This window comes from Aquila chrysaetos, chromosome 19 (genome assembly GCF_900496995.4).
Source record: "Aquila chrysaetos chrysaetos chromosome 19, bAquChr1.4, whole genome shotgun sequence".
NCBI lineage: Eukaryota > Metazoa > Chordata > Aves > Accipitriformes > Accipitridae > Aquila > Aquila chrysaetos.
Window position 1 is genome coordinate 24,600,514 of NC_044022.1, and position 71,882 is coordinate 24,672,395.

Here is a 71,882-nt window from a genome sequence, read left to right on the forward strand (position 1 = left end):
GAACCATGGAAAGTCAGGACTAGCCCATCAGAGCCAAGGACAGTTTAGGAAGGAGCTTTCCTGACTCACCTCTAATAAATCTCCCTGCAGCTCTCTCTACAGATCCCTGCAGACATTCATCCAGCCTCGCCTGGCCGTAGGCAAGCCAGGCGGTTCCTAGGGCAGCAGATTCTCCGCTTCCCCAGAACTGGATGTTGCTCTTGCCTTTTTGCCCCACGGCTCTTGAGCATCCAAGATTGCCATTCTGGCTTGCAGAGCTCTCAGCAATGACTACCTGTGCCTCGTGTCGGCTACCCATCCACAGCAGGGCTGGAGGTAGCAGAGCAACACACAGTCAGCCTGAGAGGCTTATCATTATCAGCTTAGGAGATGTAGGTCTTCAGGGAATTTTAATCAGCAGAGACACTTTCACACTGAAAGAGACAAAGATATTATCAATTCGCTTAAATGGGCACCACAAGAGCTGAGCTGCAGCTCTTGGGACTCTTCCTCTGTTCATCCCGGCTGAAATAAATCGCTCCATGAACTGCAGCAATGACATACTGATGCCCAACTGCTAATGCTCCGGCTCTTCAGCAACAGATGTACTTTGAAAGTTAAATTTTTCTGAAGGATTTCCTTTTCCGTCAGGAACATGCTGTTTATTTCTCTCACGGCTCTGGAAGGGACCCTTCGTGATGGCCACCCTGAAAAGCTGTACTAGGACACAGCAGGCTACTGCTATTTAAAAATGCTTGGCTGTCTTCTGGGTCAGTGCTTATTTTCACTGGTAGTTTTGATCTGTTTTTTCTCTCCCTCTCTCTGAGGGCATGCCGCACTTGCCCTGCTGTAGCATTCCATGCTGTGCGGCAACAGATAATGGAGACTTAGCGAGGTGTTAGCCTGGATGCGCATGTTTCAGGTGAAGGAATTAATGCCTGGGGGCTTGTCTGGGACTCCTGCAGGCTCTGGGTTTGAAATATGGCAATGTTTACACTGGGACTTATCCTTTGTCTTGCTTCTGCCAACATCTTCATTAAATGATAATTCCTTCAAAAAAAAAAAAAATCACATGGTTGACATGAAGATGGACAAGAGCAATTGAATATTTTATTCCCCACCCCTCCCTTCTGTGGTTAGCTGAATTGCAGGTATTGCTGGTTATTTGATGGCTGGGTGGCAGTTAGGACTGATTGTTTCTATACCCCCAGGAGGCAAAGAAAAAGAGTCATTGGGGGTGTTTTGCTCTGTTATCTCTGGTCTTAGGTTTACTGAAGAGTTAAAGCATGTGTTCAACAGATGTGTCACTCTAGCTGGGTTAACTGAGTTTGAGCAGCACTACAAAATAGCCATCTGCAACAGTCTGTGTGGTTCAAATGTCCCTTGGAAGTAGTCATCTCAGGGGTTGTCTTTATGAATGACAGTTAAAGGGCACTAAAAAGTAGGTGTGCTCTGAAACCGGGTACATTGACCCTCATTAAGTTTTATGCAGGCTCTGGAAATGAAGTGAAATCAAAATATTTCCTTCAGAGACGGTCCTCAGAAAGGTTTTACATACAGTCTTAAAAAAACGCCAGTAGAAATTCCTACAGATTAACTTTTCTGCCAGTCTAAAATAGGGCCAGTTAATTCCCATTAAACTGAGCAGGCACTTACCCAACCCTGTGGGCACAGAGAGGAGTAGTGGGAAGTCTATGGCAGACCATGGGCTCTCCATGGGAGAGGGCTTTGCAGGGAGTCAGCAGAGCCAGGCTGCAGCCGGGTGGTGACCCTCCTGCCACGCTGCAATGCAAAGCAGCAGCCAGACATTGCCAGAACAGCCCGGAGGATATATATATATATATAACTGAATATATAAAAATATATGTATCTGAAGCAAGAGAGATGAAGCCATCAGATTGCTGGAGGCTGCTGCCTGCTGAGACCTTCCACCTCCCCAGGAAAGTTCATATCTAACTCATGTTCCATATTAATTTATTTATCTATGTATTTATTTTCTATAACTCCCCATTATGGATGAAGTGGTGTTAGAAAATGGGGATATAAGAAATTATTGCAGCATTATATGCTGCTTGTTGGTAAATTAGTAAAGTGTGTTGCAACAGGAGAGCTCTTACGTAGTAGAAGTTGGGTGTCGGGGAGCCCAGGTGCTGTCAGACATGTCATGGACTTGCAGCTCAGAGCCTGGGGTGGTTTCTTTCTCTGCTCCTGTATGATCTCCTGTGTAACATCTGGCAGGCCATGCAGAGACCTTGCCTTAAAAAATGCTGACCTAAGTCCTACATGGTAGAAATCCACAATTACAACAGTGAGAACATACCTCTTGGACCTTGTTTCATCCCACACTAAAAATAACATAAAGCTTTGGGTCTAGTACAGACATTTCCTGTGCGGCCTAGGCTAGATAGCTGAACTTCATAAGTCCTCAGTTTCTAAACCTTTAAATGATGCTAATGATGCTGTTCTACCACAACATATTAGCTAGATGTTTGGGTAGCCTGATAACAGGTACATATTGTTATAGGCAAGGTGAGAGCTGGAGGAAGATATAACACCAGTACTGTACGGCCTGTAGTTCAGTATCCAAGTTAATGTCTCTCCAGCAAATATTTGAAAGCTCAGATGTTTAGATAAGGTTGTGAAACTGGCTATTTTCTTCAAGCTGCCAAAGATGCCCGTGGCTAGGAGAGACCTATTGGGACAGAAGATGTTCTGGGATTATTTCCTCCATGGGGTTTGTAAAGCCTTAGTATAAAGGAAATGCAACTCAGTGTCATGTTCAAGCTTTAGTGTAGGGAGCAATGCCATTTATCAGATCTGGCAGGATCTGATGAATGCTCCAGTGAGGTTATGGTGTTGCGGGAAGGTTTGCAACATAGCATAGGGTAAGTCATCATGCAAAACGTCAGCCAGCCATTCGTAAGTCAACTGACGCAGTTAGAAGTCTTGTTACCATTCGCCGTGAACAGGGTTGGCCAAAACCCATCATTCTTTGTCTGCCAGAAGATTTAGTGTGTTTTTTTTTTTTTTCTTTTGGCCGCACTGCAATGAAGAGATTTATTTTTTAAATATCCAAGGAACTGCAAGCTTCCTGAACTCTGGAAGTGCAGGGTGGGTTTGCTGTTCCCCTCAGGTTTTCTGTTAAGGGGCCATCAGTGAAATTGTCATTGTCGCTGAGCTGCTGTGGCTGGTTTCCAGGCTTCTCTGTGCTGGCCAGGTTTGCATGCATATACCAAACCTTCATCTGTTTTCAGCTTCCCTGGCCATAAGACAGACCTGCTTGATATCTTTATTCCCAGGTAAGACACCTGGCAATTTCTAAGGTCTCCAGACATAGATCCAGACATGTGTGAAGTTTTTTTAAATCACATTTTGACACATTTAAAGAAAAACATTTTAGACAAGTTGGGCAAGTGCTTTTTCAGTTAACACCACGAGACACTCCATCTCCTCCAGTACCTGGCTTTAACTTGCTTATTAAAGGTCCAGCCTTGATAAGCCTCATGTAAAGGAAATGATAAACAGTAGCCACTTCTTAGGTCGAATCATAGCTGGATTCTAAAAGGTCTGGAACTGTCCCCTGGAAGAGGAGCATTTCTCTATGTATTGCTATATAACAAGCTCCTGGAGATGAGGCTGTCAAATTAAACACTCAGGTTTTGACGCCTAAATAAATACACTTATAAATACCTCATCCGGTGTTATGAGACTGTTTCCTGCCAGCTTTAATATTGACTATCCAAACTACCTGCACGTCATATATTCCACTAATGCCAGTGCCAGAGACTTCAGATCTCACAGGCTACAAAATCAGCTTCCAAGAAAATCAAATAAATCTAGCCATTTTGGGAAAGAAGTGGACTCACTTGAACTTGACTCTACAGGAATCTTCAAGGCTGACATATAGCTGCTCTGATGCAAACCACATAATCTGGAGAAAAAGGGATTCCACACGCCGGACTGCAACTTGAACACAGGATAATATGGCAGAGAAGGACACTTCCTCCAAAAAACCCCAGCTCCACCAAAACCATGGGACATCAAACCCTTCTGTGCTGCGTGGTCAAGAAACTGATGTCAGATCGGGTTGACATCAAGCAAACTCAAAGTCAGGGAAAGGACAACATGGAGAGGAACTTGTAAAGAATCAAAGGATGGAGGTTAACTAACGACAGGCAGTGAGGCTGGAGCGATAATAAATCTTGTCAGTCTGGCTTTACATAATTTTTGTGATCGAGTCACAAGTCTGGCATGTAAAGGCAAGCGGTGATGTTGTCTTCTTAAATGCCTACAAGTTGTCATCCTACTGAAAGGTGATATTGAGAGAGAAAGTTAGTGCTACATAGTCAGTGTGTCCACGTCATAAAGAAAATAAAAAATGATTAATTGATGTTTTGAAATAAAATAGTAGATGAGGAGCCTCCTTTAGTAGTGTTTTCCAGTGGAGCCTCTGGGATGTAATCTTTTCCAGTGCTGTTCAATAACTGTATCACATTTTCTGGAAGAAACAGAAAAATCATTATTCATAAAACTTGCAGATTGGTTTGGACCTCTCATTAAATGGACATATTTGAAAAGTATCCACTAAACTAAAACCAGACGGGTTTGTATACATCTGGGAACAAAGAATTCATACTACACTTCCAAGGCAGAGGTTTGCATTAAGGAAAGAAGAGATGGGCTTGAAAGCAGTGATGCTGCAACTGTGTTCATCTGAGCTATAGAATTAAAGTGGAGAAAAATCAAATAGGTGATAAAAGATGCTGTCACGCCTTTATTCAACATTAAGGAGTAAGGCTCACTAATGGGTACTGTTTTTAATTTAGCAAAGAGAAGGAAAATTAAAAATGAATGTCAAGAGCGTTGCAGGGATGAAATCCTGAAAGCACGCTCTATGGCAAAAGCCTTAAGGAGCTGTTTGTTTTACTCAGAGGATGACTAGGATGTGAGGGAATTATGGTGTGCAAATGTCTACAGGGAGGTGATATTTATTGTGCTTCCTGGTTTTTTGTTTCTCAGGCAAAGGTGGAGTGAGAGCCAGTTTCAGGAAGCTGAAGCCAGACACGCTAGATGTTAAGTGGGTATTTTTAATGTTGACGGTAATTAACAGTCGGAATAATAGACGTGGGAACCTGGTAGATCCTCCAAGGCTGGAGCTTTTAATTAAGGCTCGGAGGACGTGAAGAAAGGCTAACGTGAGCATTGCCATGCTGCTCTCCCTCGATTTTCTCTATAATCAGTGGAGATACGAGACTTTTCTGCAGGGAGAGTCAGAAGAGGAGCCAAACCTTTCCCCTGTCTTCTCTGCTGGCTGCAGAGGGTTTCCAGAGAAATCGGCTTTATTCAGCGGTACCCTCTGGTATAATACATTACAAAACGCATTTTATTTCTAGGACGCTGGAAGAGCTGAGAGCAGCAGCAGCTCCTGGGAGGCTGTTTGGCCAGGCTGATGTGGGAGGTCAGACTGAGAGATTAGAGCACCCTCTTCTGCTCTGAAAATTTAAAGCAAAGCGGTACAGCTGTGGCTTAACCTTCCCATGGGAAAGGTTATGGCTGCGCGAATGCGTGCATCTCTCGCTCACTTCAGTGAGTACAGAAGAGTGTTGGGAATTGATCTGACGGCGTGCAAATAACACGGCATTACAAAGGAATCTTCGCTCTGTGATGTGGTTGTTGCAGTAATGATGAGCTTAAGGTGTGAGAAAAAAGCAAGGTTTGGAGGCATACGCAAGGTTTTAAACTTTAATGTTAATTCCAGCCAGATGAATTACCTTAATAACACCTTTTTTTTTGCCTCGGCTGCTTAATTTACCTTGCTTGTTTATTAGCGAGGCAAATCAGGCAGTGCCAGGACCTGAGCTTGTTTTGCAAAAGTAGGAGTGTTATCCCCAGTCCTGGATACCCTAAGCATGGGACAGATGTGGCAGAGCTATTTGGGATAACCAGCTTTTCCTATGGAGGGTGGATTCCTGCCACTGTTATTACCCGATTGCAGGAGGGTCTTTTCTTTCACTGGCAAACAAGAAGCAGAATAAAAGGGAGAAAGTGATAAAAGTTTCAACGCACTTGGCTATGAAAAAATATGAATTGTTCAGGGTCAGAGTAATTATGCTAATAAATAGCCCTCCAAGTCGATTACTTTTTAATCTTCCATTGCTGGGTGCCTGACCCACATTTTTTTTCAACACAGGAGATTTTAAGGCTATAAACATCCCCTAGAAAGGAATCACTGAGGTTTTGCAGCTACTCCAAGAGACTTTGAAACTGTTGACCCTGACGGAAATTAAACTGGAGTACTGTTGTCCATACCAAAAGAAATGAGACAGCAGTAAGCATATGATATATGGATAGAGATGTAGGTGTATTTGTATATGGATAAATCAAACTTTTAAGTTCAGTTCAAAAAATCAGACTCCTAGCTGCAAAAACTTCATTTAATTTCATGCTTTGATCAAACCCCAGTGTCGAAACCTAATGCACTAGTAGCACACAAAGCAGCGTTCTCAGTTTAGGCTTGACATTTAGCGTGTGTTTTAGGCACTTTCCAAATGTGAAGTAATTTGGTAATTCCTGATAACCATCTTCAGTTGTACCAGTCTTCAATGAAGCATGTGTCCAGGAGCCTTTCTGGATCTGAGCCGTGTAAGAAATTCAATGAATGGAAGGAAATGCACGAAATGAAGGGAGAGAGCTGCTTTCCCCACTGCATCTGAAAGACTTTGTGGCTTCCCGTAATCATCAGTCATGAAGAAAGAACTGCTCCTGAACACACACCAATGAGACGTGTATAATTTATATGACGTATTTGAAGTTCATACTGCTAAAAGGTTGAATTACAAATGTTTCCCTCTAGACCACAGATGCTGGTCCTGTGACCTCAGCTAAATTATTGCAAGGGACTTCCTAGCTAGGACAGGCATGGAGACATTCAAGGTCTTTCCAAGAAGACGATTTTATTGCCAGGTCCACTGGGGAGGGAAGGTGTATGGGAGGGTTATTGGAGGGCTCAGCTGTAGGGTGATATCTAGAGGACCCAGGGAAATAACCAAGAAGATTTTGATACAAATATAAAAATCTCTGTGTGTGTCATGATGGGTACAAGGAATAAATGGGGAAAAGGAGAACAGAAGACACCAGGAGGATGCTAGAGACCGAAATCAAATATTCTGCTTACCCCAAACCTAAAATAGCTCTTGTCTCTGCTGCTTACATGGCAGAAGAGGAGCTATCCCTGCTGCAGTGCAGAGACTTAAGGAGCTGTTCCGCAGGGGCAGATCCCAGGAGCTAAATCCCACTAATCCAAGGGCAGAGCTTTAAGATGCCATCCCTACAATTGCTAAGTTAGATATGAGTACGTCTCTGCACTGAGGCAGTTCAGAATGAGGCAGCCTTGGAGCTCTGCAAGACCTTCACCGAGGAACTAAGGGCTCGGGAGGAGGTACCCCAAGTCGTGAAACCCTGGAGGAGAAGGATGGCCCTCACCAAAAGGGACACAGGAAACTTTTGACACAGCGTGGAGGGTCCCAGAGCACCCACCCAGTTGGAGTGGCCCCTACAAGCAAGGCGTTGAAGGAGGTGGACACCCACGGGGGCTTGCAGGGGAGGCTGACCATGCATCGCCTATCCTTGAGGTGGGACCCACGTCTGAGGACAACCGCTGCTAGCGGTGAGAAGCTGCTCCGCTGGTGGATGGCTCCGTCTGGAGGTCTCTCTCCATCAGGCTAGAGGACCTGCGGGTGCATTTACGGTACTCGCTGCATTGCGGTGCTCGGCGTTACCTGTCTCGGTGGCTGAGGATCCGGGATAAAAATACTTCACCAGTAATGAACAGGTAAGCTGGTGAGGGGCCTGGTATTTTTAGAGCACAAACCTGCTTGGATCAGCAAATTTTCTAAGCCACAGGGTGACACTGCAGATGGCGGGGAGACTGTTGTGGGTGTGAGATTTCTGTGGCTGGCTGGGAAGGGTGAGGTTGTTATTCCCAAAAAGCCTATGGCTCCTAGGCTTTAACCAAGAATATTTTAAGCCAAGGGTGAACACAAAGCTTTTGCCATGACAGTTATTTAACGGTTCTTTATCTAAATTCAAATCATAATCCTCCTTTTCCCTCATTTTGTGATTACCTGTTTATCCAGCTTTCATTTTGCCAGGTTTAAGAGACTCTGCTGTAAGTTGTCCTTGAAAAACCTTTTCAGAAAGTTTTAAAATTACATGCACATATATATGTATCTCTAAGTATATGTATATATGGGTCTATGTATGTGTGTGTGTGTATTTATGTTTGTATGGGGTCTGATTCATGTTCAAAACTCACTGAGGATTTTGGATAGCAAAAGTTGCTGGCTTAGTGCATTTCACCTTTTTATTTTCTTATATGCATGTTTGTCTCTGTGATTTGGGAATTACCCTTCCAAAGAACCCAAACCATAGTGTATCCATAGGTTGCATTTACTGCTGCAGACAAAGCAGACTCACTCTTCACTGCCTGGTTTCACAATATATCGCAAAGCATTTAAAAAAGTTTTTATAAGTGTGCATTAAAGGGTTATGGTATGTCTAACTGGCACTGGCTGGATGCATGTCTGCATGGTGCAGTGGCTTGTGTGGTGCATGTCCATGTGTCTGTGCAGGGTTTTGGCACCTCATAGACTTGCACTTTGAGAACCGTTGTGTAATTTGGGCTGACTCAGCTGGAGCTACATGCACTGAACAAATACGTATACAGGAAGGCAAATGTAATCTACTTTTCTTCCAGCAGCTGGTAATGCACTGCCTGGCTTCCTGAAGAACTTGGCGCAGACCTACCCACCTCTAAAACAATGTCATTTCTCCTGCTGTGTCCTAACAGATTGTTCTGGGTGCTGTCAAGGCACATTAGATTGCATCAGTTCAACACTGGAAATTCATTCAAGACATTTTTCCAGGCTGTCTGGTGGCTGCTGTTGGGAATAATCCTAGTTTGCTCTCCAGCATATTGTTCTGTTTTTAAAATTGGACTGCTCGGACCCTGGAACTGTGACCCCTTCTTTTCCAAAGCCTTTCCCCATGTGGCTGCCAGGTTAGCAGTGGGACGAATAAGTAAAGATCCTTCACTAGATCTTGGCCACAGACTGGATTATGTGGTCCTGCAAGAAGAATGTGAGACATCAAGAGCTCTGGTTAGATTCATTAACTTTGGAAAGCTTTCCTCAGCTTTCATAGGCCCTCTGAACCCTGGCTTCTGTGAGGTGGCTACACTTTTAGGGGAAAACTGGAATAAAGCCATCTTCTCATGGATGTGTATCAATTATAAACTGGATTCCACCATCCACCACCCTACGTTTGCAAGGACCCTGCCCTCTCCAACCCGAGTTTTGTTTACAATAATGAAATATTTTAACTGGGCTCATGTTGGCATCATTGCTTCCAATGAGGATATTTGGATGGACACAGCCAACAAGTTAGCAAGTGCACTCAGGAACCAGGGGCTTCCTGTAGGTATTGTTACATCCATGCGTAAAGGAGAAAAGGGCATTGAAGACACCTGGAATGAGATTAAAGAAGTTGATGGCATCAGAAGTAAGTGCTTTGAGTCTCATTCCTTTTTTTTTTTTTTTTATTTTCTCCAGGGTAGGACTGCATTGTTATCCAATAAGCATAACTTAGAGAATGAAATTTTGAAGTCATTTAAGTCAAGCAGACTATTATCTCTGACCCTAATGGAGCCAAGGCTTCATGTAAAAGAATGCTCTGCATTTTGTATGTGATGGAGATAGGGCAAAATAGTCTTCTACAACATGAAAGACTGGGTCCAGCTTGTCTGAAAAAAAAATATTTAGTAGACGGGTATCTGTTCTTGACCCTGTCAAGTGTAAAGAGATTCTTATAGGAAGGTTTTATATTGATGGTGGTTTGGATTATAGATTATCAAAAATCTCATGCTTTGATGCTGTGTCCTTGCTACCTGTGTTCCATGAAGGTATCAGAAGTGAAATCCAGTGTTATACACCACATACTAAAGCAGTGGAAGGGCTCTTATTGATGTACAGCACGTAGTAAAGAATGATCTTTTTTCTCTTGAGAAAATGTGGGAAAAAAATAATGTTTTTCTGGTTCAGAGCCTTGTTAGGAATTCTGTGATGGATCTCTCATCCTGGATGTACACCTCTGCAGTCAGCACTGTGAATCCAGATGAGGATGCATTGTAGCTAAGACTTTGACTTTTATGCCAAAGACTAACAAGGGTAGCAAGGTGCTCTCTAACTTCCAGCTTTATCAGTGCTCAAATCTATGCTTGTGACCAAATCCACCTTGGGTGGGTTCATTTCATCACCATCACAGCTCTCCATGTAAGTTAGAAATGATGGGCTCCTTTCATAATCAATGGAGAGAACCAGTCCCTCTTCAAACATGATTCATCTGACCAGCTTAAGCTCCATGTTATAGTATGGGATGAATCACTGCCTAGGAGTACCCATTTCTTTTGTGTAATTCAGCAACCTGAAAATGCTCTTGTTCGTTTCAGCTTCTACTTTGCCACAGATACTTCTTCTCCTAAAGAGAAAACACAGCTATGCTAGAGATCTTGCTCCCTCCTGATTTAGTAGTATGCAGGTTTCTTTTGCAACTTTCCTTCCCATCATTGCCCTACTTTGCTCCTCACACTGACTGAGTTTTGAAATGCTGTCTTGGATGAAAGATCAGGAGTGGTTCCTTTCATGAAGGGCCAGTGAGTGCTGTGGAAAGCCTGTTATATACCTGTATTTCAGATCTCCCCACCAGACAGGGGGACATTGGCCCTATGCCATTTTGCAGGCAAAGACACAGACTCTGTGACGGCCAAGCATGGACCAGATATTGAAACACAACACAGTGCCCAACATAAAATCTGTATATATGGTGATAGGGTGAATGGGCGGAGCTTGGGCACTGCTAACGACTGTGTGATGTCTGTCAGCACAGGGCACACGAAGGGAAAGCTCATCTCTCAGTCAATGACAACAATGACCCTGACTACCCATCATGTTAGCCCATGCCTCACTTTTGTCAAAATTTCTCTCCATTCCTCCTTCTGTATGGCTCCAGGCACGGGTAATGTTTACAGCTTCCTTTGCTAGATGTTGCAGTCCTCCAGAGGTAGAACAAAATTGGTGTAGCTCCCAACTTCCTCAGCACATAACATCGATGGGGGACCACTAGTGTCTGACCTGATACAGCAGTTCAGACAGGTCTTTTATTGGGGAGGAGGGAGCTTTTTTGAGTTGAAAACCCCAAATGGATTAACAACACTGTCTGCCATCCTTGTGTTTCAGTTGTCCTCCTGTGCATGCATTCTGTGCTCATTGGCGGGGAGGAACAGGCCACCTTACTCACAAAAGCTCTGGAAATGGGACTAGCAGATGGAAGATATGTCTTTGTTCCATACGACACTTTACTGTACAGTCTTCCTTACCAAAACAACTCATTCAACATCTTTGATAATGACAGCAAGCTCCAGGAGGCATACGATGCTGTGCTGACTGTCACGCTGGAGTCTGGAGAAAGGACTTTCTATGAATCATTCAGGGAAGCTAAAGAAAGAGGTGAAATAACCATGGATTTGGAAGACACCCAGGTAAATATTCTTTCTCTCAGGCTTTTCTGGCACCTGGTAATGGGAGACATGAGACAAGCAACAGTTATAAAGAAAGTACAGGTGAGAGACAACCCAGACTGTATGCTTTTATTTTGAGGAAATTATGGTGAAAGTTGGATGTGGTCTGCATTTGTTTGGAAAGAATATTTCTCCTGGACATCTGGCAATCTAATTCAGTTTGTTCAACTGTAGGACCATGCTGGGAATTCAAGAGAAAAGGGTTGTCTCTGAGGCTCTGAGATTTGGTTTGCACATGCTAACTGCAATAGGCCCAAGATGAAGAGGTGTCTCCTAAGGTGGATAAAGTCCATGGAGTTTGTAAGGCACCAAAATAAGATGTCCACACGCCTGAGAATCTGGGGGGGATGCGACAGACAAACTAAATACTGGATGCTTCTAGAAGGAAATGCTTAGAATCATTGCTGCCTCATTCTTCTTAGCACTATAGTCAAAGTTATTCTTTGTCAGCACAGTTATCTAAATGTCACCAGTAGCCTACAAAAAAATAAATCAGTTGCTACCTTGTAGACATTACAAGAAGAATTGGGGAATCTGTCATACTGGTGAAGAGATGCAGGACTCAGCTGAGCTAATCTTCGAATCTCACTATGATCTTTCAAAAAATTACAAGTACTTTTAAGGCATGATTTATCAGATCTGTATGGATATCTGCTTTAGAAGATGAATCATGCCTTGAAAGCATTCATTTCTTTCCCTTCACTGTAATGAGAGCCCAGGTTGACTATACTGAGTGTAGGGTTCTTCACTGTAGGTGTCTACATCTGATCAATGAATCCCACCACAGATGTCAAATCCTACGGCTCCCAACAGCACTCCTCATTTTATCATGAGTGTATAATCTGTCTTCATTTACCAACTGCGAATGACCATGTGATTGCAAAAGCCACCATCTCTGGTTTTAGGGGAGGGGAAAGTTATAGGTTCCTAAATCAGGTCGGGCACAGAAGGGAGAAATGCAAGGAGAAAAGGCTCTGGTGCCTCAAAGAATGAGTTTGCTGTGGCTCTGCTTTGTGACTTTTACATCTTAGGAATAAACAATATTCTGACAAAGAGGATGGATTCTTTGGGCATGACACTTTTCCTACCTGGTAAGGAGGCAAGCCTCTGACTTTGATATTCTATTTTTGGAAGATGTTTTAGCGCAGTGCTTTGAGGCAGGTTGTGATAAAATGCCAGCTGAACATCAGGCTCAGAGTCTTTGCTCCTCCCATGTTAAAGCAATTTTACATGGTTTTAAAAATATTTTGAAATTGTATTTTGGGAAGCAACCATAAGAAAAGACAGATATTCAAAATCGCACATATATTGGGTCGATCCAGAGATACCTTTGATCTGAGATTCTTCAAACCCATTATCCTGTGAGCCTTAATGCTCAGGTGTCTCAGTTCTTGAGTTTACAGCTTAGCCAGTGGGACATTAGACAGACAACCAGAGGTTGACAGCAGTATATCCTGACCTCAATTTCTTCTGTATTTCTAGGTTTCTCCACTTTTTGGAACAATCTATGATGCCATTTACTTCATGGCAATGGCTATAGACAGTGCTCGAAGGAAAGGAGTCAGAATCTCGGGAGCTAACATAGCTGAGCACACAAAAAACTTCAGTTTCCCTGGATTTAGTCACCGTGTAGAGACGGACAACTGTGGGAAGGGGCTGAGCAACTACGTGATACTGGACACAGACGGTCGTGGGAACCAGCTCTTCCCGACCCACTTGCTGGACATGTCTTCAGACTCTGTGAAAGCCCTAGGCCGGGCCATCCACTTTCCCAGTGGAGCTCCACCCAAGCCAGACTCCAGCTGTTGGTTTGATCCAGATGTTCTCTGCACCGGAGGTAAGAAAGACAAAAAAACAGGGTCAAATGGCATTGGGTCCATGCTTTTTATTTATTTCATCTTTTCTCTTACTCCAGGGGACAGGACCCCAAAGAGAAAACATTAAACTCAAGAAATTCCTATAAATATGACCGGTTGTTGTGCTCTTTGTAATGGGAGCCCTATACAGAGATCCCACTATTGATCCACAAGACTCTTTTTATTTCTTGTTAGGTCAATAAGGTTGTTGCCACTGTTGTGTGCTGGAAAGAGTTTTCCTGGACTAACACTCAACATCTGCCTATTTTGATAGCAATGAATATATGCCAGAGGCTCCAGCCAGCACTGTGTCCCTGTCCTTCTGAGGGACAGGGCACTAAGAGGATTTGCGTTGAAGACAGCCTAAGAGAGCTGCACCGCAGCAGATGCTCTCACCATCTCTCCTGGTTAAACCCAGCTTCTCCACCCAGTTAGCTGTGCAGCTTTAAGGATCATCAGAGCTCACCTCATCAAGAAAAGATGATAATCATTACTCAAAATAATCTGCGTTACTGTAGACAACAGAGGTGGTAATTGAAGACCTAGGGGCAGAGTATCTATACTGCTTCCTGGGTTTGTGAGACTAGGCACTGGTTTTACTTATTATTTTTAATTTGAGGCAACTGTGGTGCAGTTTTAAAGTCTGCAGGGAAACCAAAATCTCCGGGCAGGATACTTAGCCTCCACTTGACATATTTACTTATAATACCAAGCATTTACTCCTACTGCTCCAGGATATGACTTAAACAGACAAAATTAACCACATCTACAGAATATTTCATTCAGCAGCTGAGAAAAACATCCCCCTTGGCTCAGCCATACCTGGTTTAAATCAGTGTCGCTCTATGGAAATTGGAGATAAACTGATCTTACAGCAGCTGGCAAGCTATAGAAGAGACAAATATAATGCTACCATATATCTAATTTTGCACTGCTACTAGGAATGGTGTAGCAATTTAGTATCCATTGCAGTCTATGGAAAAATCCCACTGATTTTTAGAGCGACCACTTTTTATGTTCACACCTTACAAAAGCATAAAGCTCTAGGCACTTGTCAGTGAAGGGGTAATTTATTATTATTACTAATATTTCAGAGACCGAATTTTATGACTAGAATTAAATCCAGGCCTCAGTGTGGCCTTTGTATGAAGTTAGGGTTGGAGTGAGGTTGGATGTGAAGCTGCCAGGCTGCTGTGGTGCCCGACCCCAGCTCCACCAGGAGTGGGGCTGAGCACGTGTTCCCAGTACACGTACACACACACTGCAGACATAGCCAGTCACCGACAGGAGAGCAATGTATTTACAGGCACCGTTACCCACAACCAGCATTGCCGAGACATGGACAACACAAATGGCTTGATCCTCTTCTTATGCACCACTTAATCAGGCTCCAAGCTTGCTATAAGATCTCACAACCCCAGCTCCTGAGCACATATGAATGCATCCTCTGGTAGATGGTCCAAACGTGTAATTCCCCCACAGCCAGCTCTCAAACCCTTTGGTCTTTGCAGGAGCTGGTCTCCAGACTTGTGGTCTCTCATGGGTTGCAGGCTCCAGGACTTCTTATCTTACGTGTTGGTTAGGTTGACGTGAAGTCTACAAATGTCACACACAGGCAGAGAGCACACTAACCCAGGAAAAAAAAATTAGGAATAGGGGCTAAGCAGAAGGTAGGACAGATTGCAATGATCAGGTGCAGCATTTGGCTGGAAAAATGCACAACATGTTTATGTGTGACCAGCATCCCCATCGTCTCCAGTATCCCATACTGGAACATCCCCACCCCCATCCCTCCCTTTCCCCATTTTTGTCCCATAAGAAGTTTCACATACTCCCACAGTCCCCTTAAAGCATCCACTAATGAGTTTAACACAATCCCACAAGTCCCCTCAAGCATGCCATAACTTTGCTCTTTCCCATGAGCCGGTGATAACCTTGCTTTCACTTCTGATTAGTTATAAAGTTCTGGTTGAGCTTCCTCAAGGCTTTGCATCCTTCCTGCAATGGCCCATCCATCAGTGACATGAGCGCTCTGGTCTTTGGTATTGCTTTCGCTATCTCCTATTCCTTAGGGTTTGTTTATCTGGGTGTTAATTTTTTACTTCTCTTGTCTTTTTACTGTCTCTTGTTCACCCCAGTGAATTCTGTGCTCCAACCAGCTCTTGCTCTCAGCTTGTCAGATGCTGCTTCAGTGAATGAAATTGGATTTGGATGTTTTCCACCTGTGGAAGAATCCTCATGTGATGTGTAACTGTGCCCCTACTTCAAGCAAAGGACATGATCAGGGAGAGACCCTTTGCTGTTCCTTGGTTTTCTGCACCCCCTTTCAAATACCATGCTACCTCAGGGCCCTCTGAAGTATGGCCAAGCAGTTTTGGGTTATAAAACGCAATGGTAATAAGCAAAAGAATTTCTCTGAGGCACTTTCTCAAAGGAGATTTGTTCAGACAGCAGAGTCTCTGGGGGCTACCTGAGGAAGCTTAGGAGACAGCACCAGCAAAAAAAACCCCTGATTGAATACAGAAGAAAGCATTAACAAACTCCACATTATTCCTACCACATTGTGGTCTGGGTAACAGATTCTCTCTGAAAATGTTAGAAGGCCATGCAGAGATGTGAAATGGGACTTTCATACCCCTACACTTCATCACTGGTTTGTCCAGGAGGCATTTTCTCCTTTGTCCAGCAAGGAAACCAACCCATGCTGCTGTGACAGGGCTATTTAAAGCTTATTCTCTCTTTAATAACAAGTTTCATAGCAGGCAAACACAGCCCCAGGGCACTAGGTCTCCTGCAAGTCTGCTTCTAAGCTGATCCCATCCTTCCTTTTCCATGGATTTAGCATTGTGCAAGACCTTTATGGGATGTGTTCTGGCTCCACACTCACACCAGTCCTTCTGGAGGAGAACACATGTTTGGCAGCTCCCTTGCCCCCTAGGGATGAACATTGGGTTGCTGTCATTTGCTCTTATGAAGACCGCAACCCTCTGACTTTGTCCATGTGTGAAGAACAAACCGTGTCCTTCAGGCCAGCTTGGTGTGCTCTTGCTCATTCCTGTATTCAAGGTGAGCACCTCCTGGAGAAAGCTGGCTGTGTCTCCATTGCACTTTGGTGAAGTAAAACCTTGGTCTACATCCACACTGTCTGCGAGGTGGAGAAATGGGTGTAGAGCATCCACTGTACTGTGCCCGTATGTCTTCTCAGATGGAGCTGTACAGGGCTAGTTCCAGGCTGGAGCATGAAAGCCGAGTGACTTCTTATACAGAATTATAGTATGATAGAATCATAGAATAGTTTGGGTTGGAAGGGATCTTCAAAGATCATCAAGTCCAACCCCGCCATCTAGTCCAACCCCCCACTAGATCAGGTTGCTCAAAGCCCCGTCAAACCTGACCTTGAACACTTCCAGGGATGGAGCATCCACAACTTCTCTGGGCAACTTATGCCACGGTATCTGTAAGATCAATCAGGGACTGGGGCCCTGGGCTGAAGCAGAAATTAAGTCCAAACCCAGCAGGAAAATCTCAGCTAAAATGCTTTGTCTTTTCCTGAAAAGAACACCAGTTTTCAAAAATGCCTGCAGCTTTCACTGGGAAGCTCTAGGTTTCAGTGCTTGCAAAAAGGCCTGTGATTTAGGTGCAAGCATGACAGAATTATGAACCTTTTAACAACCTAAATTTCTCCCTGCTTGTTTGTGTTTAAAGATCTCTGAATACAGACAGAATAAATTAGAAGAAAAACAGAAGACACAAGAGACAGAGTCAGCAGACAGTTCCCACTGGAATTTAGCTTATCCACTCATGTCAGCTTTCCTTAGCTCTCCAGCAGACACTTATGAGCAAAGTATCTGTTTCCAGTACTTTCTGTTGATGGGCCCGTTGAGGAAAACATCAACCACCTTCTTCTTGTCTTCTGCTCTTCTCAGCATTAGAAAACTGTAGCAGGGAATGAAAATTCCCAGATGGGCTGGTGACTCACGCTGGCCGTCAGTTTGGTACCACATGCTAAAGATTTTACAGCGTTTCAGTTCCTGGAGAGAAGAGGGTCAAATGTTCAAAAGTTATGAACTTTGCAAAAGCTGCCTCTAAAACTTAATACTTCCCTGTGAGTCCAATCTTTATTTAGTTGAAGAAAAACTATTTTTCCACTGATCCAGGGCTCTAGGTCTGGTATAGAAAAAAAGTGCAAGGAAATAAATAATTAAAGTAGTTGCAGTTTCATGTAAATAAAGTCAGTAAGTATTTGTGTATTGACAAATTAACATTTCATAAAAATTGCCTTCTAGCATTCTCCTGGCTGAATATTTCACTTTTTAATCTAATGGTCTGATATCAATATTTTTAATATTATTGCCTAAATCAAAGGGATTTTCTAATTCACTGATTCTTTTCCCCTCTTTGCACAGGGATTGAGCCTACAGTCATGATTTTGGGAGCAATGTTAATATTTGCCCTGGTGCTTTGTGCTGTGGGCCTGGCTTCTCTCATCAGGTGAGAACTGGAGTATGTATTTGATTTGGTGCCACTTTTAGCTTCTGTGGGAGACTTGCACTTTAGCCAGCAGTTTAGACCATGTGAACACATAGCAGGTTTGACTGTGGTCTTTGCTCTCCAGCCACATATCTCTTCACTAAGTGGCTTGAGCACTGCGGGCATTGGGTCTGCAGTCTCAGGAGCAACTGTTTTACCCTTAATCCAGTCCAGGTTTGGAAGAACATTGCACTCTGTTGCTGGAAGGACTAGCTGGATGACGGCTCTGAAGCATTAGGAAGTTGACTATCACTCTGGAAGTGCAAAGTGTGCCGTACAAACCAACGACGGGAATCTTGTTTAAGAACATCACAGCGGAGACTGAGTGGGCTACCATGTTAAATGTCTTTTTTCTTATTCCAGATCATTCTTCCCTGGATATCTGTCCCTGATACAATCATGTTTCCTATGAAGCACCTAGGCTGACCCTCTTTACTTTCTCCATGTACTAAAGAGAGAGAGAGAATATCTCTGGAGAGGTTTCAGAGCAGTTACTTAGGATACCTCTTTATTACCAAGCTGATTCACTCCCTGTTTTGAACTAGAGTCCAGCTCCCTGATCATTAACGTTGTGTATATATTAGTCTGGGCATGGGATCATTGGGGCAAATGAAGTAGTCTGCTGGGGAAATGACAGTTTCCAACAACTGCATAGGTCACACTTGCGTCTCAACTCTATATCCAAGGTAGACCCAAGGCAGCATGGACTGGGTGGTCCAGGAGCTATGGGTTGCTCTTTGGCAAGGACACTATGGCCATAAGCTAAGGTAATCTGCTCCAAACTGGCCCCTGGAGTAATCTGTCTCTCATTATTAATGTCTACATGATGCATGGCTGAAATTAGAGTGAAATTTGACTGAAATTAGAAGACATATTTACTTAAAAGCAATGAGTTCAGCAGAGCAGGGTTCTTGGATTTTCCCATCCAGCTCTGCCTCTCAAATCATCCCAAAACATGTTTTCTCTCCACTACTGAATCATCCCTCCAAACCCAGATGATATAAGGCCACCCAGCAAGCAACACCCCAAACAGTTCCCCTACTTATAACACACAGCTGCTTCTGATACCTTATAATTGCGGCACTGAGGAGGTTGCCTCCATCCACCAGCACTTTAAAGCCCTTGGCCATCAACCTCTACAATTACGTAAATAAAAGACAATCTTTCTGCCTACTCTACTTGTAAGCTGTTCCACAAGTACCAGACTGTGCTTGGGAAGGCTCAGTCATGAGTAAAGATGTATGGCCATCTGCAAGGGAAAAAAAAAAATTCTAACATGACTCAGACAATAATTTATGTTAGGGAAGGGCATGTCTGGAACTAAATTTAAACCACAGCATGGTCTGAGTTCAGATGTGGGAGCTCTGGTCTTAGCTCTGCCAGGGATATGCCGCATGACTTTAATTAATGAGTCACTCTACTCTCTGTGCTTTGCTTTCAGCAGAGGGGTGCTTTCCTCCATGCCTGGGGGAGAGGACATGGTTGACTGAGCAAGGTGAAAAGTACTTAAGTAGTAAGTTTTTTGCATGAAGCTGAGTTGGGTGGCTTCGGACAAAGCAGTTAGAGAAAGATTATGAAAAATCACCCTAGGTGATGCCTGTGGCCATATGGCCAAGGCTCCCTCTGAACTCCAAAAAGCTGTCTGTGCTCTTCTCAAATGCCTGGAGTGGTACATGGTGATCTATGGATATTTTGCGAAGTGGATTCCTTCTACAGTACAGTTAGCAAAAGGCATCCTATTGCCCACCTCATCAGGAAAAGTCTTAGGAGTGTGCAGATCAGACATCTGCTGTAGTGTAAACAAAGTTCCTTAAACAAAAAAAGTGACATTGAGGGCAATGGGGGAGCTTTCATTTCCCTTGTCTGTTCCTGCTTGGTGAGGTTTTGGCTGCCTAATAGATATAGTGCGCTTTGTGCTCAGTGTCAGACCTTGACGTCTGTTGAAATAGTGGGTTCAAAATGATGGGGTGTGACTTCTGCCTCTTTCCTGAGTCCCTAAAATGGCCATGTGGTGGGTATTAGTGTCAGATGTATCCCAGCTAAAAACTAACAATGAAACTCTGGAATACTTCATATTGATTTGCACAAAGTGGACGTAAGCCTGTTTGAACTATCCCATGAACACGTAGTCCTTGACAGTACACCATTTCTTGTTGTGGTCTCTTCTGCCTTGCAAATTCAAGGGAAGCTGGGCGAATAGCAGGATGCAGTCAAGCAACAAATAACGTCTTTGCTGGTCTGATGACTATACTGAATTTTCTCTCTTGCCCGAAGCAATTCTGCAAATCTGGTAGACTATCAAGGAGTGCAGAGAGTCACCTCTTGGAAAACAGGCAGCAGCATCCTGTGGAGATGCCAGAAGCACTTTTGTCCTGTATTACACAGTGCGTGATAGACATCCCATCTGGCTCAGGTCCTGGAAGTAGATCTGAATCAGCACAGTCTTCTTGATCTAATTACTCCTGACCAAGAAGAACAGCACTGGTTCAGCAATATTGCTTCCAAGACCTCCATGCCGCATTGCACTACACCACACACACCAAACTGCTCATCCCCTGTAGCTTTTCCCTCTGTACGAGCTTGCGGTCATTGCAAGGAGGTATCTGGCTGTGTGCTTCATACTGCACCATGCTACAATATAGAGATTCAGCCAGCACATTTTGACGGTGACTTGCATCCAGGTAGCTTTTATAAATTACCTGTGGTTCAGTTTCAGGCCCTAAGAAAGGCTGGTGTGCCTGAGAGCTGTTTGCTTACCAGCCAGATTGGCTGGTCTAATAAAAACTGTTATTCTGTCCTAATGGAGAATGATTTGGAATATGAAAAATAAAACCAAGCAAAACAAAGTATGCATTGCATACACATCCAATTCATATTTCTAACCAGATTGACTCAAGATGTCTATTTGTGATGAGACCCTTTGAGATTATAGCTTTTGTTGTCTGTGAATTGGGTAACCCTTGCTGTTTGACTGAGGGGTTTTCAGTCCAAGTCAGGACATCATGGTTTGTCTACTGCTTTCACCCATGTCCATCCCTGCTGCCACACCACATGCTGCACTTTCCTTTGCTAAAGGGAAGCCAGATGTAGGGGACTCAATGGTGGTTAAACTGGTTACCTACCTAAAAAATGATAACTGTGGCTCTCCAAATCTCCCAGGCACAGTATCTTGAACAGCCAGCTATTCAGGGGACCTAACAAGATAATACTGACCTTGGATGACCTCGTCTTCATCAACCCAGAGCTACATAAAAAGGTAAGTCCTTCCACTCATGAAAGTAATCTGGTGGGACCCTCGAAGACAGGTTTGCTGTATGGTATTCGCATACCCATGAAGGTCTGGGAAGTCATTTCCTTCACCATGCCTCATTTGCCCCTGCGTATCAGAAAATTTCCAATATGCTGAGTGGTTTTGAGTCTTGGATGAGATGCACATGCACTGTCAGAGCTGTTATGCTGATGTAAAATTGTACCCTTGGTTGTGTTTATTCTAACAGCCAGGGCTTATTCTTTGTTCTTGAGGTTGGATGGCAAAGTATAGTTCACGTCCATCTTAGCGTCTGCATCCAAACTACCTAATGAGAACCATTCCTGGCCTGTGCTGGCTCCTGCCCGGAGCTGGGGCTCTCCTGAGGGACTGTTATTTGACAGAGGCCAGAGCCATGCCCAGGACCGTGCCAACGATATGGACTGCTGTGGAGCAATCCCTTTGCCTAGGTCACTGGCACAGATACAGGCTTCTTGTCCATGCCAGAGGACATGCTTCCCTGTGCCTTGCTCGGAGACACTCCTGCCTCCTTTGGTGCCTCCCCTAAGCCACGGCATTTCCATCGCCTAAAGTGCCGCTGTAATGTTTCCAGGCCTAAACAGCCTTTTAGAGGTATTCAGAGAGGTGAGATGGGAAGTTTGGGAGGACTGGGAGGTTGCTAGCATGGGTGAAATGTATGGCCCGAGGCGGAGCTGGAGTGGAGGTTTATACCCAAAGGCAGTAACTCTCTTTTCTTGCCTTCCAGAGGCTGACCTTGGACAGTCTGACTGATGCAAACAGCGTAGCAGCCGAAGGCAGAAGCTTGAAATCCATAACCCGCTCCTTTTCCTTGAAGAGCACCGCTGCCACCCATGAAACCTCCAACGTGGCTTTGTATGAGGTAGGTAGGAACCTTGTGCAGCCTTCTGTTCACTGAGCTGCTCAAGTGAGGGAAGTCTTGGGCTGCAGTACTATAGGTCCCAGGATGGGGACACTGCTGACGGACCCTAAGGGTGAAAATAAGTTACTCTCAAACATGGACTTACCTGTGTTTAAGGTGACTTTACCCCAGTCCTCACCCTGACATTTGGAGTCATGTGGGGTGGTGGTATTCGACATTCATATATAGCGTTGCCAGGTCTGGTCCCTGTTAGAGATGTCACCACCTAAAGGCACCATGAAGAACCTTTCTTACAAGACAGCCTTTAGGTAGTGACATCTCCAGTAAGGACCTTTTTTACAAGACAGGATCCAAATACATAGAATAAAGGCTATCAAATTCCCCTTTGTGCCAATAGGACTGTATGGAGTTTAAGCAGAAGCAACGGCCAAGAAAACTCAGCCCATCCATCGGTTCTTTCCTGAAAACACAGCTTTTTGAAAAAATGGCATGGCAATTTTTCCTGAAAAGGAGCAAAATAAACTGGATCATTAATGCCAGAGAAAAGCTCTGGACAGAGTTACTTTCCTTTTTAATCAATTTATCATTGTTTATCAGATACTAATACACCTTCCAGGTATGAAGTTCTGATCCAGGTGAAGGTCCTGCCTCACCCCATTTTTTGAGGGTTTGCTGTGGATATTTTTATTTGTGTGCAGTATAGAAAGAATCTACTGCCAAGAACATTGAAAATCCCCAGCCCCTTGCACAGTCAAGGATCTGGAATTCACACCTAGGTCCCAATGTTAGCTGTTGCTCAGATGCTTGCTCTGTCATTCACCCACCTGTATTGTGGACAGGGAGACTGGGTGTGGCTGAAAAAAATTGAGACGGGAGCAGTTCACAATCTGCGGCAAAGCTCCACCAGCGTCTTGAGGAAGGTAGGAACTGGGGATGATGGGGCACGTGGAGGGAAGGTTGCTCCGGGGACTTTTGCAGCTGCGGGGTATTTTTATTCTCCTTGTCTCCTGTTTATCCATTGAATCACGCATCATGGCTGTCAATGAGTCTTGCCCGGTGAAATCTGGTGGAATGGACCATGCACGATTGCATCTGACAAACTTACGCATGTGTCAGAGTCAGCAGCTTGCAAAACCCCACCCTGGACCTGCCGCTTCAAAGCTGGTGCAAGGCTGAATGTACAATGAGTCCTCTGAGCGACCTTGTGTGCAAAGGCAGAGTGGTTTGGAGGAAATCGTGCCTGCCTGTGTCAGGGCACGATGATGCACTGGTAGCTATTTTCACGTGTTATTTGTTGACAGTGCGGCACAGACACGGTTGTGCATTTCTCTGGGATTTGCTTTGTGTCTACAGCTAGGGTGCCTGTTAGAAGTTTACTTTTAGTCTTCAATTTTATTATTATTACTAAATGACAAGCAAATGCATTTATTTTCCAAATTCAAGGCCATTAGTTGTTGGCAGCTACTGCTAACGTAGGAGTGGCATTTTTATGCACATAAATATAACAAATTTACCAGGGCATGTCTCCAAAGGCACCATTGATGGATGACTTTGGATCCTCCAGGCATGGTACTGCTTTCCAGATGAGACCAGAGCTGGTGCAAGTTTCCACATGCTGAACTCAGTTTACCTCAGAGAAGCCATTTTGTCCTAGTGAAAGATCCAATCCAGCTTGTCTAAAGAAAAACAAATTTCTGTTCAGTTTGCTTTTGCTGTCTTGTTTTCTTCGTCTTAATGGATAGGCTAAGAAAAGCAGAGCTTAAAAAGAGTGTGGGATGGCTGAAAGTAAGCAGCAGAGAGGTTTGCTTCCCCATCCTTGTGTGAAAGACTGGGAGTAGAGAATGAGAAGGACATCTAATGATACAAAGCAGCTTCCGAGCAGATGTCTGGCTGACTTGGTCTTGCTGTGATTCACCATCTTGTTTCAGATGAAAGATCTGCGTCATGAAAATGTGAATCTGTTCCTGGGCTTTTTCTCTGACTGTGGCATCTTTGCTGTAGTGACGGAGTACTGCTCCCGAGGAAGCCTGGAGGACTTGCTGAGAAACGAAGATATGAAACTGGACTGGATGTTCAAGTCCTCTCTCATGATGGATCTAATTAAAGTAAATCCAGTGCTCCTGCTGAGGCATGACCTGCATGTAACTTCTATATTGACATAGCTATTTCATCCATGACTTTGGGATTTTTATAGTAACGCAGGGAAAACCAATGTGAATGTAACTACACCGGTATACAGGGTCTTTAATGGAGACCTCTTATTCTTGTTGTTACCATCTGAGAGAAGCACTGGGTAATAGGACTACATCCACGCAGCAGGATGAGAGGTTAAAACTACACATCAGGCTAGAACTGATCACCTAGAACAATGAAGTTTGCGACAAATTCATACTTTCCAAAGGCCCTTTCTTATCATAAATCAGACATGCCTCTAGCATCGAACCAAACCGTAGTCATCTCCTGTCACAGGATGGCTACACATGTGGTCACTTTAGAAGAGGGTTCACACACTTCCAATCATGTCCCATGTGTTTCCATCCCCTAATAGTGAACTACCAATCTGGGACAGGTGGCCCACAGAGGGTAGACTGCCAGAACCATTCTTGAAGCCCATGATCCACCTTCTGATCCTCCTTGAGGGTGCTGGGTAAGGGCAACCAGCTCTTGATGGTTTCCCTTGACCAAACCATTGGGTACCACTTCTGTCCACCTTCTTAACCCTTAACAACTTCTGAGTGCAATGAGTCCTAGGGCTACAGAGGGAGGCATCTGACTGTTCCTAAAGCTGCCAGTCCTTTCCAGTATTCCTTTAGGGTGCAGATAGCCCAATTCTTGTTCCTAATCCATTTCTGAACTTTTCCCACAGTTTCATGGGCTGATCAGCACTGCATTTGACATAGAGTCAATGCTGTATTTGATGCCATCCCAGGTGACAATTTGGCTTGATGTGTCTGAATGATGACAGATAATATAATTCTTAGGGAACAGCCTCAATCTTTTCTGTGTTTCACAGGGAATTAGGTATTTGCATCACCGAGATTTTGCCCATGGACGTCTCAAGTCTCGTAACTGTGTTGTGGACGGCCGGTTTGTGCTGAAGATCACTGACTATGGTTATAACGAGCTCTTAGAAGCACAGAAATGCCCGTGTATTCAGCCACCCCCAGAAGGTAGGTGCCATAAGGAAACATTTTTTTTTAAATATCTGTCCATTGATTTAACAGATGCTTGTCCTAATGCAATTGTAGGCCAGTGGCCCCATAAGGATTTATGTGCTCAATCTCATGACATCTGGTTATCTGTACACAATGCATTCTTACAGGAAAGGATAAGCAAAATTTTTTCAGAATTCCTGAAAGTGAAGTGAATAGCAGGGTGTCATGGTAAGGAAAAAAAGATTTTATTGTAAGCAGTGACAGAACTTAAGCTTGTTGTAGTTGGAGAAGGATTTAAATGCCCCTGAAATCTGATCAATCTTGGATTTCTGTGACTGGTGGAATTGGCTTCACATCCTTAGCCCCAACCCTATATTTGAAATTTTAGGTTAACCCAAGTGCAAAGAGCCTTGTTTTGTAAAACAAAGCCATCTGGAACACAAGATGATACAGGTCTCTTTGAAACAGGTCCTCTACATGCCAGTTACCAAAGGCTGCCGCATGACATACCTACCACTTAGGGACAGCATCTTATGGGACCAGGTTTGGAGACTTTGACAGGATTTCTTTCACCTGGCCATTGCCTTGGGGTTCCTTTGGTATCTCAGCTTATTCTTGAAACCTGGTTTCAAGCAGTATGTAGTATTTTGATCCCTCTGTCACAGTATTTGTTTCCTACACATTTCCAGTGTCTCAGATAGGGCAGTTGCCAGAAGACTTCTTCTCCTCTCTTACAAAAGTTATATATATTGCAGTAGCTGAAATGTTCCTTATTCCCATTACTCAGAATGCACAGTTACCAGGGTAACTTGGATTATAAAGACTGATCGTACTTCAAACTGCCACAAGCTGCTTTTACAGAAACTATTTTCATCTAAGAAGAACTACAGAATATATTTTATTATATTTTATTAACTGTTGCTTTGTAAAAGAGCAGAAACAGTAACAAGAAATCCAGGCTTCAGTGCCAGCATTTTGTCTGAGTGATATTTTCAAACAAAAAAAAGGTGTTAACGCTTTTGGCAATGGTGTGAAGACTTCTTATGTAGATGTTTAAGGCTGGTGTTTTAGCATGTAAATTGTTAGTATAGCAAATATTTTTTTAAAGGTAGAGTGAAAGTTGGAAAATTAAATTTTTTGTCAGCATGGAAGTTTAATATTTCTAACACATCACAAGAAATAAAAGACTTGATCCAGTAAATAATGAAGTATGTTCCAACCTTTCCTCAAATGACTGAAATGAAGTGTTCATTTAAGCGCTTAATTTGCAATAGTCTGAGCTCAAGTGTAAGAAACGTGATGCTCTTGATTTTTTTAGAATTGCTGTGGACAGCTCCTGAGTTACTGAGGGACCCAGACATGCTCAGAAAAGGCACGTTCAAAGGGGACATTTACAGCTTTGCAATCATCCTACAAGAAGTGGTTGTTCGGGGTCCACCATACTGCATGTCAGAACTCTCCGCTGAAGGTAGGCAACTATTTCAGTACATTTTTAAGGCTTTACACAGAGTGCTCAAAAGACATCTGGCCAAGCCCCTTGAGTAAAACATTAGTATGGAAATAATGTCCCAATCTCATGACCTTTCTCAGTGACAAAAGGCTGTTTTCAACAAAACATCCATAATAAACATCAAAATGTGTGGTTCTGATCTCAGCCGCGGTACATGACTCATCACTGCTATCAGTGGGGTTGGAGTTCTGGGTACCCCCAAGACGATTCAGAGCTGGCCAGCAGTCAGACCCCTGCAGCACCTCCAGTTCCCCGTCAAAACTTTGACTTTTCATCATGGTGTGGAGTGAAATCTGGTGGCAGAATTTCCCATAGCTTGCAAACTCCTTTGATTCCCACTCTTCAGCCCTTTTATGTATGTCATGGTGTTGAGGTTTTTGAGCTGGACCCCTTGCTAGCATCCTGTTTGTGCATCTGCCCATCTATTTTTCCTTAACTACTTCCCCATTTAAAGAGGTTCTCTCTTCAGCAGAGATCAAGGTGATACATCATGACCCAACTGACATACATAAGGTGGCTTGTATCAGAAACAGCAAATAGGTGAACTCCTTAGGAACTGCCCATGGTGCAACTCTTATTAGTTCAAACCGTGTTGTCCATGCACAGGTAGAGCAAACACATTGCAGTCAGGGTCAGGTCACAAGCACTTGAACAGGGAGGGGGTGAGAACAATCAAAAAAGAGCTGATTTCAGTGAAGGACCATTCTCAAGTTTTAAGCTGGACAGTCACCAAGTGGGGTATGGCCATTTAGTATCTGCCTGTTCAGCACCTGGAAGAATAGGGCCCTGACCTTGCTGCACCCCAAGCTGCTGCAGCAATGCAATGACAATGATGGCTGTAATGTAATCCGCTCTGTAATTCAGAGCTGGACCCATGATGTAGCCTATGATGTAATTAGCAGGTGTCCCCCCACCTAGTCCCCATGGGGAACCTCCAGCAAATGTTGCACGTAGCGCACTCCAGTTTCCTGACCTGATAAAATGATGAATTTCTACTCATTGTGTCCTAATCCTCAAGGAACTTTCACTTGTGGCGTGAACTTTCAAACCATCTGGGGAAGGCATTTCCCCTTGGCTGCCCCTGGAAATATTTGGGCCAGGTGCTTTGTTTAGTTCATTTGGTGGAGACTGGTGGGATGAGCCAAAGAGCTTTAAAGTAAACTGTCAACACTGAAAAGCTTTGGGTACTCACAGTAACAGCTGTGGAAATGCAGGGCTCCTGCCAGAAAGCGGGTGGTTTTCTCTCCATTTGACTGCTCTCCACTACACAAAATGAAACCTTCAAGTACAATCACTTTGGGTTTTTTTTTAAGCAAGAAGATACAGTTCTACCTTACAAAACCCACATTTCCTCCAGGATATTCTTACCAAGAAATACCTAAATTGAAGTCAGGGTTGGGTTCAGACATCACACTCCCCCATCCGTGCTTCAGCTTTCAACAAAACCTGCAGCTCCGCTCCTTCGCTGTAGTGCAGTTTTATCTAAAAACCGCAGATTCAAGGACTGATTTCTCAGGGTCTGAAAGCCCAAGCCCAGCTCCTTATTAGTCTTATTTAATCTCTAGATAGGGAGTACTTCCCAGACGTTGTTTTGAACCCGAACTCCCCCCCCTTAAAATACTTCCCACTGTCTCCGTTCCCATCAACCTCCTACACACTGGTTCCCAGTTAACAATGAAGCATCAGAGGCTGGTATCCTTCCTGTCTGGGCTCAACCATAACCCTCTGCTCCCTTAGAGGACTGCAGATCCTAATGGAGGGAGTCAGAGGCAATTTCATTAAATACAAGTCTGCAGGCTCACACATCCATCTGTCACACAACCTTCCCCCATCCAGCCACTTTATTTCTCGTAACATGGTTCTCCAGGGACAAGAAGGCAGATGAATCTCCTGTCTTTTAAATCCTCCAAGAGACTCCTGGCAGAGGAAAGCAGAAACCCCCAGCTTCATTTGACACAGCCATTGGGTGCTGAGGAATAACAGTGATGGCTGAAGGAGCGAGCAAGGGACAGATGAAAAGGTCTATGTCCTTTGTCCCCACCAAGACCCTCCATCTCACAACATGCTTCCCATTCTTCTCTTTGTCACAGAAATTATAAAGAAAGTGAAGAAGCCCCCTCCCCTGTGCCGCCCAAACATAGCCCCTGAGCTGGCCCCCCTGGAGTGCATCCAAGTAATGAAGCAGTGCTGGAGTGAAGCCCCCGAACGACGTCCAACCTTTGAGGAGGTATTTCATAAGGTCAGTGAGTAGAGCAGCAGGTGCAATCCTTTGTTTGTACTTGGCAGTAAAGTGCATTTTTTTTCTTCAAGTGAGCCCTTAAATAATGATTAAAGAAGTCCCAGAGCTCTAATCTTGCCTTTGCTATTGGGTTATTTTGTGGGTTGTGGTGTCTGGCTTACACCTTGTCCTGAACTTGGGCTGCCATGGTACCACCCCATGGGGTGTGAAGCAGGCGGGACATGGGCTTGGTGTCTTCCATTTGCAGTGTACCTGCACAGAAGGTCTCACGAAGATCAAAGATCTGTAAATTATGATAGCGTCTTCAGATCAGTATGTTTTTTGATCTTCTAAAGTATTTAAAAGGTGATTAACTTAAAAGAAAAATTCATCAAAGGCTGCTAAACAGCAAGATACAACGTTTGGCACAGGAGGTCTCTGAACTGCACATTGGTGGAGGCTGGGAGCATATCCCAGGGGAATATGACTGTACCTGAGCCCTGTTTGAACAACTTTCCCAGGCATCTGTTACTGGCCAGTGTCATGGACAGGTAGTGGCAAAATAAACCCCTTGTCTGATCCAGCAGCACTGTTGCTATGTTCTTATAAGGTCGAACTAGGTAAACAAATACCCATAATTTTTACCTTTCAGTTCTATGAAACTATGAATATTTTTACACCCATGTGACTCCACTGTTGAGTCTAAGGCAGCTTCTGAAGCCACAGATTTTCCAAATTGTCCAGAGGCTCAGCTTCAGGTCAAGAGGAGAAAGCACAACTCAATGAGGAGTTGGGGATGGGAGATGGCAGTACATATACATGCCAGTGTGCAAAGGTGAATTTAAGACCAGTAATACATAAGCAGGTTGCAAGTGTTGCTAATGCCCTGAAATTTGCACCGCTGAATGCAAATGGCTGCAAGGTACCCTAAAGATTAGTCATGGGATAAATGAGTGTGCAAATTTGCAGCATGATAAGACTCCATAACAACTCACATACGTGTTGTCATCTCATGGAAGGTAGTGTTTCACTTAACCGTCCCTGAAAGTTCAAAGAGGAGCAACGTGCTGCTGGCCAGCTTCCGTAGTTATCGTTGCAAATTCACCCTCTAGTTTGCCTTTTTCCTTTATTGTTGTACTCTTGCCACTGACAAAGTCAGTCTTTAGCATTGTCCCTTTAAGATAAGTGTTTGCTTTTTGTTCCTTTCCAAACTTAGAGTGCTACAATGGTGTAATGAGATGGAGAAATAACTCTACAGTTTGATTTTCCAGTTCAAAACCATCAACAAAGAGAAGAAGACCAATATCATTGACTCAATGCTCAGGATGCTTGAGCAGTATTCGAGCAACTTGGAGGATTTAATCAGGGAGCGGACTGAAGAGCTAGAGATTGAAAAACAGAAGACAGAAAAACTACTGTCACAAATGCTCCCCCCGTAAGTACTGGTACTTTAGATGGTAAAAAAAAAATACAACCCATAGCTAGACTGGACAAAACTGTTCCCCAGAAGTGAGCAAGACTGCAGAGCTGACCTCCAATTTTGGCAATCTCCTTGCAATCAAAGTAAGAAACTTTAACCAATGCTTGTTACAGCCATATAGAACCTTCTCTTTAGTGGAAGATCTTCCGAGCACAGTAAGACAAGAGTGTCTGAGCTCTTGGGCATGTACTACAAAAGGGTTTGTGCCCTGTCATCTTTGCTTGTGTTGTTATTTCAGATCAGTGGCAGAAGCCCTCAAGACTGGTGGCACTGTGGAGCCGGAGTATTTTGACCAGGTGACCATCTACTTCAGTGACATCGTGGGCTTCACAACCATTTCAGCCCTCAGTGAACCCATTGAAGTAGTTGACCTTCTGAATGACCTTTACACGCTGTTTGATGCTGTTCTTGGAAACCATGATGTTTACAAGGTGAGGAGTACCTGGGCATGAGGATCAAACTGTCTGTGGGTCAAACACTCTTGTAGTTTTAGTCTATGGCTCTTTTCCATCTTTTTCAATTTATTTATTTAATTTTTAATATAATGGTATTTGCTAGGTGGAGACAATTGGTGATGCCTACATGGTTGCCTCAGGGCTCCCAAAACGGAACGGAAACAAGCACGCAGCTGAGATAGCCAACATGTCCCTGGACATCCTCAGCTCGGTGGGAACATTCAAAATGAGACACATGCCAGACATCCCCCTCAGGATACGAATCGGGCTGCACACAGGTAGGCAGCGGCACTCGCCTGTGCCTGAACATCAAAGAACTCCTTTGCAATTGTATTTCCAGCTTTGAATGCTTTCTCCCTGCCTGCCCCAAAACAAGCACCCTTAGAAGATGCTTTAAAATCGTCCATAGCAGCAAGGGCATTAAAATGGAAACACAAACCCCAAGGAGGAAAGTGGCTCGGTATCATTTGGGGTATATTCTGTCTCAGTCAAGAACTAAATCAGACATGTTAGTCACAAGGGTTTTGTTGTAAGGGTGGCTCTTTGATGTGCCATAGGATCTTCACCGGTGTGATATGGAGTCATCCAGTGATGTTTTTGTAACTGTTCTGAAATGAAAAAGCACAGAAAAACAGGCATATAGAGTGAAAGAAGGAAAAGGTTGGGGAGATTTTTTACAGGTAGGACATAACTGGAAGAATATGTGATACAGCTATTATGAAAGCGTTATGTTATAAAGAAAGTAAATTATCTCTAATGTAGAAGTCATAATCTATTCAATTAACAGAAAAGTGGCTTGTTTAAAAAGAAAAGAGGAAGGTTTGGGTTTTTTTATAAAGTATAATTAAACTCCAAAATAAAACAAAAAACCCCCAGTACAACTGCAGTTGTATAAGTGAAGGTATGACTGGGATTTTAAATGGAGGAAAACACATCTGCTGTTATCATAGAATCAATATTTTTAGAAGAGATATGAACCTTCATAATTTTATACCATAGTCATGCATTAATAAATTTTTCCCAGCTGTTTGTCACCAGACTTCTTGCATCTTCCTCTCCGGTACCAGGTACTGCCCATTGCGGGAAGCGAAGCAATGAATAATATTGTCCAGGAGTCTGACCCAGTATTACAGGGGGTTTTATCCTTCCGCCTGTCTGATAATGCCCACATTTTTGCAGCTTTGGCATACAAGTGTTTTACAGAAGTCAATATCCAGGTCCCTGTTGTACACATTGGGAAACAAGAGCAGAGGAAAGGAAGTATTTCACCCAAAATATCCCAAGAACAAAGCTGTGACTTGAGCAGAGCTAAAAACAATATTTTGTCTTAGCTGGCCCTTCACAGAAGTCTAAAGTGTTAAGGAATGATTGCAGGAGCACTGTGAGTGTTATAGTCTGGCAGAAATTAGATGAGACAACGGCCCCAGCTCGTCTTGCTGAGAGCAGGAGTCTCTGGAGCACCAGCAGCACATTTTCAGCGTGGAACGAAGGGAATTCGGTGTGCAACATCTGCTGCTGCCTGCTGACAGCAGTTCTGCAACACATCTTCCGTGCACCCAGCCAAAAATCTATCCCTAGTTGACGTGTACGGGGGGTAGTTACATTTTTGCTTGTTTTTATGAACTCTGGGTATCTGGAAAGCAGTGTTGTGAGCTGTTGTGTAGAGTGTGAAAGGAAGAGGGGGAGGAATTTGTGTTTTCTTTCTAAAGAAGCAGAAGCCAGATCTTGTTTTGCACAGATCTGGCAATGTCATACTGTCATGAGAGCAGCGAGAAATGCATGCTCCAAAGCAAACCAGGTCTCTGAGCCACTGAGCTGACAGCAGAGTTTGATTAACCCTAGACCCTGTTTCTCCTGAGGAAAAAGGCATGAAGAGGGAATCACCAGCATCACGAAAGCATTGAGGAAGCGCTTGGGAGAGAGGAGGGCTTGGCTAACACTTTCACTGTCCTGGAAAGGATGGAGAACAGGTGTGACCACCAGTTTTGCGGGCCAACTGCTCTCTGGAAACTGGTGCCAAGAAGAGCTCATGATCCCTTCTCTGAAAAAGTAGGAAATGCCATTTGGGCACGGGCTGACCATGTCCCTCCAATCCCAACGGAGAGCTGCGCCTCTGGGAACTTCTGCTGGCCCATGCCCATGGTCTGCTTGTGGCAATGCAGGGGTAAGGAGAAGAGGACAAGAAGACCAGTGTTTGGTCTGCAGTTTCTCCCCTGCTTTAAATGCACCCTTGAGTCTTGGCTCTCCTCTCTTGACTTGACTGCATGTCCAGAAAAACTCAGCTGACTCAGCTGTTTCCACACCATCCATGTCTGGGCTGGAACTGGACAGTGGGGGAGAGCGGTGGTGAGAAGACAAGCTTTTCCACGGAGGCTGAAGAGGATCTGTTTATCGGTCAGGCTCTCTGGCAGGCAGTCCTGCACTTCGATCGAGCTTATTAACCTCTGCGGCACCGCTGATGATTGTTGCAGAGTCTTGCCAGCATGGCTCATTAACTGACCCTGCAAGCCCTGGCAAAGAGCCATTTCAAAACAAACCAGCGAACCTGTATAATTAAACAACTAGGCCATAACGTTCTCATCACAGGGTATCTGGTTTCCTCTGAAACTTGTTACTGTGGGAGATTTATTGCTGGAAGTTTTTGTTAGCCCTTTGCTGAAGCTGTCTAGACAAGGGGGAACACACACAGGCAGCAAAGGCAGCGAGTGGATTAAGTCCTGTATGTTTTCAACAAGGAGAAGTCCTTTGGGCATGCTTATACTGTAGGGTTGGTTTTGAACTAGTAACTTTCTGCAACAGGAGGACAGGCTTAAAGCAGTACTCTAGAAAGCTAGTACCTCTCCCTAAAAATCTTGCCTATCCTAGGGTGTGAGTGTTGCAGAAATGGTTTCGATGATAGCACTAACTGAGTAGAAAACCTGAATTTAGGCACCCACGTGGAGGTGTTTCCAGGAGTGTTAGGGAGCCTGCGCTCATTCTGTGGCCGGTGGAGATCTGGTGGACACGTAAGTGGACCCTGGAGAGCTGTTCAGGTGCAGGAGTGGAAAGGCTCTCACGGCTCAGTTGACTGCATCGACTCGGCCTCCACCGACTACAGTGGGAGCTCAGCTGCCTATATTTCTGCTTCTTAAAACGGAATCAAATCCTCCTCAGTGAGGGCTGTTTTTTGACAGGAACCATTTTTTTGTGTGTCCTTGCAACACCTATTACAGAAGGAGCTTTGATCCTTACTGAGATTTCTGAGTGCCGCTGTCATGTCATCACCACAAGATGAAGAGAGGTGATGCTATGTGAGTTAGTGTTTTCTCAGGGAAAGTTCTTACTGAAGCATGAATTAAAAAGTCTCCAACAAGACCCTTTTTTATGCGTATGTCACATTAGTGTGCACACATTAAGGACCAGTTAGGCAAGCGTTAGGTCCTTGACCCAGCAGTATCAACAGTGCCTTTACATTTGTGTTATAAAAGTGCCTATAGACTAGACCCTGAAAAAACTTCCTCTAGTGGGTATAGCTCCTCTCCTGAAGAGCTTGAACCAAATCAATGAGTACTAATAAGGACGAAAATTAAATTAGAAGAGATTCTGAGGAGCAGTGTATTATCCAAGGTTGCACGGCACATTGGAAATAAAAAAACTACCATTAAATCAGGTTCTACTGATCTCCAGCAGTCCCTGCAAGCTGTGTGTGATCCAGACATGCTGTTTAAGTCCTTGTAACATTTTTGGTATGAACCATTCCTCCTCTCTTTTTTTTGAAAATCTTTAAGTAAGTGATGCTTTATCAGGCAGGAGTTAAAATCTGTCTTACCTCTCAGTTTGCATCCTCTGTATATTATATTAAAATCCTGTTACTTTGACTCTGCAGCAACAACTTTTCAGAGGTCACAGCAAGAGGGGTTCTTGCAAAGTTCCCCATAGCTTTCAGCTATGGAGTTTCATTGTCCTTAAAATGTATCTGAAAACTATATGAAGACTCAATTTTTGTAACTAGGAAGGCTAAAATCACAGTAAAATTACATTGTCCTTCTAAATTAGGCTATTATTATTATTATTATTACTATAAAACAACATAACAACATTTTAACCTACAACTTCTTATATTATGAAAGACCTTATCTATAGCATCATTTCAGATACTGTTGATAATGTACTACATTCACATCTCTTGTAACCTTGCATGGGAAAAGACGTCCTAGATGTCAGTTTTGCTAAATCTTAGCCCAGAATGATCATGAAATTGAAAAGGCAGGCAGAACCTGAGAAGACATATGACATAAATGCATCCAATAGAAAATACAGAGGCCTGTCTTTTCTCTGCAGGAAGCCCCACACCTCCTTACATTGTTGAGACCATTCTCTTTTTTTTTTTTCATTTATTTTGCAAGAGCCTGATATATTAAATTGTGGGTGATGAAATTTAGCATCTCATCCTTCAGAGCACAGTCCAAACATTAGCTAAGCCAAGTGCCCCAGATGACAATTGTCTGTGCTGTTTGGCTGTTACACATTTTATCTCCGTGTGTGTGCATATTTGTGTGAATCCTGCGCACATACAGCTCCCTGAGAACTTGGCACCGGTTCTTCGGGAGCTACTTTGGAAGGGAGTGGATCTCGTCTAAAGAATGAGAAAAAGGAAAAATAAACAGTTTTTGGCTAGACAGGCGAGCTGATGATGTCTTTGTTTCCAAGGAGAGGACACAGGGTGGTCCAGCATGCTGCCAGCATCTCTGGACTTCCAAAGCTGATTTTCAATCCTGTTTCACTGAGACACAGGGCTTGTCACAGGATCTGAACTTTAGTTTTCTCGGATGGAGAAGGAGGTCTTTTCAGAATGAGATTGCGATAGTACTTGAGCTCCCATGAACTCTGAACAAATTTCTCCAACATGATGGTGAACTGAGGTCCTACCACACAAGACCTTTCTCAGGCATAGAATCATAGAATCATAGAATTGGGTCTGGCTGAGATGGAGTTAATTCTCCCCGTAGCAGCCCTCGTAGTGCTGTGCTCTGTACTGGTAGCTAGAAAGATGTCGGTAACACACCGGTGTTTTGGCTACTGCTGAGCAGTGCTTGCACAGCATCAAGGCTGTCTCTCCAACATTTCCCCCCCTTCACTGGCAGGCTGGGGCTGGGCAAGAGCTTGGGATGGGACATAGCCAGGACAGCTGACCCAAACTGACCAAACAGATATTCCATACCATATGACATCAGCTTAGCTATAAAAGCTAAGTAAAGGGAGATGGAAGGGGGGACATTTGTTATTTTCGTTTGTCTTCTGGAGCATCTGCTATGAGTACTGGAGCCCTGCTTCCCAGGAAGCGGCCAGACATCACCTGCTGATGGGAAGTAGAGAATAAATCTTTTGTTTTCCTTTGCTTTCGTGCGCAACCTTTGCTTTTGCTTTATTAAACTGTCCTTACCTTGACCCACAAGCCTTTTGTTATATTTTCTCTCCACTGTCCAGTTGAGGAGGGGAGTGATAGAGTAGCTTTGGTGGGCACCTGGCATCCAGCCAAGGTCAACCCACCACAGGTTTGGGTTGGAAGGGACCTTAAAGACCATCTAGTTCCAACCCCCTGCCATGGGCAGGGACACCTTCCACTAGACCAGGTTGCTCAAAGCCCCATCCAACCTGGCCTTGAACACTGCCAGGGATGGGGCAGCCACAGCTTCTCTGGGCAACCTGTGCCAGTGCCTCACCACCCTCACAGTGAAGAACTTCTTCCTTACATCTAGTCTGAATCTCCCCTCTTTTAGTTTAAAGCCATTACCACTCGTCCTATCGCTACAGGCCCTAATAAAAAGTCCCTCCTCATCTTTCCTGTAAGCCCCCTTTAAGTACTGGAAGGCTGCAACAAGGTCTCCCTGGAGCCTTCTCTTCTCCAGGCTGAACAACCCCAACTCTTTCAGCCTGTCCTCATTGCAGAGGTTATCCCTCTGATCATTTTCTGAGCAGTTCTATCCCTCTGATCATTTTCGTGTCCCCCCTCTGGACCCGCTCCAACAGGTCCCTGTCTCTCCCGTGCTGAGGACCCCAGAGCTGGACGCAGAACTGCAGGTGGGGTCTCACCAGAGCGGAGCAGAGGGGCAGAATCCTCTCCCTCGACCTGCTGCCCACGCTGATGGTGACACATCCCAGGGTACAATTGGCTTTCTGGGCTGCAAACTCACATTGATGGGTCATGCTGAGCTTCTCATCAACCAGCACCCCCAAGTCCTTCTCTGCAGGGCTGTGCTCAATCCACTCATCACCCAGCCTGTACTTGTGCTTGGAATTCCCCTGACCCACGTGCAGGACCTTGCACTTGGCCTTGTTGAACTTCATGAGGCTCGCATGGGCCCACCTCTCAAGCCTGTCAAGGTCCCTCTGGATGGCATAAAACACCAATGTGCAATCCAGAGCAATGCTTATTTTTTGATCACTTGTAGAAAGCACCAAGGCCAATGAGAGCTTTAAAATACCTTCTCCTGTATTCCCAAGTGGTTTTTGAATATCAGAGGAGAGGATGCGATTTGTTTGCCAGTGAACCCCATGGTTTGTGCAGTACCGTCTTGGTTATACAGATGACATGTCTTTCAGGGCCTTGCGTGGCAGGTGTGGTGGGGCTTACCATGCCACGGTACTGCCTCTTTGGAGACACGGTGAACACGGCATCACGAATGGAGTCCACGGGCCTGCGTGAGTATTTGGGACAGTCCCTGGGGTGGGTGGTTGAACAAACTTCTCAAGAGCGATGAAGAAATACGCATCTTTAGTTATAAGCATTGCAATTGAATCAGCTCTAAAGAAAGGGGCATGTCAAACAACAAAATTCAAAGCAGCCTGAAGAGGAGGGCATCACCTTTGCCATCGTAGGTCAGCATTTAAGACCCTGCCTTCCAACTCCAGTCCTCTGATTTGGATCCCATGAACCAAAATCAACATGAGTCTTGCCCTAGATTTCTCCTACATGGGTTGGACCTTGCTTTCAGTCAGTGACGAGAACCATTAATTCAGAGCTGTACAGTAAAATAATGCACTTACATGGCCAGTATGAGGCAAGGGTTGAAACACATGTGGACACTGCTTCCATCATGCTGGAGAGACAGAAAAGCAGACCACATGCAATGATGTCCTGCGACACAAAGGGCATCATTTGTGATGGCTTCATTTATCAGCATTAACAACTCGACGAACAAATGTTGGCAGGTCCTAACAAAATCCTTAAGCTTCCCTTCCTCCTTGGGTTTTCTTGATGTCTTTCTTGATGGATTGATGTTCATGCCATTTTTCCCTCAAGGTCTTGCCTTTGTTTTCCTGAGGCTTCCAGTTATGAATGCACAGTCCACAGGCTCAGAGCCAATAGCTGCAGCAAATAAGACAGTACCATCTCTCCCCTGGTTCTTATTGTCCCATGGCTGGAGACTTCTAGACATGTAAAAAGAGCTGGTGGGAAAGAAACATTTATCTGCTTCTCAGTCATATGTGTACACAGGTCTGCTGTTTGTCGCCGTCCTTGGCTAAGACATGGATATGCAAACCATAGTGGTTGAGCTGGGGATGACACAGTGGACAGCGAGGGACAGCAGTGTCAGAGCCCAGGATGTGTTTTGAATTTGCTTTTGATGTTCAAGCTGTCAGTACAAGTTGGTTTCTAAAGGCAATGTCTCATACATTTCAATCCTTGATCTCTGATCTCCTTTCTGATATTTTCAACAGGTCTAAGAAATTACTTATTATGACTAGTTTACAAGATACACAAAGTCTGTGATATTTAGTATTAAAATCTTGAGGTCTTGCCAGGCTAGAAATATGCTGCTGTATATATGCTACATTGGAACTTTTTCACTCTTTCATACAATCCTCACATTTCTAGCTCCAGTGATTTTGATTAGACTAATTAAGACTAACAATTAAGCTAATCATTAATTAAGGAAAATTGCCTTTCTTGTGATTATGGCTGGCTTATTTTAAGAGGCATGCATTGCATGTGGAAAGCAGTGGAAAGGAGGAAATACTTTGATAACAGATTTCTAATGGCAAGACAGATATTTGAAGAATCTCAAGGTTTAGACCCTTGGAAGTGGAAAGTCCCACTGAGACTGGAGGCAGCAGGAGCACAGCAGATACAAGAGCATCACTATACATTAATAGAAAAGTATATAGATACACAGTAATAGGAAGATTGTAGGTTAGCATAGCTCAAAGCTGTGTGGTCTTCCTCTTAATATTTGAACTGATGTTCTTTCTGATTATTCTGAAAAAAAATTAACAGGTTCATTCCCCATCCTGCAAGGGGAAAGGGAATATGATTGACACATTTGAAATAAAAACTCCACAAGAACAACAACAAAGAAGACTATTTCAGGAGAAAATGTTTTAGAAACATTCCCTGGTTTGTTCATACCAGCAAAACAACAACAAATTTCAGTGAGTTCCAGCAATGGCTGTAAAACAAACTGGGGTAGATGGGAATTTAATAAAGATAGAATCATAGAATCATAGAATCATTTAGGTTGGAAAAGACCTTTAAGATCACGGAGTCCAACTGTTAACCTAGCACTGCCAAGTCCACCATTAAACCATGTCCCTAAGTGCCACATCTACACGTCTTTTCAATACCTCCAGGGATGGCAACTCAACCACTTCCCTGGGCAGCCTGTTCCAATGCTTGACAACCCTTTCGGTGAAGAAATTTTTCCTAATATCCTAATATCCAATCTAAACCTCCCCAGGCGCAACTTGAGGCCATTTCCTCTTGTCCTATCGCTTGTTACTTGGGAGAAAAGACTGATCTCCACCTCTGTCCTTTTTGTGCATGGACTGTTAATGGCATTTCTGAATTACTGAAAAATCCAGATGGATCTAGATGCACAGCCACATTTTCATTATGTCCCCTTGCAAACTCCATCTCTCTGCTCTTCATCCCAACTTTCAAATGATGTTGGATGTCTGTAGCAGGACAGTTGGTTATCTTTCTTTTCTTTCTTGCTCCCTAGTTATGCTGTGGCAATAGATAAAAATGGCATTTTTGATTCCAGCTGACAATGTTGCTGAAAAACCACTTACCAACTTTATTTAGAGCCGGACTTCTACACTTCGTGTGTTTGGCATCCTTCTCCAGGAAGCCCCCAGTGTAGATCTCCTCTCATCCTGTGCTCGTTACAGCCCTACCTGGAAGGATCCATCCATCAGCATCAAACTCTACGTAGAAGAGCACTACATAGCTACATGCCTGCATGCTTTGGAGCATTTTTCCTTGCCAGTATGAAGCAGTGGGGAATTCGCCGCGTGTGTGCAGTATAGTGATCCAGCTGTTTTGCTTTCTGTTCCCAGCTTACAGAATTCATGTCAGCCAAAGTACAGTGGATACGCTTCGGAGTCTAAATGAAGGCTATGAAATCGTACCTAGGGGAAAAACAGAACTGAAGGTAAGAAGGCCAGGGCTGTGCGAAATACTTCGCAGGGGAATCTTCTTGCTTAAGGAATTTTCATATGGAGCTCTTGTTTGGCATTCATCCACCACTCTTCTGCTGGTTCCTTCCCAAATTGTCCCCATCAGTTGTTTCAGTACATGAGGTAATTATTGAAGGACCATAGGATCGAGCAATCATCTGTATGTGCTGGATCTAAGTATTTATTTAGGACTCTACTTAGTCCACCCTTGACAGAAGCTGCTACTTTTCACTGTGTCCAAATAAGACAACACCAAATAATTCAGAACTTCACTTCCCCCCTTACATAGTCAATAGACAGAAGTAAGAGTTTTGCTTGCCTTAAACACCTTCAGTAAGAGGTCTAAATATGGCCTCAGGTCCCTTAACAATCTTTCATGACAAGCGGAATCATCTCACCCAAGTGTATATGTCTGCAGGTGGAGATCTGAGGTAATTATTCCAGGTTTAGTCAATGGAAAGAAACCTTTACATACTGGAGATAAATTGGCACTTTAGGAAATTATTAACCTGACTTACTTTCAGGGTCCACTTTATGTGAAGATGAATGTTGCCCTAGAAGTGTCTGTTTTCCTCCACTTCTCCAGTCAAGGCTGACTGACTCTAATACAGATGCCTACAGTTCATCAGGTGCATCTCACCTTAAAAGCTAAATCATCAGTGGTGGGAGAGGAAGTTTTATTCTGATGCTCAGCCCAGCAACAGTTGTAAAATCTCCAATTAATGATGCTAGTGCTGCCAAGTAAGATGATTAGAGACCCTGTAGTCTCCCATTTCTGTTAAGCTGTGTAGTTTCAATGACCCAGCTCATGAGGGTCATTTGTAGGTGTCAGTTTGAATGAGGTCTCTTCTTTTAGGATAGTGAAATTCAAATCATCCCTGAACCATTGTGAAGGAGAGCCCATGATTTCCAGCAGTGCTCTATCTCTGGATATATATGAAGCCCTCAGAAAGCCAGTGGGAAATTTACGTATTGAACAGAGGGTGGTCGGAAAGCTGCTCTTCATCTGGACTTTTGTTTTTATTTTAGGGTAAAGGAGTAGAAGACACATATTGGCTAGTTGGGAAAAAAGGCTTTCTGAAGCCCTTACCTAAACCTCCTAAAATAAAGCCAGGGTAAGTGTGACTTCATCGCTGTTCAACACATTCATTAAAAGTCCTTGTTGGAGTTCACAGGCTGAATAGCTGTCTTTCCATGTTATCTGTTTGCAAAGTCTACATCATTTTCCTTAGGTGACTTACATTTTCAGGGAAAGTACTGGGACTCAGAAGTGATGCGGTTTCTTCAACTCCTCTCCTTAATGATAGTTCCCAAGAAGAGGCATGAAACTTGTTCAATCTCCCGTGGAGATTGAGCACCAGGGATTTCCTTCCTGAATCTCCTTCCTACTCTCTGTGTGTATGGGACACGCACAGGTAGGGATACTTTCAGGTTTCTGGTGTCATCAGTATATGGGTGATACTCAGATTTTTCTCTCCTTCCATCAAACTCCTGCAGGAAACACCAGCCTCATTCACCATATAAACGTGTTTCTTCCCTGTAGCACTGTCCATTCAAACAGAACAATAAGGAGACTTTGTGTTGTAAAAATATGGCACCGTTAGGTAATTAAAGACTTAATGATGTTGCCTCCATACAAGCGGTGGTGAGCAAATATTGAGTACTTGAAATTCATTAAGCCATTTTGTAGCTTTGCAATGCCTGACTTTGCAAAGGGAGTACTCCCTGTTCAGCTGTCACATGCTGTATGCCTGGAAAGGATGTTGTTGGCAGGACATAAAAACCAGGAGTGGGATTTTTTTGACAAGAACAGTGTAGTCACCCACATTAAAGCTAGTCAACCTTGACTCCCTTTATAGTCAACAAAGAGAAATACATGCTCAGGGGTCTGATTCGACTGGCCTGCTTGGAAGTCTGTATTAGAAGATGAATTGCTCTTGCAAGATGCCTGGTTTTTTGACTGTAGAGAAGTCCTACAGTGACTAGCTCAGAGATTGATGTCTGACAGCAAACAAGGTCTGTTTTTATTTTGACTCTGACTTCCCCTGAGCAATCTTGTTCTGAGTTTTGCCTCATTTGTTCTTAGAAAAATGAAGAAGGCTTTTATCTCTCTTTGCACATAATGGTTAACTACTTGGGCAGTTGCATATAGGGCAGTCCATGTGCTCAAGGCCCTCCTGGAGTTTTCTTGGAGTAGCAAGAAATTAACAGTATTTTGGGCCATAACTTTTAAGTTATGTGGGTGTCAGTCAGGGTGGAAGATAGAAGGTTACTGGAACATAATTTTGAGGGACAATATTTCTTAGGCTTGGAGGCATTTTATTGTTAATACTTGATGGAAATGAGCTATTGAGTAATGTGTGTTGATATCAATGTTGCATTATTCATGGGAGATATGAAACTTGGAGGAGCTTTGCCAGATTAGCAAGGTGGGCTGGCTTACCATGCAACCAAAGAAGTACCAAGACTTCTACCTTGAGAGAAGGTTCTTCTCATCCTGGTTTTACTGTCTAAAAGTCATGTGTTGGGCATCTGTTGACTGTTGAGTTTCCTTCCATAATCCTCAAAAAGCCTGTCCTCTGGTGATGTGTGCCAAAGTCAGACTTATGCAGGCCCGAGCTGTTTCTAAACGTGGATTGTAAATGACAGAAAATACATCAGGTCGAGGGGGACAGTAAAAGGGGGCAAAAAATTTTCCTACATACCCAGGATCAGGGGATCTTGAGCATCCTTGTGCAACCTCAGGAGACTCCACCAGTAGCACTGCAAAGAGGAAGGGGATCTTCTGCTCTTGCCCCTGATCTTCACTGTCCCTTTGCAGTTTTTCTGTCCCCATAGATCATCATACAGCAGTTGAATGAATGTGAAAGTAATCAGAGAAAAAAAGCAAAATTATATCAAACTGAATCTGTCCTAGTGAAGGGTCAAAATGAAAGCTATACCCCGTAGAAGTCAAATAGCAGAAAGAAGTAACTGGAGGTTCAAGCAAATCAAATATTTGGAGAACTTCTTCATGCACAGGCTGTGCTATTATCAGAGAGGTGTCAGACATGGCATCCTATTTTTCCGGTCTTATCTTCATGGTTCAATTTTATGTCAGTTTATGAAAGGTTGAAAATTGTTTCTCTGTTATGTCTATATGTTGGCCAATACAGCGGTTTGAAGACACTGCTTGATATACTTTCATAGGAATTTCCTCATCTGCAGGCTTTTGTGCTGAGGAAGGAGGTGCTGAACAAAGTCCTCTTTTACTCATCTTTTCACTCTGTCCTGAAGCAACTCACTGTCTGTTTAGGTCTTCCTTTTCCATGAGGTCTTGAACAACCCAGTCCCTCATATCTGGTGAGATCAGTGGGCAGCAGCAGATTTTCTCCTCCTATTCATAAGAGCAAGGGACACATTCGTCATCACTTGATTCCACACATTCCTCATCACTTAATTCCCCGTGGCTCATCGAAGCTAGCGACCTCCTCTGAGAGGTGTGCTGGAGAATTTCAGCCCATAGTTTGGCTTGCTGCCTGACCTCTTGACTTAGACGGTTACAGGGAATCACACTCATTAAGTATTAAAGAACCAGGAAAGGGGATTTGCTTCACTGACGTAAGCTTCAGCTTCCATGTTTCTTACTGCCGTGACAAGCCATAGCCCTTGAGATACGGAGTATTTCAGGCCTTCACTTGCAGTGCTTTGTGGAAAAGACAGCAGATAACATAAAAAAAGTGCTAACTTCCTATTATTTCCCATGACGTAAAACCCATCAGCCAATGAAAGCTGTAATCACAGTCCTTGGCAGGAGGATTTCTTGACATGTGAAGGCAATTTTCCAGCTCGGGTAGCCAGTCATGAGAAGATCTATGACCAAGTAGCTCATGGAGCTGTTCATAGATGTCTAGGGACAAATCAAGCTTGATCATCCTACTGTGCTTGCAGTAGTCTTGGCACCCCAGACCTGGAGAACGGTCCTTGACCTTTCAAAGGTGAGTTTATATGCAGGTTAGAAACCAAGCTTCAGCAAAATTAAAAATATGGAAGAACATTTAATTATGTGATTGCGTTAATACTAATGGTCCAGTAAAATCCTGTGATAACAACCCCTTCTGGTATTGCTGAAATTGCTGAGTCAATACATCTGATTGTCTAGTAAAAAATCTCAAGCCACCACCAAATGACTAACAAAGGAACAATTTGAATTTAATTGATATGCACCAACCTCTCTGTTTAATCCCAATTACAGACTTATTGGAGGCATTAGTTGAAACATTCTCATTGATTTTTATTGTCTGCACTAGGCTTTCATACATTTACAGTTGTGTAAGGACATTTAGATAAATGTACTTTACTTTTAAAACCCAGGTGCTGTGGGTGACATGGCTCACACAGGATACAAAGCATTTTAATTAACAAGAAAGGTAGTTCAATGAAAAGACCTAATATGCTTCTTACCACCCCTACTTTCTTCAAACCATGCATAAAGTCAAATTAACTAAAAGGCTATTCTTAAAAATAACCTTATGTGAAGCTGCTCAGGGTCTGTGTATCTGTTTTCAGAAGTAAAAAGATTAGTGGAAATCAAGCAAGAAACCCTTCAACATGCTCTTTTTATGGGATAGGGTGGAGGTTCAGTAGTAGACCCAGGACACAGGGAAGGTGCAAGTTTAATGTCCAGATTGCAGTGCTGACTCCTGCCCCAGAGAATTTTCCTTTTTGAAGGATAACCTCCTTTTTTCCGGGTTTGGTCAAACCTCAATTTTACCTGCTTCACATGGGAGCTTTGGGTTAATTTTGTATCACATAGAACAGGGCAGGCAGTTCAATAGGCTCCCTCATCCTTTCATTGCTCCAAGGCAAATTTCTACACATTCCCTGGCAGATGTTTGCCTTGTGATGAATATTATTTCTCCTTCTTCCTTGCAGCTTGTTAGGATTTGTATTGCTGCATCTCAGGATCTTGTGGGTTGGGGATCCATTGTGTAATAGCCACAAAAGGCAAATAAGAAAGCTCTCCACAAAAGCCTGATAGTGCCACTGGAAATAATAGCAGATTGGGGTGGACATAAGAGAAGGTGTCACAAAATGATGAGATAGCAAAAACAAGCATGTTGAGCAGTCGAGCAGCAGCCTACCTGTAGGATAGATATTTTTTTGAGATTTCACAGTCAGATAGGTTTAAAGGAAGGCTGTGAGGTTTCTTTGAGGGTACACCAGGAGACTAGTTTTGGGACTGAAGAGCAGCCATGGAAAAAGCAGAAAGTTGCTAATTTATAAATGTGGGATATTAGAAGTTGGCATTCTGCGATGCTCTGGGACAGGCAGCACTTTGTCAGCACTGGTGGAGCACTCCCTGTGTCCAAAACAGCAGAAAAGACGTAAGGTTATACAAATCTAGCAGATACAAGCCTGAGCTGGACTAAATCACAGATGCATTTGGCAAAGCACTGAAAAAATATCTAGCACTAGGAAAAATTCAATAGCTAATGAAATTCAGAAAAAAATCCCAAGAGCCAGGATCACATTCATTTGCAGTTCCAAGGAGATGAGTGACATACTCAGTCTTTTGACTTTTCAACTTTTACCGTCTTGTTTCAGAAATCCTTTGCTCTGGTACTGAATACAGTGCTTTCAAGCAGCAGGAGCCCTCTATCCCAGGAGGCAGTTTTATCTCGAAACTTTCCCTTCCTAACATTATTTTATATTAGCTATAGAAAGTTAACTGGAGGAAAAAAAAAAAAAGAATTCAGTTCAGCAAAGAAAGATACAGATCTTGGGTCCTCTCAAGGGTTTTTAACCATGAATCTGGTGCCCAGGTAAAGAATGTATGAGAGTTTTGGAATTTTATCATCAGACCCAGATCTCTTCTCTTGTATGAAATCATGCAATAGCTCTTAAGTCCAGAAAGGCTGATAAATCATCGAGCCCACCACCATCCACAATGATAAGTACAACCTGATATGAGAAATCACTAAAAACTGAAGATGCAGCCAGAGATAGGAGAGAGTTTGGGGTCTCCCCCATCCACACATACATGAGGATCAACCCTGGAGAAAGCACTGAGATACTTGTTTTAAAATGAAATGGGTGAGAAGCAGTGAAAGGTGGTCAGAGATTCAATCTCCCAACACCAGATGAGAAATATCTTTTTACAAGCAAGGAAAAAGACACCCATTAAGACAACATGGCTTTTTCTTCTACCCAGTACAAGGCTCTTATTGCTTTGTCTATGTTGAGGCATCCTGGCAGCATGGGAGATGATCTGTAGAGAGTCTCTGTTGTTGCTGTTGCTGCTGATGTGTCTTTTTTGGGGGATAAGCAAAAAGATTTCTATTCAGGCTCCTATTTGAAGTTTTTCACCCAATGCACTTGAAAATCAGAAATAAAAGACCTTGTGGAGCAAACAGCATTGAAAAACTTTTGTTGTCCTTACATAGCTGGAATTATACAACAGCATCACAACATTTCATAAATAAACTTTATATAACATATAACAGAGTTATTTGGGGAAATCAAAGCATGCTCTGGCTCATAGGTTTGATCACCCAGTGTCAGGACAGAGGCTTTTTGCTTCACAATCAATGCTTTCTTTTCAAATTATTTCTGAACCCCTAACACAACAGCAAAATGAAGAAAAAAGAATATTCTGGTCGTGGCTATGGCATAATGCAGGTGAGAAAGAAGAATTTTTTTCTGAAATCTGGCTGAGGGGAGAAAAGGAATGAAAGCCAGTGACTCATCTCCCTTTGAACAAGGCTGTCTGACTTAGAATGTGGTTGCTCCAGCTGATATATTTAAACAAGCTCTTTTTGAGCAAGCTGAGGTTTCTGGGAGAATTGGCTGGAATACTAGATTAGAGAATTACTGCTGATAGCAAGGAACCCTAAATGCAGTGTTCAGAAAGGAAGCAAAATCAGGCAGTGGTATTGTTTGGCTGGAAGACGTGATTAAATGCATTACCTTTTCTCCCATGGATACTTCTGCAGATTTAGGGAAAGGTAGTTGTGACGCTGTGCTCAGGACCTGGCTGGCTTTGTGGATCGTGTTCTGGGGCATGGCCTCAGGCATGGCTGAGGTGTGCCCAGGTGTGCCTGGATGTGCCCAGTAGTTTCTCCCGTCTCACCCAGACAGACTGGGAGGTGAAGCGGGAGGTGAAGGTCCCTTTGAAGGCTGTTTTTGCAGAGGGACAGAGAGAGCAACAACCAGCACCTCGACAGCAGGAGAGGCTGTCTAGGGTAGGTCCTGGCTGCAGGAGTTCACCTGAGGGTGTTTCTCCCTGGATCTGCCCACACTTCCCTCGAGAAGAGAAGCAGAGGGAAACCCAGCGGCGAGTGATCTGAGCTGTCTGAACAGGAGTCAGCTTGTGCCTAGGAACATTTTTAGGGTGTTGCACCCGCTGCGTGGGCTGGCCAAGTGAGATCTCTATCTGATCAGGGTACACGTCTCTCCCTCGTGCCATCTAAACAGGCTTTCTTGCTACATAGCAGCCCAAAAGCTCTTATATGAACAACAGTGCTGAGGGACAGGAGGGAAGAATACTGAGGACAAACCACCTCAGAGCTGCTTTTAGCCTCCTCTGCTCCCCTGCCAACTGCTTCTACAAAGCTACCAGCTAGTTAAAGTAAGAAAAACTGGAATATGATGAAACAGGCTAAAATAAAATAAACCAGCTCAGAAACGAGTAACCTCAAAGACAAACCTGACTGGTTTAAAGACAAAGGTGTGTGGGAAGCAGTCAGTGAAAGGGCTCCAGGGCTGGTTGGAGCAGGACCACAGAGCTGAGATGTAACGGGCTGCCCAGGATACCTGCGTCTTGCAACAGGGTACACATTGCTCCAGCATATGGGTTTATGCAAAACAGGGATAAGAGAAAGAGAAAGGAGGGAAAAGAAGACTATGTCTGCATCTGTATGACCCAGGTCTCAAGGCAATTTGAGTGGCAGTCGTTCTCACCAAAGGGTACGGAGTGGCCAAGCCATAAAGATGCTCTGTCTATGGGTGTGGGCCTTTCCCCCTGTAACTGGGAACTAGAAGTTGTGCTGGCTGCCTAAGGTTTGAGCCAGGGGCTTGTGTTTTCAGTGCTCAGAAAACAATCATTGTAACACACCATATTCAGAAAAGAGAAGGCAAATTCCTTAACCGTTCAGGGAGCTGGGGTGCAGGACCTTACGGTTTCTCCTGCTGGCTTCGGAAACAAGACGGAGGGAAGAGATTCCCTTGGTAAAAGAACAGCTGACTTCAGACAGAGGGGTTTTGTGAGAGGTTGGGATGGAGGGTGCAGAATCAGCCCTCTCCAGTTGCTCAGACATTACTGAGTTCAGGAGATGTGTCAGTGCTGTTTGCACTGGATCTTTTTTCTTGTTACTGTGCCCTGGGTGAAGCTCAAGTCGTTATCAAACAGTTACTTGATACTTGTGTGAGCAGTGTTTGGAGGTGGAGCTCAGGCAATCTGACACTGTGCTTGATCCCCGAAAACCCTGGTCAGGTCTTCACCTTCTGTGGGTCACAACCTGCTGCACTATTGTGCAGACAGAGGCAGCAAACTCCTCCACTGCCCTGTGGATGAAGTCCTGCTGGGTGGACTCAAAGAACAAGCCCCTCACGCTTATCCATGTGTGGCTGAATTTTGCTACTGCTTGCATAAAGGGGCTGGAGACAAAGTATTCCTCTTCCCCCTCCAACTGGTAGGATTTAATCTTATTAAAAGTTATTTAACTCTAGCATAGACACCTCCATCTGAGCTGGTCACCTTACACATCTTTTAGAGTCAATGCGGAGAAACAGGCACTTCCAGGTACATCTCTTCTGCCCCGCAGAGGACATCTACTTTGAGATAAAGCCCAAAGCTGTGCCTGCTTCTCTCCACTGCCTCAGAAGAGACCCCAAGATATTTGGCTCAGCTGGAGACATCTCTGTTGCAGATAGCTGAATTTCAGGGACATGAATCCCACTTGAGTTGTAGATTCCCAGAAGAAACCATTCCTCATTCAGCCCATCAGGATTATATCCTCCTGGCTTCCCTGTCCTTGGGACCCAGCCCTAAAGTCTCCAGCACTGATGGGAGGGTTTATAAACAGGGATCAATGCTTCTATAAAAAGGAAAGATGTTCCCAGATCTGAGGATTTAGGTAAGGCATGGAAGGACAGCTTGGTTAGACGTTTCCATTTGTAGGACAGAATTGGCAAAAGAGCTGAAACTTGACTCCGATCTCCCTCAGGAAAGGCTGTTAAATTTGTACTAAGCTTTCAGGGAAAACTGGCTGTCTCTAGGGACAGTTAAATAGGATTTCCATTTGGAAATATGCCCATAGCTTTGAGAGCTGGGAGTTTCTGGAAGCAAAGAAGACCAAAAGGCACTGAGGCAGGAGCTGAACTAACTGAAGGCAAGATCTTCACAGCAGTTTTGTTGTGCTCTTCCCTTTAATGAATGAGGGGGAGGATCAGAGGAATAATGGAATAAATCTCCTGGGATTCATCTTTTCTAATAGATTCTGGATACAGACATGATTGATAGATATACAGTTTGTGTTCCTCAATCAATAAAGTCATTCCTCTCATCCTGGGAGAAGTGTCTAAGATGTGCCAAGAGCCCTCTGGATGTGCCTGGTTACACAGATTGAAAAAGATGCCTGTCTCAGAGCAGGCACTTAATTTCCGGACACTTAAAATTAAAGTAGCTAACCTCATTCTTTGCAGTAAGTAAGTCGAGATGAAGTAATACAAGAGGGTAATAAATAAAATCAGAACCAGGCCCAATATTTGTTTTCCTTTACTGCATCAGAAGACACTTACCTTTCACTCGGTCTCCGTTATGGTCTATTCTTTATTGCAGATGAAACTGAACTGGTTCTTTCTCTAATGGCCTACATGTTCACTGCAGGTGTAGAGCTCATGGGTTACCCACGGAAGAAATTGCAGAGTTCAAAAGGAGGAAAGCTGAAAAACTCCTTGGCAAAAGGGCCTAGATCTGAGGTAGTAGCTGTAGGACAGTCCCAACGTAGCTCTGCTATTTAGTGTCTGCTTATGTGTTATTTGTCTGCACTTTGCTGGTTTTAGTGTCATGTCCTTTTTTTTTTTTTTTGTCAAAAATATGTATTATTCTTTTAAAGTGTCTCATTCAAAGGTGCTTAGAACAGCAGCAAAGCTGTCTAAAGATAGTAGTAACCTTGTTGGGTGATTTCCTAGCAAATTTATGACCTATTATCACATTTGTTCCTGAAAGACATACAGTATTACTGTGTTTACCTGCAGTGGATTATCGATCCACTGGATGTCGATGTGCACTGTGCCAGGAAGAGCCCAGCCCATGGTAAACACAGACGTAAAGCTGGAGTTCAAGCCTGGAAGAATCCAAACTGCCTGTTGTTGCTTTCCTGTAATGTGTATCTCCTGCCTAGTGTAATTCCATGTCTCATGACAGGAAACAGGAGGCAGCTCTGTTATTCATCACTATGGTACCTACTGGTACAAGAAAGAAATGTGGATTTAGGATGATTTGGTTGGAATTCAGAAGTTACATGGAGTATAACAGCATGACCTGAGCTGCCTGATCAAATAGGTGCTACAGGAGCAAGGCTGGCATATAAGCATGCACACCCACACATGCACATAGAGGGTCTGATGTCCCGTGAAAATGCTGTATGGTTGGTTTTATTAACATCTCTGAAAGCAGCAATAATGCTTCTGCTCAGTGCCTCTGAACTAACTTTTACTTAATTTCCATTTTCTTAGAAAAAGGCAGAGGTGGATGAAAGCCCAGATTGCCTAGATATAGGCTGGTTACAAACCCCTAAGATACATCATATCAAGCTGATAGATTACTCTAAAGACTAAAGCTCCATCCAATTTTCTTACAAGGATAAAACCCAGCAGGCAACTTTTGACTGTGTTCCTCTTTCCCAGCCACAACTCTTAAAGATTCAGGGGGTGTTACTAGGCTGTTTTGTCTCCCTTAAGAGATTTTTAAATTTTTGTCTGAGGCTCTCCCTATTCTACAAGCTGGGCAGAAATTCTTCATTTAAAAAAAAGATTTAAATATGGGACACACTGTGCAGAGACCTGCGTAAGCACTACCATATGTGAACACTCGCTGCTAAACATAAGCTCCTAGGCACAGAAGACTGCCCTGCTGATCTACACCTATGAGCACAAGCTATTGCTCTAAGGCCAGAGACAAAGAAGATCTCTCACTTTAGTTAGCACTGCCTGAAAAAAACCTGTACATATACTAATACAAAAACATTTAGTACTTATATCACCCACAGACAAAGACTTCTGCACTGAAGCAAGGCTGATTAGCTGTACATTATAGGGAACAGAAGGTCCTCATTAGTCCACTTGGCTCAATTCATGGGAAATAGCAGAAAAATCAATAAGGCATTTATACCTGGAGCATTTCAACAGTCCTAGTTCAATCCTTCGTGTGTGCACGAAGCTTTCAATGGAGGCAATTATGTCCTCAACATCCACTTGTTCCCACATGCCCACTTGGTGGTTTAGTGATGGTTCCAGCTAACCTATTTTAGACATATATGATGAAAGGGAATATGCCATAAATAACCTTGTTTTTCTTTGATAGCAATAAAGGAATGCTATACAAGGATCTCAGATGTAGTGATCTATAGTCCAGTCACCCAGTTTACAGCCCCATTAGTCTGGGACTGTAAACTCTTAACAGTCTCACAAGGTCCTTGTTAGGATAAGATAGGGATCCCCATCTTGGAGTATTTATATATTTTGGAGTATACATCTGGCCTGGAGGCTAAAGGAAGGCCAAGACTCTGCTTCTCATGCTCAGGAAGTGAATTCTTCAACCTTGAAAGAGTGACTGTGGACTCTGTTGTCCTTGGTGGACACCTGTTTTCGAAGAGAAGTGATGGTTCTGTCCGAATCTTGATAAAAATGTGCAGCAAAGCATGACCAACACCAAAGTGCACCTCCAGTTATCTGAAGAAAAACGTCTTGGCTATACCACTAGTGATCCTTATACTTCGTCCTGCAGTAGGATCTGTGATCTTAACATGGACCTACTAACCCACTCATGCAAGTGGGATTCAGCCCCGAGCACCATGGTTTTCAGAGACACTTGTGCAAGGCTGGCAGTTGAAACAGCAGCTGAAGACCACGCAGGATAAACCATGGCATCTCAAATACTGCTAGACAGTATCCTCAGGCAGCTGAATCCCACCTCTAGCATCTTACAGTGCTTCTGATGTGGAGAAAGGGAGTTCTCTCCTTCAAGGCCCACCAGAGAACGGTCCCACAGAGAGATCAATGATTCCCTGTGGTCCCTAGATTGAGCTCACTTTGGAGATGAGACTTGGACTCCATGCAAGTCTGTCAGGGTTCATTGTGGAGTTCAAAGGGGCAAGATTTCACCCCAATGTGATTGGTAGCTGCTGTATTTAGGGAGGGATCCATGGTATATAAATCTTCGTGTCACATGTACTGCTCTTTGCTGACCTTCAGATATATAAGCATACGGGTAGTGTGTCCTGCGTGGACAAAGGACCAGTCTGGGATCACCTAAAAGTACTGAGGTTCAGTTTTTTAAGTTATTTTCTCTCCCTTTTTCTTTCCCCTCAAGACTTTGACTCTCCCTCTAGTCTGACCTCTCTTCCCATGAACTCAGCTTAGTGACAGGAGATCCCTCAAGGTTCTTTCTTGTTCAGGAAATACAGTAAACACCCAAATCATTGCATCTTGCTGGCCAAGCCGTAGACTAGCAAGGTGTGACTGACCAGCAGTTAAGATCTGAAAGCTCATTCAGGATGGGGTTTTTGATAAAGATTCTCTCTGTCCTTAAAGGTGAAACCCACGCCTACACAGAAACCCACACAATTACAGCGTACTCCTTCAGCCCCACTGCAGGGATAATCTCAGATGATTTTGCCTGCATGATGTCTCCAAAGATTAAAACCAGAACTGCAGAAACCACTCATTTCCATTGATCTTTTTTCCCATCATATCTTTTTCTTCCCCCTTTATTCCACTCTATCAGCTACTTGTCTCTTGGTATGTAGGGCAACACACTGGAAGGCATATCTTCTTCATCCAACACCAGAAAGGCCTAAAGAAAAAAAAGAAATTTCATTTCCTTAGTAGTTGCAAAACATTTGGGATCATCTTTGACAAGGGCATCAGCAATTTCTCATAAAGTTCAATGAATGAATTTTCAGGGTGGATCCTAAATCCCATTGGGTTGATACATTTGGGTGATTTCTTAAGATTCAGAAATTTGCCTTTAGATCTCTTTCCTCTTTTTTGCCCTTGGTTGTCCTTGGCTGCCCTTGGTCTCCCACTGAGTGTGAGAGTGAAGGGAACATGATGTGTGCTGAGTTTGGAGGTCCTGGCTCTTCTCTTGTTTTATCCAGATTTAATAGCCAGTCCTCAGGCACAGGTAACTAGACCATCAAACACCACCTGCAGAACCTTAGGTCAAATAATAAAATACGATTCCCTTGAATGATAACAAAAAAGCATTAGATATGTAGTGCTACAATACAGGGTGTCAGAGTGGTCAAGCCTGCACACCTGGTTCTAGTGCCAGTGCTATTAGTTGACTTTGCTATAGTCTGATATATATATTTTAAATTATATTTATATACTTTATAGATATCTAATAGATACTTTAAAGACAGCTCACCCTGTGCTGTCATTAAGGGCAGTTTCATTAAGCTGCTTAACAATTCTATATTAATAATTGGTCATTAGTGTGAATAGTCCTTGGGCCTAATAATATTCATTCCCCTCCTTTCAAGACCTCATATCTCACACTCTTGATATAGAATGATAGAATCACAGAACGGTTTGTGTTGGAAGGGACCTTTCAAGGTCATCTAGTCCAACCCCCCTGCCATGGGCAGGGACATCTTCAACCAGAGCAGGTTGCTCAGAGCCCCGTCCAACCTGACCTTGAATGTGTCCAGGGATGGGGCATCGACCACCTCTCTGGGCAACCTGGGCCAGGGTTTCACCACCCTCAGTGTAAAAAAATTCTTCCTTATATCTAGTCTGAGTCTACCCTCTTTCAGTTTAAAACCATTACCCCTTGTCCTATTGCTACAGGATCCCTGCTTCATGTAGTCAGTTTTACATATATTTCTATTCTGAAGTAATTGCTTGTTCGTTGTACACAACAATGGTGTGTACAATTTAAAACCATATATATATCTATGTATAATCACAACAATTTCTCAGCTATTTCTTTTTAATATCTATATAATCACAATGGTGTTATTGGTATGGGTTGGCGTTAGGTTCTTTTTGGTTTACAACAGCTGGAATTATATTTTCTTCTATTATGCACAGTAAATTTGATTTTATATGATACTTTATGTAGGACAGGACAGCTGCAGAGTTGACACTTACCTAAAGCCCTGCCATTCACTCAGCTTCTGGCCTTCTACAAGTCCTTGATGTTTGTTTTGTCTCTGAAACGCCCATTATGTTATAATAAATCTGTGCCCATTGACAGATGGTAGAACCTGGGCATCATGAACACTTGGAGCATCATAACAAATGATCCTCTTCAGCTCCATCACATCAGTTTACTAGCCTGGATCTAGATGTAGTCTCTCAGCCCAGCTCTTAAGTCCTGGTACTCAGCAGAGCTCATTCTGTCGGGAACAGTGCCAGGCTAAGGCAGCAAAACCACTCCTGGGTCTGAGATGGACGTCAGGGCTTTCTGGTTCTCTGCTCATCCTGTCTTGGGCTTGGTGAGATCATGGGGCTGTCAGAGCAGCTGGACCTTCAGATTTCTCACTGGTGGCAGTGACCGACCTTAAACCTGGAGAAGCCCAGCTGATTTCTTACCGGCTAAGGGCTTTATGAGGCTTGTGATGCAGTTAGGAATGTTTTTCAGGAGCAGCTGAAGCCCTCTGGTTGTTTTTATGTAAATGTAATTTACAGTTGTGAAGTGGATATCCTTGGATGAAATCTCTGTGTATCCCATTAACCCATGGAACAGCTCCAGCGGTTGTATGGTTTACTAGGACCACCGTATCCCTGCAGTTCTCTACCAACACCCCTCCTTGCCCGATGCTGCTTGATGGCTTTGAGAACATCTATTGTTTCTGCTTTGTCTGACACAAAGTGATGCAAAAAGAAAGGCTATTCCTTAGTGAGCAGTGTTGCTAACTCCTGCTCTCTTCTCTGTTTTACAGCCACAACTGGCCAGATGTCCTGACCAGGAAACTCAAATCTGTCCTGAGGGGGACAAAGAGGACACTGACAAAAGCAACCTTTAAAGAGCTGGGGAGCATGAAGGAGGCCAGAATAAGTACTGAAGAGGATGAAATCTGAGAAGAGCACAGCAAAAAACTAGTAAGATCAGGATGGACACCTTGAAGCCAACCCAGCAGAGGAGCTCACACCCTCCATTTAATTCCCTTCCAGCCAAAAGCAGTATAATTGATGAAGCCTCTTAGCTCTTGCAGAGGGTGAACCTGAGCAGGCAGATGAATCCTGACCATCATCTATTGGGAAACTGGGCACCAACTCAGAGCTGTATGTGTGCTTTTTTGGCAGGGGTCCATTGGGAAGGAAAGTAATGGTGGTGGTGATGGTAGTGCCAGCTCTTCATCAGCAACTGTCGCGAGGATGAGCCCAAAGAATATTTTAGCTAGGTCTGCGTGGCAGCAAAAACATGTCTGGCTGCACTTGGGCCTGGATTTGAACAATAATGCCAAGTGCTAAAATGGTTTAACTGTTTTGCATTATATAGATTTTTCTTGTTGTTGTAGGAAACTCTGGTTTCATGAAAATCAGTGCAATTTAGAAGAAAGTGGGTTTGACAACAACAAAAAATATTTTTCACTCTCCCACAAGGGGAAATTTTGAATCAAAATGTTTTGTTCCTATAAGTCAATTTAAGCTGAAACATTTTCTTTTAAATTGACATTTCAGCTGCAAATGCCATTTTAATGCTATTTTCAAACTGAAATGACAGTTTTGAAATGAAACAGTTTGGTATGAATCAATATTTGTTTCCAAATGCCAAAATGTGATTCTGCTCAAAATGTTAAAATATGTCATCTCTGCAATTCAAGATCTGAACTGGAAGAACATTCTGTTTTACTTTATACGCACATACATATAGCATATCTAAAACATTTTACACTTTTCATCTCAAAGCAGGATGAAAACGGAAAGCCAAGATATTGGAAAACTGAGATGCAGAGAATGACATTCTGCAGTTCCTTCAGCTGAGTAATACTAATGAGATATGAATTTTCTTTGCTGCAAAACTGGAGCTGAGGGAACGAAAAGTACATCGCTTTTTTTCCTTCCCAGTCTCCAAGTGGTCTCAAAGGCACTTGTCTTCAAAGTAAGCCTCCCAGCGGGTAAAAATACCTTTCTGCAAAGGGCCAGCATTTGGCCTGTAGGCACTTCTCACAGAGCACACTTCATCAAGGTCAAATAATTTTGTTGTTGGCCACTTCTTCTTCCAGGTTTTTTACTCCTGTTCAACATCTGGCTTCTAACAATCTGCTGGGAATTGTTGTTCTCTCTTCTGCAAGGCTGAAGAGAACAGCAGATATAGTAATTTAATCGGTATTACCACCAGAAGGTGCTCATTGAAAACATGGAGACTTTTCTCAAGCTCAGTTTGAACTCTTCTCATCAGAGCAACCAGAGCAGATTTTTATCATTCAGATGATAAATAAGAGTCAACAACCACTTGCCAAAACTTCTTTGGTTATTGCAAACAATTGCCTTTATGAAACAAGGCAAGCGAGACTCCACAAAGCTAAGGAAGATATTATTTTCACAACTAATTCACTGTAGCAAGTATAAAACACATGAACTGTCAAAGTAAGAGCTGTTTGGAGTATAAACATCTGAAAAGTGAAAATGGAAGGGAAATTTGTTAATGTTCTTTAATAATGAGATTTTACTCTGTGGCACCTGGTTTTGTGAAAGAAGCTTTTGCCTATTTAGTGATGTGAGTTGATGTTCCGGGTGGGAGAAGTTGGCCCTTGAAAGACATATGTCGAAAGGATGATACGACACTTGAGCTGTCAAAGAGGGCTTAGGAAAGCTTTCACCTCCTGCACTGTGCTCACCCTCTGTTTGCAGATCCATTCAGGAGTAAAGTCCTATGCAAGAGACATGGGCCAGGCAATTCTGACACAATATACCTCAATATACAGTTCCAGGGAGGGACATTATGTGGATTGGTCTGTGCAAACGTGACCTTAAAAATCAAACAATTTCTGAGTAATTCATGTCTTTTCCATTATTTTCCCATGTTTAAAACATTGGTCAAGCACAAATACAGGTTAGGAGATGGGTGGATTGAGAGCAGCCCTGCAGAGAAGGACTTGGGAGCGTTGCTTGACCAGAAGCTCAGCATGACCCATCAATGTGTGTTTGCAGCCCAGAAAGCCAACCGTGTCCTGGGCTGCATCAGAAGAAGTGTGGCCAGCAGGTCGAGGGAGGGGATTGTGCCCCTCTGCTCCGCTCTGGTGAGACCCCACCTGCAGTTCTGCGTCCAGCTCTGGGGTCCTCAGCACAGGAGAGACAGGGACCTGTTGGAGCGGGTCCAGAGGAGGGACACAAAATGATGAGAGGGCTGGAACACCTCTGCTGTGAAGAAAGGCTGAGACAGTTGGGGTTGTTCAGTCTGGAGAAGAGAAGGCTCCAGGGAGACCTTGTTGCAGGCTTCCAGTACCTAAAGGAGGCCTACAAGAAAGCCAAAGAGGGGCTTTTTAGTAGGACCTGTAGTGATAGGACAAGGGGTAATGGCTTTAAACTAAAAGAGGGGAGATTCAGACTAGATGTAAGGAAGAAGTTCTTCACTGTGAGGGCGGTGAGGCACTGGCACAGGTTGCCCAGAGAGGCTGTGGATGCCCCATCCCTGGCAGTGTTCAAGGCCAGGTTGGATGGGGCTTTGAGCAACCTGGTCTAGTGGAAGATGTCCCTGCCCATGGCAGGGGGTTGGACTAGACCGTCTTTAAGGTCCTTTCCAACACAAGCCATTCTATGATTCTATGATCAGTGCTGTTGTGTTATGTAGTGGTGTGGGTTCCACCAACCTGACCTTACATGTTGGCTAAAAAGAATTGCAAGGTGTGGCAGGCAGAAAGCACATCCTCTCTATGGAGGACAGATGATCTCTCCCTCTGCTCTTGGTGTGGTATTTCCATGCAAGTGAGTGTTACATCAATGGGTTTTGCTTGGAAAGGCCTATGTGTAGTCAAGGCTGGCCTCCAAATGAAAAGAAGTACCCACAATGATGTGCAAAACGAAAATAATCTGGCTAAATATCGCTCTGTAAGGTCCAGTGAGACAGTCATTGAGACAGGTCCCCTAACAGTCAGAGAAGGGGAACAGGCACTTCCCAGGGGTGTTTCTTAGGCTCCTACACGTGGATACCCCTGTGTGTGCTGGGTGTCTCAGCTCCCATTACACGGAATGGAGATCAAGTCAAAAAGTCCGAGGAGCCTAATGCCTCAGCTGAACCTAAAATGGGTGCCTACATCTGGCTAGCACAGTCACCCCTAAACTTCACTGACTATTGGGATGTCTCCATTCAAGCAATGGGAGCCTGGTGCATGCAGATATACCCAAATGGACACACCTGTGATGCAATTCAGCTGCTGAAACACAGGTGCTTAATGACATTTAGGATGCCTTGGAGTACCTGCAAATCCAGAGAGAGCTGATAAATAAGACAGGACCAGAGCCTTTCGCAATGGCAGCTGGAGGCCAGGCAGCAGACAATAAGATCCGAAATAATACTAGACAGGTATGTTTAATGAGATACACCTTTAAAGTTGGGTGTCTTAACCTGAAAATTGATCCCATCCTGGATGTCTGCATTCAGATGGATGAGCCATGCCCTAAAAGTGCTTGCCATCAACTCTAACAGGAGCTGCACTGATCAGCTCAGGTGGAGAAACCTATATCAAGGATGAATAAAGTCAAGTTGGATGAACCTCACTCCCACGTAGTTATCATCACTGGGTCAGAGGAGGTGCTGGACTCCCTAATCTTTTCCCTGGGTCTGGAAATTCTGACACTTGGCTTGCCTAGAAGTGCTAACCCTCTCTGAAACACTTGTTCTTCCCAGTACACAGGCAAAATGGATGTAAAGGAAGATACATATGAGCAGAAAACATAAAATTTGTGAAGTGACTTGCCCCCTGAAAAACTTCCCACAAATCCATTTAGCTGGTAATGTGACAGTGAGCAGGAGGGACAGTGACCTTCCGTTTCTGTTATATATCAAATTAAACATTCGTAAATGCATGAGAAAAAAACCCACAACTCTCCTCTTCAGTCTACCACTATGCATATATTCTCCTTTTCAAAATCTACACATACATACAGATACATATATATTTCAATTTTGGGGTACCCAGTTTTTTATTTCATACTTACCCACTAAGAAATAGACTTTTGCGTGTGTGTTTTTGTTAGTCTAAGAAAAGACATTTTTAAGAAAATGTTGGGTAGCCAAAAACTGAATTTTCCAGCTGAAGACGATTTAAACAAGAGGATTTCAATCTGCCCTTCTGCACACAGGTTTTGGATTCTTTCTTCAGCCTGTAGTCTTCTAAAATAAACAACATTCTTTGAATTTATTTAAAAAAATAAAATAGTAAATCTGTGGGAAAGGGTAGCAGAGAAGCAAAGTTCTAATCACTGATGACTTTAGTAATCCCAGGATAATTCTTAATTCTCTTTGAAGCCAGTGGTATTTTTTTCCTCTTCGTTTCAACAGGAAGAGGCCAAGGACGCATCCCTGAGTGTGATAACCTCTACTGTTAGAAAGCCATAAAATATATTTATATTTTCCTGGCATTGTTCTGTTTAGACAGGTTTAGGTTTACTCATGAGATTTCTTCCCATACTAACTGTGATTACTGTATCATGCTCTTTTCTTGTTATTTTGCTCCTAAAACTAGTGTTTGGGTGTTGTAATGAGGAAGATGGGGGCTGGAAGCAGCAAATGTAAGTTTTGTAGCTCCACAGCAGACTTCTCAGGTGATTACGGACAAGTCATTTGGTGGATTTCTCAGATAGTGAAGCACACACTCTAGAAACCACTATCAACAAGAACCTACCATGTGATTGCCAGAGGTTTTACCACTAATGTTATAGGGTGAATTTTATTGTAATCATGCAAACCCGCTGAGAGCTGTAGAAGATGTATTTATGCACAACATACCCTGTCTGAATATAGTTCATGTTTCATACAGTATTTTTAACAGGGAATTAAAACCAAATGCCAATAAAGATCCTTGGAGACCTATCCCTCCACCTGAAAGTCTTGTCCTTGTTTGTATATTTACCTTCAGCTTACTTCTCATCTTACTTTTCAGCTCTCTGTGCAGATAAGGCCCCCGTGGAGACCCCTGTTCAGATATTCACTCCATTATTGAATAATTTAGAGGCAGGTCTCCAAATATGCAAGCCAGCAGCAGGACAGTCAGGCAGAGGAGGTATGAGGAGTTGCAGAAGAACCCAAGGAAGGTATGGAGCAGCCACAGCGTGGATGGATGTCCAAACAGCTGCAAGGACCTATGTCGGGGAAAACTAAAGCAGGGAGGGGGCAATACCACTCCCCACGGCACATTTCTCGCTGGAAAATATCAAGATGCTTCTCTGGGGTTTGGGACTGCAGTCAGGTGAAGGCAGGAGTGGGGCTGAGGGTAAGTGTCCTGCAGCATTACCCATCTTTGAACTCATGAAACTATGCTATCTCTGTCCTGACACCATCACGCAAAAACATCAGCACGTCCGCCTTCCCCGAAGCTCTCGTTATTTACCGTGGCATTGTAGAGACGTGTCCTTCGGTGGTGAGGTCAGGGACAGCTCCACAGTCAGCGCAGCAGGAGTCCTCCCTTCCCTGCAACCTTCCGTCCTCACACCAGCAATGGCTTTGTCCCTTTGTCGAATGCGTGGGAGACACCGGGGCAACCTGCTCCTTTCTATCCATGCAATCGAGAACATGGTCTGGCAAGGTCCTCTGCACAGGTAGACCCTTTCCCCCCTTCACCTACCCACTCACACACAATAACAGTGGTCATCAGCTGGGTGCAAGTCAACGGGCATCACTGGTGAAGGTGGGCTAAGGATTTCCTACCGCCGTAGCCACACATCCTTGCATTCCACTTCAGTCATGCCAGAAAGCCCTAGCGTGACACTCATCACTGACCTTACCTGTGCTAAAAATAATCATTTGAATAAAAGAATAGGTGGGAGAAGGCAGAGGAACTACAGCTCTGCACACTCAAACTGAAGCCGTGTGAAATGTTGGCCTTAGATAAAGCTCTTGCAGGCAAAGCTCAGCCTGACGAAGAGCAATAGGATTGCTAGGTCAGCTTGTGGGGACAGTGCTGTAGGATACAGAGAGCTCGATGTAAGGGGAGGTTGGGTTAGCACACAGAGTTGGACCAGACCTCCCAAAATGCGCTGAGAGCCATTGCATTCAGGATGATTTCCAGATCCCGGGTCATTGCAATCCTCTCCTCCAGCCTCCTGCAGCTGCAGGGTGAGCAGCAGCACGCAGCGTTCCCGGGCTAGCGACTGCTGAAAAAGGCAAGCAGGTGGAGCTTTTCAGTATTTGTCCCACACCAGGGTACTACCCCAATCTTCTTGCAATGGCCACTGGAGAGGGTTCCCTGAGCTGATGAAACCAGCTCCGTGTTCTGTGCGGTGTAAGAAGCACCTAACACTTTTCTCCGATGCTCGTTACTTTACAGCTGTTGGTATTAAATTTCATTCACCATCTTTTTCCTCGTTCATTAGAGCTCCTCACAACCCTCCCCAAGCCTGACTTCATGATATCTGCAGATGTCAGTATTGTCCTTCCTTCCCTGACCAAAGTCTCTGAGCACCACTAAATTCTGCTAAACAGCTCAGGAGCCAGCGGGGGACTGCGAGGACCACCCACAAAAGTTGTTGCACAATGAATTCTGGTCGTACAATTCTCCTCTTTGCTTCCTGCCTCCACATCAGTCTTGATCCATGACATTTGCCCTCCACTTTGTCATTACTTGGTGCAATACAGTCTCCTTTCCTGCATAGGACCTGTTTAAGATCTCCTGAAAGTCAAGGAAAAATTTATCAGCTGGCTCTCTTTTATTGACTGCTTTCATTGACACATTAAAATTATTTTTTTCAACAGAGCTAAATCCCCCTTTTGCCTTTATCTCTTCTCAACTTGGGGCTGACCGGGAGCCAAACTAGATAGTACAGACTGCAGGCACAGTTAAAAAAACTTTACAACAGACTCTGAAAATAAATACACTAATTTTCACAAAGCTAGATTTCTGAAACATTTTTCATTAACATATGCCGAGAAGCTCAGGGAGAGTTGATATAGGGCCAAGGACCAATGCCGAAATATGTTATATCTACATAGGCCTGATGTCCAAATGAAAACTACAATACGATGCATGAAATTCCAGTTGGTCTTGAACAGAAGGCATTTATTAGCGTTGAAGCTTTTTTTACTATTGTTGTTAGAATTTGCCAAGTTGCAAATGTTCTGCAGTTTTCAAATGGAAAATGGTCTGGTTTTCTAACAGTTTGTTTGCCAGACACCTCAGCTGCCCGTCTGCTGGGCTATCTCAGGCACCGATTCCAGACTTTTGCTGCAAAGCAACCCTGGAGGCAGATGTCTCAGATCCAACCTCCACATCCAATTTCCTTCTTTATTTATTTTTTCATTCAAGAGCTGGAACTGAAATAGCATTTCAAAATATTGAAATCCTGCAGGAAACCAACTGACCTTTCTCCACGCTAGTCAGAAAACTGTGGGCAGGAAGAGAAGGCAGCAAACAGACTCTGCACGGCTGAAGCTCCGGTCTTGAGGTCTTTGCCCACCAAGAGCAGTGCACTGTCCGAACCCCGTGTAGCACAGAATAATATCTGATGGCAGATGTACTGCAATTAACTGCCTTAATAACCATGGCTTATTGAATAGTTCTTCTCCTGTAGTACCAGAGGGCTTTAACCATGGATTGAAGGTCTGGTGCTATAGAAATTGCTTACACTCCCCTGCATGTGACCGCTGCTCTGGTACATTATTGCTTTAAAGAACAAACCTGAAAATTGTTCATCTGAACACTTCTGATTTTAAAGGATGTTCAGGCTTGGCTCTGAACATGCGTTTTGTGACTCAGGGCTGTTTGCAATAAGAAAGCATCACAGGAGCAGAGCATTCCTTGCCAATCCTTGTTTTGAGCCGTCTGTGAAATTTTGGCACGGTGTCCCAAGAACACTGTGTGGAAATAAAGCTTTTGTTTAACCTACTTGTGTGGGCTCCCTGCGGAGGTGATTGTCTGCCCGGCCAAATCTGTAACTCTAGCTCCCCAAACACCATCATCACATAGAAAGCTCCGGAGGGAATAATCACAGGTTGTTATCCAAACAAGGTGCCAAAGTTTATTCATGGCGAGATGTCATCGAGGTTGCTCTGGTTGACTGCACCTGTCAGGACTGCAACACAGTCAGGACAAGAGGGAAATATGACCCGATAATCATGGTGGGGTCCAAGCCTCAGGTCCAGTCTGCAGGGTGACCCAGTGAACGCTGTTTCTCACACTATGGAGAGGAGGAATCAGCCTGAAAAACATTCTCCTCTCTACCCCTGCTGCTGTAGCTTTGTCCGGGTGGCTGAGCACTGGGAAGAGTGCAGACTGTCCAACACTGGTGCGTGTGGAGGACAGGAGACACGAGAATAATAACCTCCTGACCAGGTGAGGTTAGAAGACAAAAAGGTCTTCATTTAGGTGGGATGAATCTGCTTTGGTTGTACGTTCAGACACTGCTGTCCACGTGTGCCCAGCCAGCAGAAGATGGGCAGGTGGAAAGGAACTGAGAGAAGAATCTCCGACGGGGAGTCCTCTGGCTGTGGTGGGACAGTAGGTTTCACATCCTGACAGGTCTCCAGCAAATCATTCCTCATGTCTGGAACAACGGGAGGCCCTGAGCGTTGAGAGCAACGAATCCTGCATGGTGCTTCTGTGGACTTAGAAAAGGAAAAGCACAAACGGATGCTCCTCAGAAAAGCAATGGAGATACCTGCATGATTAAATGACACGTGTCTGACACCCTTCCCTGGCACTGGAGCCAGCTAATAAACTGCCTTCCCCTCTCAAACACCCAAAGGCAGACAAGTACTGCCACAGTCACTGGACAATGTGTTGTAAATGGTGGATTTGGACACTATGGACATCACCTCCATGTTGCCTAAGGCTACATAAATCCAGGGACATGGTGTGCTCATCCCTGTGCATGGCTTCAAAACACAATCCAAGGCAAATATGAAATCAGGATAATAATCTATAGAAGGGTTTGCAGATCTCAAGGGCTCCAAGGGCTGAAGGCTCTTTTCCCAAAGAGGAAAGACTGTAGTTTCACTTGGAAATGCTGAGTGGTGACTGAAGGTGTTGAAATGAGAAGTTTCTCTGGTTCACGTCCCTCTAGACATAGACAAACCCCATCAACATAACTACAGCCTGAGAAGCCACTTTTGCTGCCCTTCCTACTGTAATAGCTCATCCAAAGGGAAAAGGCTGGGAACACCGTGTTTAGGCAATACCTCCTATATTTATAGAAGTCCTGAGAGTTGCAATGTTGAACACACACATCCTCACTGCCTTATGCCCAGGTGCTGGATGCGTTTAGGAGGTGTAGAGGGCTGCATGGCAAATCCCTCTGCTCTTTGCAGCTACAAGGGGAAACGAGTGGAAATATCGTGTTGAACCCTTGCTGAACTGAAAATAAACCCCACCGAGGGGCTGAAGGAATATATCTCCTCCAAGGTTTCATCCCAGGGCCACCTTTCTCTCTGTGCCCTCCTGCTAACCCAGACTGGCATTGTGTAGGGAAAAGCACACCCATGCTGCGGCAGTTATTTTTATGCTGTCCTGTATTTCCTATAAGAACTGGTCCTGGAAAAACATTTTGCTCTTGATTTTGTATAGCTCACCCAGTTTCAGTGGAGTTTATTTATAGAAAGGAAAAGGACACATGAAGAGCTCACTCGTCTCTCCAAGCTGGAACAAATATTTAGCTATACTCCTATTATTTTCATGCTGAATTATTTTAACTGAAATAAATTTTAACACAATCACAGTAAGGTGGAAAATCTTCAGCATTAAAAAGACCAACTACAGCCAATGACAATAATTAACTACTACTCACATCTGTGACATTCAGATTCAAGGTACAATTCAGATGAAAGCATTTTCTGCTATATATGTCAATGCATATGCATATGTGCATGCATATATATGTACATATACATATGTGTATATAAATATATACGTATGCATACAATTAATGAGCAGCCATTCACCACCAGAGGGCAGGCAAAGTATACGTAAATCAGTTGTCCTGTGTTCCCTGCACATGTCAATGAGCGAATAGTTCAGTGGCCAGAGAGGTAGCACCAATGTTTTCTTTGACCATGTCCAATGACTTTCTTATCCCAAATCTCGAGTCTTACAACAACCTCATAGTGCACAACGCGCTGGCTATTTTTTGTTTGCTTGTTTGTCTAGAAATTCTTTGCATTTTTCAAGGATGAAATGGGCTGAGGTGGGAGCGGTCCACCATGGGGTAACCATGGGAGTGTCATGTAAAAGGTGAGAGGCTTCCTCAGTGGCACGTGTGTGTATGGAGAAAGGGGAAGGTCAGTGGGAGCTGTATGCCTCCACTTTTCATCGGGCATAAGCTATTCTTATTGCTTTGCAGTCAGTGGATATCAGCTGATGAACAGTAAAAAGACTAGTCCCTTCTGGGGTGTGTTAAACATTTATCAAGACTGTCTCATGTGACAACTAAAACCAACTGAGATCTAAATCTAGTGATGTTGAGATGAGTCGATAAGCAATGTGGCCATTCTCATAGTTCTAGGAACAGCTTATTTCATCCATTAAGATGTGAGGTGTGCTAGCAGGAACACGGAGCTTCTGGAAAGGTATAACGAGCAAGGAAATGCTGCTCTGCTTTTCACTCATACTATGGAGAGGATAAAAATACAGCAGTCTTGACACTAGAAAGTAAATCCTAAGAAGCACACTCCTCCAACTAGGAGATGCTTGTAATATGGCACAGACAGACCTTCTAGATGTGATGGGTCATGAGATCTATAAGGATCATTGTGTAAAACCCAGTGCCTTTGACCTGAGGAGGAAAAGGGATGTACAATCTAACCTCAGAAGCTGCATTCCAATTTGCTAACAAAGATCTTTGCGTTTGTGTACAAGGAGATGCTTTATAGGGGTACAGAGGTTTCTCCGGGTAGGAATCCTGTTCGGGGGCTTTGCTCAATGGGGTGACAGATGTCAGACCCGCAAAGCAACAACAGAATGGCAGAATCACTTATAATGTCCAACCTGGGCTGGAAAGCTGGGATTTACACCAGGAGGAGGTATACCCAGAATCAACAAAAAATCCAGTTCTCCGTTTCCTGTCTGTGAAAGGGACTCATTTCCTTTAATTTTGAATCTGTGTCTGCGTTAGTCACTCACCACTCTCTTCGTGTTCACAGGAGAAAGTAGGAGCTCCTTGTGCATGACTCATCTGCCGGAGAATAAAATGATTCACGAGCAAGAAGGGCTTCCATTTCCCTCCATGAGCTGTGAAGGATATCAAGATCAGCGGTTTATTTGATAGATGCCGAACTTGCAGATGTCTACATTTGATGAGAGATATCTCATCTTTTTCACCTATAATATCATTCTGGGGTTACAAATTTGTATAAGAAAAGGAGACCAGGAGTTTACTCAGCTCTTCAGTGCTGCTGCCATAGCTTCTTCTACCTGTGCTTGACAGGGGGCTGATGATACATGTTTGAGCATAATTATCTGTGCTTCTGTGTTCTCCATATTTCACCATTCCGGTCCACTAAACTTCCTAGTGGAAATGTAGCCTGTGCAACGGCTCCAAAGTTTTTGCTGAGTGCCTCCCACCTCTGAAATCTAGAAGGAGATGTTCAGCATCAAATTAAATTTTCAGTGTTCAGAAAAATCAAAGACTGATGAGCAGGATTAAAAAGGCATTGTTTCCTTCAGGTTGATGCCCCATGTCTGTTTTCTCTCTCCATTGAAATAATTCTAACATTCCTCCATATCTCCCAATGTACCCCGTGCTTCATTATTTGGTCCAGAGGGGTTGTTAGATGGTGCAGGTACCTTTCTCCTCCAGGAGTATGTTCCACCTGAAGCACTGTACACAGGGACTGCCATGATGTACTGTATCAGCACAGCAAGGAGCATGCTCAGGGATTAAGCCAGGGTTTCAATATATTTCCTTCATGCAAAAAAAAAAGCCCAAAATATATCATTGGGGGGTGGGAGTTGTTAGATTATTCAAGAAAAGCCAACACACTGCACAGGAAGCAAAAACGTTTTGGAAATAACCCAGAATCCAGCTGTGGCTATAAAAAAACCGCTTTCAATAAGTTATGACGTAGTGATGGATCAAGGGGCTATGGGAAGGATCAAAGGGTTTAAGGAACATGACAAAAATAGAGCATTTCTAACACAATTCTTCTCTCCCTAGGATTATGATTGCAGCCTCCTTTTTTTTCAGTATTTGTCTAAACAGCATAGAAGGAGCAAAAGACAGGACAGATCACACTCTCAACCAAGAGCTGAAAATTACCTGTTTCATTATGAGCTTCAAGGCCTTGCAGATGCAATGCCAGTAATCCCTTCACTAGAGCTTCCCTGCAGTAAGACACCACTTACCCAAAGTAAACACCGTGAAGAGGTGGAAAGAGAATGGACAACAAAAAGGGAAAATTGATTATTTCAATGGTGGTTGATAGCTTAAAGTAATTTTTGCAAGGTCTGAGTCAATAGCAGGGATTGAAAACGCCAGGGGGAGAGACTAGCTGCAAAGAAGGAAGAAGAATGGATGATATTTCACACTTTGAATTGAGATCTAAAGAGAGAAACATGATCTTTAACCCCATTAGCACAGATGACAGAGCAAACTGTTCTGCAGCTTGTTTGGAACCACCTGATTCATAGATCCTCCTGCTATTGCAGTGGCAGGCAGAGATATGAGAAATATTTGCAAGAGAAACCACATCAGTGTTGTCTGGTTTGCATTTCAAGATAAACCAGATTTGTCACATGAAGCACAGTTTCCTGAACCTGTTGATAAAGCTTGGGACGTTTCAAGCACAGGCTGGAAGACGTCCCTGGGGATGGTAGCGGGGCAGACAAAGCCCAGACCCACTTGAAAAATCTGGGTTGGATGCAGACTGCCTCCACCATCAGAGCTGGCAGGGCAAGTGCAAGGCAAAAGGTCTCTGCCTTTATTTCTGTCTTCTCGAGATGTTCACCTGGCAACTTTGCTTGCAAAGTCTTGAAGTCTCACTGGGAAATGGTGCAAGTCTGAGGCCCACAGACATCAGAAAAGAAAACCAGAGGACCCTGGAGACAGTTTTGGCCCCCCACAATCCAAACACAAATTCCATTTGCCCCATTTCAACCCCCCAAAATGATGGGACTCTGCAGCTCCTGTGATACGCTTTTTCTTGCCTGGGAATTTTGCACACATGTTTTCCCCCTCATTTTTCTCTTACTGTCTCACTGCCCCATGTCCCAGCAACCCCCACATCTGGCCATGGTTTCCTCCCCAACTGTATTTGTGTTATCTTCTGTGGTCTCTCACTCTGCAGAAGACCCTTATCACCAAAGTCACCTCATCTATATCCTGCAGTGGTACCTGCTGACGCCAGGAATTTCAACAATATCTGCCACTCCAAGTGATGTACAACGTCCCTCAAGCACTCCACGAATGTCTCAAGCACCGTTATGTGCATTTTGCTTTCTTGTTGAATTTTCTAGCACTGCCTGCCTAAGCATCAGGCAGTGCCTGGGGACAGGCAGCCACCCAAGAGTAACAAGACGAGCCAGGACCGTGCCCATCCTGCAAATCACTGCATCGTAACGTGGGCACAGCTAAGCCCTTCGTAGCTAGTCACGTCTGGCTGGGTGGGTGTGGAGTGTCCCAGGAGAACCAGACATGCATTTTTTACCCTGCTTTTCAGATGAATTTTACAGCTACTTGGGTTACTGGTAGCTGATTTGTAGCTAGCTAAGGTATGTGTCCTTCACAGGTGTAAGTGGAGCTGTCTGCATCTTGCAATGGCAATGCCTTCATGGCCCAAGGCCAGGTGGACCTGAGGAAGGTTATGGCTGGTAACAGAGAGGACTAAGCCAGGTCTAGTCCGGGGAGATGCCAAGAGCAGCATCTTCCTTGAGTTCAACTAAAGACGTAGTGCCTGAGATCTGCAGGCACCACATGATGAGGCTGAGATGGGACAGGAACCACAGCTGACCTGGTGACCAGGACAACCCCCCCGTTCTGCATCAGCACCAAGGCAAGCATGTAAAGCATCATCACGCTCCCAGCGGCAAAATTCCCCGAACAGCAGCAGGAACAGAAAAAGAATGGCCAGAGCAAAGCTCTTGGCCCTCTTGTTCCTCATGTATTTTTTTTAAAAGAACAGGCTATAATCAGAGCCGGAGGAAATGGAGCATAAATATCAAACTTTGTTTAGTCTGGGGAAATATCATTTATAATTAGAGATGGGCATCCTGTTGACATGATACAACCTATTTTAGGCGTGAGGTGAGCACGTGGTCAACCTCTAATCTTTTACAAGTGATTAAAAATTGCCATTTCTTCTCTTCTTGGCTGCTTTCTTTTCTTTCCTTTTTTTTTTTAGTGTAATTTCTAAAAAGCAACTGGGCTAACGTCAGCTCAAGATAATGATGCTTATACTGGCAGTGATGTCTTGGAGCATCTCAGTAGCTGGGAGTTTTGCTTTCTGTTCATGCACTTCTGCTTGTCTCCATGCCAGCCCCACCAACCAAGCCTGCTCACCTCTCCCACGGAGGAGTGGGAATCCCATGAGACTTGGAGGGGTTGAGCCTATGGCAGGACACAGCCCAGTGTTGACTTTGTGTGACCGACCCTGACCTGTAGCCCTTTTTTTGAAGTGGGATTTTGCCTGTTGCCACATCCTGCTGCCCTAGCGTGGAGGCGTGCAGGATTTGTGCATGGCAGGTACCAGCAGAAATCGTTGCAGGATTGGTGTTGGTAAGCAGTTTTGGAGGCATGATGCTACAAGTCTTCAGGGTGTGGCATCCCTCCTAGTATCCTCCGGTTCTTTCATGGGGTATGCACAGATACATCGACGCTGTCAGATAACCTGGCTCCCCACAGTCAACCACATTCAGGGTTAGCTCTTTCATGGGCACCCTTCCCCACCAAACCAGCTTGTTCCCTCCAAGCTGGGTGTAGTTCTGGGCTTTCCTTCAGGGCCTGCATCAGGTTTGACTGCTTCTGCTCCGCACAGTCCTCCTACACTATCCCAGAGGGCTTTGCACGCTGTCCCCACATTATTCAAGGCACTCTGAAAGAAACGGAACAGTGAAACAACGACCTCAGGGCTGTGGGGACACCATCTGGAGCTAGATATCTGAGTGCTACGTACCTGGACATAGCCCACTTGCTCTAGAGAAGGGCCAGGTCTGTGCGAATCAGGCCAGGGACGGCTCCCAGGGAGAGACATCTTTAGTGGGAGAGATGTAACTGGAGAAGCATCAGCGCTCAGGTGTCACTGGGAATCAGCCACAGGCTGATCCAAGTCTTCTGCAGCCCACACACCAGAGATGGAGGTCTAACAGCAGCAGGATCTGTGGGAATAATTCCTTCTGCTTCCATATGAGCCTGAAATTTATTGTCAGGAGACTTCTTAATCTTTCTGTGATAGGTCATTTTCCTTTTAGCTAGCCACGCACCACTTGGAAAACACAACAGGACCCCTGTCTCTGAGCAGCAGGTCCACAGCTATCCTTCAGGCTTGGCCGCTGTGACAGCAGGTTGGCCATCAGGTTGGCCTGGCGACGTCCTTGTGCCTCGGTGAACTCTCTTTGTGGGGCAGTCCCAACCAAATAAGCTAGCACGGACCGAGAGGCAAGTTCTGGGTTGGGTAGGAGGTGTATATCAACACATCAATGTCGAGCTCATGCCAAACCACGCAGTGCAGCCGTATTCACTAGACACGATGCCACAAGGCGGAGTGATAGTGGACAGTTAGTTTTAGGCATTGCACGGGATTGTCGCGGCCATACGGCTTTCAGACCGTAAGGTCACTCCTTGGTACTGCCCTGTATTCTTGGGACCACCTATGTCCCATGAAAGTGCTATTCTGAGGACATCAATAAGGTTTTGGGACTGCTGTACACAAGCAAGCTTCTCCGTAAGATCTGCTTCTGTTGCCAAGACAAGTAAATGAGGAATCGTTCACTTACTAATTGTTAAGCCGTTTGGCCTTTACTAAATATATGTATACAGCTATACATTTACACAGGCAATAGCTATTGCAGTAATAAAATCTTTATTGTTTACTTCTTTATCATTGGGTACACGTTTCCCCGTTACATATTTATTGCAACAACATGTGAAAAAATATTTACTGCGATATTTAGCGAACCACATCTTTC

The 71,882-nt window shown here is 44.0% G+C and overlaps 1 protein-coding gene across 5 annotated transcripts; it reads left to right on the forward strand.

Moving 5' to 3' along the window:
* The first annotated feature begins 7,326 nt into the window (after nt 1-7,326).
* Nucleotides 7,327-56,662, forward strand: GUCY2F (guanylate cyclase 2F, retinal). Of its 5 annotated transcripts, XM_030043112.1 has the most exons (20): nt 7,327-7,810; nt 8,735-9,537; nt 11,271-11,572; nt 13,094-13,448; nt 17,874-17,958; nt 21,157-21,253; nt 22,011-22,145; nt 22,985-23,065; nt 24,074-24,250; nt 25,159-25,315; nt 26,619-26,768; nt 28,901-29,049; nt 30,300-30,463; nt 30,747-30,939; nt 31,067-31,241; nt 37,546-37,644; nt 40,282-40,376; nt 41,431-41,516; nt 50,270-50,361; nt 55,554-55,665. In XM_030043112.1, the coding sequence occupies exons 2-19, from the start codon at nt 8,799-8,801 to the stop codon at nt 50,352-50,354; spliced, it is 3,324 nt and encodes a 1,107-aa protein (XP_029898972.1). In that variant the 5' UTR covers nt 7,327-7,810; nt 8,735-8,798; the 3' UTR covers nt 50,355-50,361; nt 55,554-55,665. The 5 variants fall into 5 exon arrangements, with proteins under 5 accessions (XP_029898972.1, XP_029898970.1, XP_029898971.1 ...); XM_030043110.1 differs by lacking the exon at nt 50,270-50,361 and having other exon boundaries at nt 55,554-56,662; XM_030043111.1 differs by lacking the exon at nt 50,270-50,361 and having other exon boundaries at nt 8,738-9,537; nt 55,554-56,662.
* Nucleotides 56,663-71,882: the final 15,220 nt, after the last annotated feature.

Coding starts and splice junctions, on each gene's coding strand:
- GUCY2F (XM_030043110.1), top strand. CDS start 8,799: ATGTCATTTCTCCTGCTGTGTCCTAACAGATTGTTCTGGGTGCTGTCA. Junction 22,146..22,984: donor CCAACGTGGCTTTGTATGAG/GTAGGTAGGAAC, acceptor TATTGTGGACAG/GGAGACTGGGTGTGGCTGAA. Junction 24,251..25,158: donor TCATGATGGATCTAATTAAA/GTAAATCCAGTG, acceptor TGTGTTTCACAG/GGAATTAGGTATTTGCATCA.